Source organism: Cryptomeria japonica, chromosome 3 (genome assembly GCF_030272615.1).
Source record: "Cryptomeria japonica chromosome 3, Sugi_1.0, whole genome shotgun sequence".
Lineage (NCBI taxonomy): Eukaryota > Viridiplantae > Streptophyta > Pinopsida > Cupressales > Cupressaceae > Cryptomeria > Cryptomeria japonica.
Window position 1 is genome coordinate 83,909,331 of NC_081407.1, and position 72,089 is coordinate 83,981,419.

A 72,089-nucleotide genomic window follows, 5' to 3' on the forward strand; every position below is an offset into this window, starting at 1 on the left:
ATAATATGCTTAGTGTAAACTGATAGCATATCCGCATTTCCAAGCTCCTTGATGTTGCAGTGGATGTATGTCCTAATATCTTCGTTATGTAGCACACCATATGGGACAAAGGAAAAAGAACCTTCTGGATCATCTTCAATAGATTTGAATGGATTCCTCTTGAATACGAGCCTTGCTTTCTCAGTAATATCAAACACTAATGGAGTTATAATGGAAAATTCCTATGCCATTTCAAAATTAGGGTATGAAAATATAGCTCAGAGATAGATAAATACCTTTTAATCTCAACCAGATGCTAGGAATATTTGACTCATTCAAGCTCAGTTATCACTACTCAATCTTGTTCATCTTTCTCTTCTACTCGTACTCTTTGTTTGCAATGAGAAGAATGAATGATTAAATTGCCTTTTTTTCTTCCAAAAACCTAACTTTAAGTTATAACAAATGTGCAACCCTAAAATCTTTCGAATACCCTACATCTTCAAGAATTCATCATCGGATACTCAGATAGACATGAAATCTTCTAGATATCAACTGCAGAACTAATCTCCATCATCTGCAACCATCCTTAATTAGTTATAGATCTCCGAAAGGGGGTTTTAAATATGTATATGAAAAACTTCACCCTAAGGCCAAAGTACCTTAGTTACTAGATGAGGTTCCAACACTGGAATCAGGTGTGGAGCCATCCTACACATTTGAATCTTCCTTCTTAACCCACATCTTCTTATATTGATCTCTAATCTCTTCCACTTTACCTTTTCTCTTTTCATCTAAATTATTCTTGTCTACCAGAGAATTCTTTCTTCTGCAATTTCTTGCAATATGATTGGATTTTTTGCATGTATGGAAAACAACATTTCTCTGAATAGGCTTGAAGTTAATCTAATTTGGTCTCATCTTGTATTGCTTAGAAATGTTCACAAACATTCCACAAGCATAAAATCTCTTATTCTAAAAGTTATTTATCATTGATCTATACATGTTTAACTTATGACCAAAGTTGTTGGATATGAAATATTGACCGGTAAAGGTAGGACCATTATTCATCACATTATTCATCTTACTTCTCCATTGACTTGCCATATGACCAAATTTTCTATAAACAAAACATTTTCCATTGAATGTATAGGCATTTGGTTGTCTTACCAGAGGTTTCATGTTCTTTTGATGATTTCTTTTTCCAAAATCGGATGATTCTCCTTTCTCAAATCCAAGTCCTCGCATATCTTTTCCATGTCATTGAATTCCCAGCATCTCATCTAACTGAGTTGAGCTAGTTTTGAATTTATTTTTATACTCATTAGCAGTAGATAGCTCATATCTCAAAATTATGATCTGTCTTTCAAGTTCTTGTTCATCATTCTAGAATTGCACCAATTCAATTTTCAACTAATCATTCACATCTGTCAATCTGCAACATTCATCAAATCTATCCTTCAACAAAGGAGTTAGATTTTCTTCACTCTTCTTCCAGTCTTCAATCTCCTTTTTCAGCTTCATCATAATGGATTGCATCTCATTATTTAGGGATACATTATCTCTAACAAGCTTCTCACATTCATCTATCTTGTCTTGAAGGGCTTGATTGTCAATGCTTTGTTCTTCTTTCTCCTTGAGTTTATCCATCAGCTCCTTTGTCTTTTCTCTAGAATTACTTGCTTGATCTTTCAATGTCTCAATGAAGTCTTCAACTGCATTCATATTTTCTTTTTCACAAAACTTACTTTGCTTCTAGTTGCATCAAGATCTTCAAGTGCCACACTAAGTTGTATACACAAACCAGAGTCCATTGATTCAATATTCCTGATCTTCCTCAAGCTGTTAGGCTTCTTCTGAGGAAATAAGCTCCGATTCCAATTGTTAGAATCAATGAACATTGAGAGGGGGGTGAATCAGGATTTTAGAATTTGCAAAATTAATATTTCTTCAAGAATTAGATGCATAAAAATTAAAGTGTAATGCATAAACATGAAGAAATTAACCATGCAACCATAGCACTAAGATATTTACGTGGAAACTCGGAAAGGGAAAAACCATAGTCTGATTTGAACCCATGATATTACTATACTATGGCCAAAAGTATTATAATATTACATAAGGGGAATGCACTTGCATTCAGGCACACTACCCAAATACAAAAGGGCTACAAACCTGAGGAAGTCTCACTGCCTTACAGATTATTACAATTAATTAAAAAAATGAATGAAATGAAGTATAGCATCTACATATGCCAAAATTCAATTCCAGTTAGGCTCAGTTTGTCTCCTGCAACTGATCTATCATTCTGTTCTATTTTCTTGCTTTGTCACTCATCAAACTACCAAAACCTTCAATGACATTTACCAAACTTGCAAATTCACTCATAAAAATTTCTCTCACTCATAACATAGACCAAAATGATCAACCAAATTGATCTTATATATCCACAACAATAAAAACAATCATTAACCATGCTAGCTTCCAAAAAATGCATAACACACAACACGACACATGTATCACCATTTTGACTCAATTTTTCTATAGATCCAAATGAAGACTAAAAGAAGATGATAAAAAAATTCCCATAAGTCAGCCCAATCACCTTGAATATGAAACGAATCACCGAAATCAACCCTAAGATTCTGCAACACATGTTACACCAAAATAGTTGTGCTCAAACTGAATTACTGTATCACCGAGTATCAGGATCATGAGATAATCTACCTTGAACCTTGAATCAACTACCTCTATCACCATAACCAGAATTATCAAGTAAAAATCAAGATATGCACATCCACCGGTTACTGTATTCCACCTTCTAGACTTATGCCTTATGAATAAAATGACTTTCAGTACACCAATTCTATGTAGATCGGATGTGATTTCTGAACTAAGTTGCCATCAATGACAACCCCCAAGCATCTTCCATGCATCTGTCTTCACCACAACAATATCTTTTTCCAGCAACCCTATCGCTAGAAATAACTCATCTTCCAACAATTATTAGTTCTTTTTTTTACCACTGTATAAATTATGTCGGTTAACTATGTACTGCACTATAAATTTTAGCTAATAAATCACTACATAGGAAAAATTGTATCGTTGTAACTGCATACACATAGGATATAAATTTGTTGTGTACTCTATTATTGTGACAATAAAATATGCTTTAAACTACTTTTTATTGCTACAACCTTCTTTATATTTGTCCCTTTATTAAGTTTTAAAATATGCAATTCCTTAGGAAAATGTTCAATTCCTTAGGAAAATGATAGGAAGATCCTTGTTTGGATTTAGGAGGAAAGGGGTGAACAGTGAAGAAGAGCTGAACTTCTCATGTAAAAATTTTGAACTTCTCATGTAAAATTATATAAATTAAATGTAGGTAATAAGAGCTGAACTTGATGATATTTTTGTTCATGTTAAAAATATATGTTTTTAGATTTTGTAATTTATTATTGATCTATAATTTTATTGAGATAGTATTAGTGTAGAACATTGATAACCTATCTCGAAAAAGGGGTTATTAAATTCGTGTTATTGATTTTTCCGAAAATCAAAGTTGTTGCTTGTTTTGCTCATCATGTTCAACGATCTGTAATTTTTGAAAAAATCAATAACATGAATTTTATAACGCCTTTTTGGAGCCAGTTTAACTACACCCATTAATGTATAAGTGATCTTTGTGAATGCAAATTCAATTAAGTGCAATAAATTAGGCTTAAAAGTCACAAATCTAACTTGGAACAATTTTGTATACTAGAATTTATTTGTCTTATTTTATTCTTTAGATTTGTGTAAAGTATAGCAATGTTTATAAACACCTTTAAAGAATCAATCGAATCATGATGGTTAAGTTATTTTCACTCAAACTCCAATTGTTAGAGAAAATAAATTATATTTAAAATTTATATTGATCATTAAAATTATTGGAATTCATGTAAAGATATAAATTAAATGTCGGTATTAGAGCTCAACATATGATATTTGTGTTCAAGTTAATGTTTTTTTTTTTTTTGAAATTTGTAATTTATTATTGATCTATAATTTTATTAAGATTGTACTAACTAGTGTAGAAGCAGTCTTTTTGTATGTAGATCTAATTAATTGCATGAAATTAGACTTAAAATTCACAAATCTAAATTGCAACAATTTTGTATGTTAGAATTTGTTTGTGTTATTTTTAGTCTTTGGATTTCTGTAAAGTATAGAAATGTTTACAAACACCTTTAAGAAAACTATTGAATCATGATGGCTAAGTTCTGTTCACTCAAGTACCTTTAATGGAAACATTAGCTAGCTTATGTAGGAATGCTATCATAAATTCTCTATGATAATTCTTTTGATAGGCATAGGATGCTCTTTAATAGTGAATGAATGACTTTAAATATAACAACCAAACACACAAATGAATGTAATAAATAATAACATTGCTTACAATGATTTGAAATGTATTAATGACATTATTTTTTTAATTTTAAATGGTTAATGACTGTGGCAAGATTTTTATATGTTAAAGTATGCACTCATAAATCTTATCTAGCGTGATGAAAAGCTAATAAGAAGACCAAGAATAAATATTTAAGGATTTAAGGTAAATGGAATTGATTTATTCGACACCATGAGTTGAATTTATGTAAGAATATGCAACTTGTAAGCATGTTAGTACACTTAGGACACTATATATGAGAAAAAACCGTAATACTTTAAGGAAAGCATATGGATATGAAATTTTACCATTATAACTACCCCTCACTGTGATATGCATGTGATCTATTGAATGCATGTTATAATAAAATAAGTAGTCTACATGTAAATTAAAAAAAATTCAAGTATTGATGGCACATGAGGTTGTACTAAATATGGAGTTTTTAATATTCTAATTATGGCATTAGGGGTTATTTGTCTATCTACATAATGTAGGGTTGATTTTCCTTGTGGTTGGGGTGAACGCTTGTGGTGCAGTGAAGTGGTGTGGGGCTTTTGGAGGAGCCATTTTGTGGTATTGCAATAGCGCATTCAGGTTTTTTGGTTTTTTTTTTAATTTTGTTGTAGCTTCTATAAGTGGTGTAGGTAAAGCTTCATTCCCTGGAGTAATGGTTTTGTTGGAGGTCTTTCCAAGTGGGTTTGCATTCTCTTTGGTGTTTGTGCGGGGGATTTTGTGTGCTTTTTTTGCCTCTATGGAACTTTCATGTCTCTACTTGGTGATTTACCTTTGCAACAGAGTATTGTCTTCAAGCATACATTAATTGACTTCATTCATAAGAGAAAATTCTAGCAGAGTATTGATTAAAATAGATTTTGGGGTAAGTTCTTCTCAGCATTGTGGGTTTTTGATCCATGAGAGTGACTATGTGCCTTGCACAAAGTGAACATAGGCTTGTGCATGTGATTCAACTTGCTAATGTGGAGGATGTTAATTATCTAATAAATCATGCTCTAGTATGTAAATTTATGGGAATTCAGGTATCCTTACCATTTTTAGAATCTTGGGTTTGCCATACATGGAACTCAAAGGGTGTAATGGAGGTGATGTTAGCTACAAACAATTTTTTTGGGGTTATCTTCTTGATTATTGTAAATATAAGTAATTCATTTGAAGGAGGGCCTTAGTTTTACAATCTATTTAGGATTTTCATCAACCCATGTCATGTTTTGTTCAACCCTATAGAGTTTCCATGAAGGGTTCTAGAGTAGGTGTGACTTCCATGGTTCCTGCTAGACTTCTAGAGATGTGACATTTTTCATTCAATTGCATCAGTGCTTGGTATGCTCGTAGATCTATAAAAATAAAATATGAATAAAAAGGTAATTACTTATGTCCGTGTCAATATTGCAATTTATTTAAGCAAGCCATTGTTGGACTCAATGAAAATTTATTTGGGATACAGCTCTTGGATCTAGTAATTGGATTATAAAACTCTCACATTTATGTGGGTAGAAGAAATATCATAAAAGGTGAAGTTAATCAGTGGAACATTGGTTGAGTTTGGCTCTATGAAGACCATAGATTCTCATTTCTCTCAATCTTAGAAATGATTGTGATATCATGGAAAGTAAGGGGGGTGAATAGCTTTCCTAGACAAAAGGCTATTTGTGAGTTGATTGGATCTTGTTCTTGTGATGTGGTCTTTATTTAGGAAACCAAGTTATCAATCGATGGTATGGTAAATAGGACTTCTAAAATTTGGTCTCGGTTTCATTTTTACTGTATTGGGACTTAGTGTAGTTCTAGGGGTATGGTTTTCCTTTGGGACACACAAAAGCTTCTCCCTCTATTTTAGGTTTCTAGTAGATTTATTATCCCTATGATTATTGTAAGTTGTGAATCTACTAAGAATATCCTTTTCAATAGTGTTTATATGCTCAAACTAATCTAATAGAAAACTCCTTTCTTTTATCTCATATCATATATGGTTACTTTTTTCTCGTTATTCCCTTTGGTCATTGCAAAGGATTTTAATGTAGTTTCTAATTTGGATGAGAAAGGGGGAGGAAATATCAAGTTTAATCCTTCTATAGACCTTCTAATAGACAATATTTAACTATTAAGGTTATAAAATGGGGTTACCAATAATTAGTATTACTTGATTTAAAAAATTTCTTTTGCCTCTATTGCACTAGTAGAAGCACCATCCCTTCACTTCTTAGGGAAATCTAGTCCACAAAAGCTATATTCTTCTCTCGTCAACCTATCCATAGTCTCTTCATCTAAAGCTATGATTTCATCCTTGAGGTTATCTCCAAGAATCACAACACCCACCATCTTTCCACAACCACCACCAAATTGAACCAATATCTCCTCCTTGATATAGTTCTGTAGCCACCCTAGACCATCCGCCAGAACTGAATCCAATATTCTCTTCAGAAACAACAAAATTATACATGCGAAATTCCTATACATGGCTAAAAGTCCAAGAGATGAAGAGAAAATGAGGGGGAAGTTGTCAACCTCATGACGACTTACCTAGATAATATATAAATAAGTCTTTAATGGGATGCCTCCACCCACATCTATATCTTTTAGAATATCATCTAATTCTCTAAGGGGCCTACTCCACACAAGCCTTCTACATAGTTCTCCCATCATCTCCTTTGTTTCTCACATATCCAACACCAAATCCATAAACATAGATCATATCGTTGGCAACAACAATGAGGAGAAAATAAGAAGGGGGCGATTCAGTTTTAACCGGATCAGCAAACTTAATCACAAAATGAATCTGATAAACTGTAGGAATAACAAAGATAAGAAAGATGATAACACAACACACAACACCAAGATTTTGACATGAAAACCATGGTGGGAACTTACCCACAACAAGATGATACTCTATAGTAGTATGTCAAAATATTATACTGGGGAATGCACATACATTCAAGAACACTACCTAGAGCTCACTACTCAGAATATAATAACCCAGAAGGCTACAACCCTTAGGAAAGTCTCACTGATTTACAACAATATTTGGACTACAATCCGAAAAGAATGAACTACAATAATAGCATCTCCAATTGCCTAATGGCAATTTAGGTTATGAACAATGTCTTCTCTGCAACACCAAACTTTACTCAATCACAATGCCAAAGGATGAATCACTTGATTGCACATGCACCACTCTCTGATAATGCAAACACAAACTTGATATCTAAATTACATGACAATATCTATCTATACAATTCATCAACCTTGACAACAAGGTTGGCTAAACCCTCAACTCACAATTACAAAATTACATCACATGATATAAAGATCAACTGCCAAACCAATACAATTATTTACATGACATAAAATAGACATAAATCAAACATCCAAACATGCAACACCACCAAAAATTATGCCAAGTTCAACTGCAACAAGCTACACCTCCAAGAAAACTGCATAACATGAATAAAATCACCAATTCAGTAAAATCACCAACAACTTGTACAATGATCAATGCGGATCGTCAGGACAAATAGGACATTCTTAGTAAAAACCAACAAGCACATTAGAATCATCAACAACAACTACACCAACACCATTTATCAAATCTTCATCGATCAACATCTGAAACTCAAGAACACTCAAACAATAATAACTATCATGTAGAAAGATAGCTTGTGGAGCATGAAATAACAAACCATCTGAAATAAAGATACACAAGACCATTGCGAGCAATACCCCAAAGTATCAGCACAAAATCTAATCACAATGGAATATACCAGAGGAAATACTGAACTCTCAAAGCAATGATTAGATAAATAAACTTCAAAACTAGATCATCTGATATGATCAATTAAGCTTCCTAGATCACCAAAACCAATACAAAAGAATACAATGATATAAGAAATACTCCATACACCAAACCATAATCCCAAAGATCTAATCTACAATCACCAGAGTAGGAATATGTTGACATCATTGACCACGACATATCCTAACAACAACAATATCCAACAATATCTCACTTTGGCATTGATGACAACATATGAATGTGGAAAACAATCAGTGCGAAAAAATGAAAATCACTCCAACAAACTCCCCCTAAGATCAAGCAAATAAAACAGTTTTTTCCCATGCTTCTCTCCCGGATTGACAACAATGCCAAAGACAAAATATAGATTATGCTTCTCTCCCCAAAACTCATCCTCATGAATCTCTCCCCCTAAAACACATAATCAGAATACTCCATTATAGAAGCAACACTAACTCATCAATCCAGATAAAGAGATAATATTGTGAATTCCACCGGATTGATGCAACTCAATGCATCTAGTTCTTATCAAGAGGGGTGGATAAACCTAAGTTGTCTCTCAAATAGAAAAATATATCTGCAAGCAAAGACTTAGTGAAAATATCAACAATTTATTCCTTGGTAGATACATACTCCATCTTAACTTCCTCTTCACTGTTTTTTTCTCTTAAGTAATGATATTTGATTGACACATATTTAGTCTTTGAATATTTCACTAGATTCTTTGACATGTTAATAACATTGGAATTATCACAGTATATGACAGTAGGATCATCATAGATAACTCTGATATCCTTCAACATTTTCTTCATCCAAACCACCTGAGTGCAGCTACCAACATTAGCAATGTACTCAACTTCGGCAATAGATAAGGATACTAAATCTTGTTTCTTACTAGCCCATGAAACCAATTTCTTACCCAAAAAGAAAGAATCACCAGATGTGCTCTTCTAGTCATTAACATCACCAGCCCAATCAGCATTAGTTTAAGAATATAATATTAAATCATCATTCCTCGGATACCACCTACCATAATCCACAATCCCCTTCAAGTATCTTAATATTCTCTTAACAACAGTGACATGACTCTATTTCAGATCATGCAACCATGCACACAACATGCATAATGTCTGGGCTAGTCTGAGTAAGATATAGTAGTCCACCAACCATAGATCTATACAAACTCTGATTAACTTTCAGAGAATCATCACTCTTAGACAATTTGCAACCAGTCACCATAGGAGTTCCAACCGGTTTGGAGTCATCTAATGCAAACTTCGTCAGCAATTCCTTCACATATTTTGTTTGAGATATAAAAATACCTTTTCCAGTCTATGAAATCTGCAAACCTAGCAAACATTTCATTTCTCCTATCATAGACATCTTAAATTCTTTCTGTTTATCATCGAAAAACTTCATGCTCAAGTTATCATCACCTCCAAAGATAATATCATCAACAAAAACTTCAACAATCAAGATGTTATCACTTTCAATCGTAAAAAATAGATTACTATCAACAATCCCTTTGTTAAATCCCAATTTTAGCAAATAATTATCCAATCTATCATATCAAGCCCTAGCGGCTTGTTTCAATCTATAAAGAGCTTTCTTTAGTTTACATACCATGTCTCTTTTATTTGATAATGAAAATCTATCAAGTTTCCTAATGTAGACTTTTTCCTCAAAATCGCCATTCAAAAATGCACATTTTAGATCCATCTGATATACCTTGAAATCTTTATAAGAAGCATACGTAAGCAACAATATAATAGCTTCAACCTTGGCTACTAGAGCAATAGTCTCTTCATAATCAATTCCTTCTTTCTGTGAAAAACCTTTGCATACCAGTCTTTCTTTATTTTTGACAACTTCACTGGATTCATTTAATTTGTTCCTAAATACCCATTTAGTACCAATCACATTTTTATCTTTAGGTCTAGGCACAAGATCCCATGTGTTATTCTTTTCAATCTGATCTAATTATTCTTCCATACTTCTTATCAAATTTTCGTCTTTAGAAGACTCAACAACATTTTTAGGTACAACTTTAGAAATCAAACATACCTCTTCAACATCTAGCCTTCTTCTAGTCATCACACCTTGATTTTTATCACAAATAATCTGATTTTATTAATGATTCAATCTTACATACCTTAGAGTCTTTTGATTGTTTTGATTTCTGGTTCTGGTTCTGATTAACTGTCTATATCAGATCGTTCTGCTTCAATTATTCAGTCTGAATAAGTTTTATAATAACATGCTGATCATCATCATATCCACATGCTCTTATCTCTTTTCCAAGTTTCTCATCAACCTTCACATTTGCACTCTCTACTATCTTTCTCAGTTTCTTATTGTAGCATTGATAGGATTTTCTCTAGTAGAATAGCCCCAGAAAATTCCTTCATCACTTCTTGCATCAAAATTCCCTATGTCCACATCTCTCTTGATATAACACTTGCTACCAATTACTCTAAAATGTATTATAGTGGGAACATGACCAAACCATAACTTATAAGTAGTCTTACCAGTATCACCTTTAATATGAACGCGGTTGAATGTGTAAACAGTAGTGCTAATAGCTTCTCTCCAATATTTCTTCAGAACATTTCCTTCAATCAGCATAGTCCTTGCAACATCAAACACAATCATGTTCTTTCTTTCAACAGCTCCATTCTATTGAGGGGTTCTAGGAGCAGATAATTGTCTTATAATCTCATGCTTCTCACAGAATGAGTCAAATTCACTAGAGGAAAATTCTCCACCTTCAATCCTGACTCATTCTCAACCTTTTCTTTGAATATCTTGAACTTGTCTAATGTTTTAAATTTCTCCTTCAAAAAGATAACCTACATCATCCTTGACATATAATTAACTACCAACATAAAATATCTATCACCCTACACACTTCTAACATTTTTAGGTCCACACAGGTCAGTATGCATAAGGTCTACCAATCCATCAGATGTATACTGCTTTCTCTTGAAACAAATGCTTGTTTTCTTACCCAATTCACATTCCTTACATACTGGATTAGAAGGCTTAACAATCTTAGGAATAGCTCTAATAGCTTGAATAGAACTAACCTTAATCATAGAATCAAAATTAACATGACATATTCTTCTATGCCGCAACCAAATTTCATCAATCTGAGCAATCAAGTAACTTTTCTCACCAGCATTCAAATGAAAAATATTACCTTTAGTCTTAGTTCCAGATGCAATGTCTATACCAGAGGCTTTTAAGATCTTACAATTACCATTCTTGAATTTTAAATCATAACCTTTGTCAACCATCTGTCCAACACTCAAAAGACTATGCTTTAAACCTTCAACATACAAGAGATCATCAGTATTATGCTTACCATCAAAAGAAATATAACCTCTACCATGGGTCATATAGGCTTTATCATCTTCAAATCTCACTATTCAACCATCATACCTTTCCATACTCATAAATTTTCTTTTATCACCGGTCATATCATGTGAACAACCACTGTCTATTACCCATTCATCTCTTTCTTCAAATTTAGTAGCTAAATATTTTTTTTCAATAGTGTAGCTAATGAGATCAATAGGTACCGATCCATCTTCTTTAATGGCAAGAAAAACAACTTCATCTCCTTGTTATTTTTCATCTGTAACACCTTCATCAACAACATAATAGCATTTCTTATGATTCCTATACTTTTGGTTAGACTTGTAAGGCTAATCATACTTCTCATGCTTCTCATATCTATCATTTATGTCATGCTTATCAAATTTATTATGCCTATCATACTTAGCCATTCTCTTTAGGCACATAGAAGAAAAATGTCCTACCTTATTGCAAGAGAAACATTTCAAGGGAAATTTTCCATGATACTCACCTGCTCCTTTAGGCGATCTCCAAGAAATCAATGCTTCAAGCTCATCTAGTTCTCTTTCTTTCTCTTCCATCTCTCTCCTTTCTCTTTCATATCTCGATATTCTGCATTCTTCAGGTCCATACCTCTTAGAGCAAGATGTCACCACTTTTCTCTTATACAGTGGCATATTCTTGGAACCAGAGGGCAGCCTATTAGAGCGAGATGTCGTGACTTTTTTGACATTTTGTACTATACAATTTATACAGGTCGTAGCATACTCGGGCATAGACTCCTATGAGGTGCTTCAAACCTCACTTAAACACACATGCACAAGGTTGAGTGGAACTAACGGCGTTCTCAACCTCTTCCCTTACATGGATCACCTAGACAAAATCCGGGGGCTAGTTTTCCATGTACTTTTTTTCTCCATGGATCACTTAATTCTAGGGGCAAGATGTCCATGGTTCCTTTCATTTGCCTCTTTTCTCATGGATCGCCAATGTGTGTATTCATGTTCTCTCTCTCTTTCCTCTCATGAACTTATAGTTTTACTATTGGTAGTTTATGGATGATGTTAGATTTTCTCTTTTATGTGATTATTGGTGTTAATGTGATGGAATTTGTCTTTGTGTTTCAATTAGTTGTTTGAGATATTTGTATTGAGGTCTCTTCGGCTAGTTAATGTGTGGTCTTGTGTTTTTTTTTGTCATGTGTCTTTTGTGCTTTGTCTTGTTTTTTTTGTCTTGTTCTTTCTATTTTGTGTGCTCTTGCATATGTTTGAGTGAGTTAAGATCCTAAGATTGGGGGATTTGTTCCTCAAGACTAGTGATGTCTTATACTCCTCATGGTATTGCTCCACATCTCTCATCTTTGTCTCTCTCTTTCTTCTAATTTACTAGTAGTATTGGCATAAGCCATACTCCCACTAAAGTGGGGGCTAAATGTAGCGTCATAAAATTGTGACCCTTGCAATTTTCACCACATCTTAGGCCCTCACTGATGTGACTACATCTCTCTACTCGATTGAGACCACTCTCCACCCCTTCATTGTGAAGTTCTCCCATCTCAGCCCCGATGACACCTCAGGACCCTACCCAAGCCCCAAGATAGGGCAGGATAGGGGCATGGCACTCTTGTCCCCATTGGCCAGGGGCATGGCACCCCTGTCCTCCGTCTTAGGGTGACCCTAAGATGGATCTATCCAGCTCATGAACATAATTTATTCTTTGGGGACTTACAATATCCTTTGTTGGCCTTCACTAGGATGAAAATTAATCCTCTTAGGCATGTATAAAAGGACACATAGTTCCCTCATTTGAGATACAAGCATACAGAAGAATATAAAAAATTTCAAGAAGAAGGTCTTCATTATCCTCATCAAGTATTCAAGTCTTCAAGCATCCATCAAGTTATCTTCTTCATGTGTCTTCTTCATTCATCCATTTGAGCAACATTACAACACTCATTTGCAAGCATGTGTGTGTGTCAGGGTTTTATCAAGTTACATTCCATTTCATGCAAGATTTGTGATTACATTCAAGAAGCAAAGCAACCATCATCAACAAAGTGCATATCTACAAGGTATACATTTTCATCATTTACATTTAATCATTTGCAATTTCGTTCTTTAAAGGTTGATTCCACAGCCAGGGTTTGACTAAGGCAAAACCCTATCCAGAACCCTTTTCCCCTTCATTTATGTGTCTAGGTTGCAGGTGCTCGGCTGTAATTGCAGTTTTGGACTTCGTTTTCGGAGATGGAAAAACTCTTTTCGGCACGTAGATTTTTCGAAGGACCAAGTATACTTTCAACTTGGTCTTGGCAACTTTTCTCCAAATTTACAAGGCGGATCCGTATCAGTCTAAATATTTCAGATCCGAAGTTACAACGCGATCCCGAACCAGTAGTTCCTTATTTCATCCATTTTGTCTCCCTTTTCTACATAGTCAACAGGTCAACATATCTATTTACAAAGAGGGCAAATTAAATTCTAACCCTTGCAATTGACTTGGCATTCACATCCTTATTTCCCTTGTATTTGGATCTAGTGGATTCAACCCCTCTTTTGAATGTAAAGTATCTCCCAAGTGAAAATCATCATAGTGGTTTCCTTTCTCTTTCCTAGGTGGGGAACCACTAGGGTCCAATTTTCCACTTTACATCCCCATATGCACATGATGGACTTTAGGAATTCTTCATGCAATACTCCCTTTATTTCATGCATAATTAACAGGTTGCTCATCTTGTATATGCACTCTAGTCTCTTTTTAATGACCTCCCACAAAAAAGCCATCTATCTTCATCGGCATGTGAGTCTCAATGGTGTGTCCTTACTTAGTCAATGCTATTTTTAGAATGATCTTACACCCACTTTTCGGGCCTAGAAATAATCTCATTTTATCTAATGCTCATTTCTTCGCACACTTTCATCTCAATAAAAGTAATGTTTCTATCCTTTCGTCATAAAACATCAATCTTGCCTCTCTTCAAGGTTTATGTAATATAAAATGATGTCATTATTGTCCTACAAGCTATCAAATGGACATACCAATCACTAAATCATAGAAAAAATTTCTATCTTTTCCAATATTAATTGAAAGTTTTCAATTCTAAATGTAATATTTCTAGTTTTTATTTCGAATTCAGGAATTGAGAACAATTAAATATTATACGAAAATGCTAATACATCGATCCGTTCATCATGAAGAGAGTTTCGATGCCATCATATTCTTGAATTCCATGAAATCCAACACTCCGTTGCAATCTGAATCAAATCTGCAAATCATATTCTCGCAACGTTGGCCCTGTGCGATCAATCCCAGAGAGGACAGGACTTGTCGCAGCTCACTGGAAGAGATATATCCATCTTCATTCCGATCAAAAACTTTGAAAGCTTCCATCAAATCTTTTGACTCATCTTCTAATTCCGCGTCTTCGTTACTCAGAATTGACTGATATAAATGCACAAATTCTTCAAATCCTACACAGTTAAATTTGTCTTCATCATTGCTCAGAGAACTGAACATACATGTGATATCTTGTTCTGAAATTGGTATTCCAAGTCTGTTTACGAAACAACTGATTTCACCCACACTCACAACTCCATCCGCATTGCCATCTATAATTTCATAAATTCTTTTGATCGCATCAAGGTTCTCCATTGATTTATAAAGGGCAAAACACAAAAACCTAAGAAAGCAAAGAAATAATTGTGTTTGGAATAATGTCCCTTGCTATATGACTGTATTTATAGCATGATAGGAAGATCCTTGTTTGGATTTAGGAGGAAAGGGGTGAACAGTGAAGATGAAGTTGTCTGTCCGCTCATAAATTATAAAAAAATACGACCACCGACTGATTCCGTCAACCTTCGCAATTTTGGGCTCTATCCATCGCAAAAATCGGTTTGACCCGATATTTGTTGAAAGGCGGTGCCTGATTCCACTAACCAGCGAAGAATTGGCCGTGTGGCGGGCAAGTCATGAGAAAGTTCTTTTCATGGGTTTGGTCATCGTGGAGCAATCATTTAGATGAATCAAATGAGAATTATTAGAGCAAATAAACTAAATTTAAGAGTTATATTGATCATTAAAAATTTTGAACTTCTCATGTAAAATTATATAACTTAATTATAAATTAATTATATAATTAAGATGGATGGTGGAATTAGGGAATTTGATAATATATTTCCATTTTCTTAGACTTCTATACAAGCTTTAAGCTATAGAACCTAGTTCTCCCCTCCTTTTCTTCTCCTTTTCCTCCATCTGATGTTCCAGATCCTATTATAAAACTTGAATATTGAGGGTCTTGTTCTTTACCGATTATTTGTAGTAGTTGAATAATTATTTAATATTTCTCATAAGGACCTCTTAGTTTTGTATCAGTTTAGCCACTTCTACTTCCAACAAAGGGTTCTTGGCCGCTTGCTTGATATTTTTAATCTATTTTCCAGTAACCCTCAAGCTCTTAAATGTTTACGCTGTTTAATTATTTTGCTTCAATGCCTTATTATTACTTTCTTCATTTGGCCAATCCTAGGCATTCTTCAAGTCCAATTTCTCGAACATCTATATTTTTCCTTTAGCCTTGTGAGTTTGTGTCATTTTCTAGTTAGATAGCTCAATAAGGGTGTTGAATGCACAACAAACCTCTTCAATTTTTTTTGCAACTTAATACAAGGAGTACATTGGGTTTGGGTAGGTTTAAAAATTGGCATCTCCTCAAACTTAGTAAATTCCTCACATACGAGGGAAAAGGGATAGGGTTGTTGGGGGATATTTTGGTCTAGGGAATCAAAACGATTAGAATAACTAGAGTCATAACTAGAATACTCACAATACTCTATACTTGGCACATATGAACCATTGGGGAGCTCAATGAAACCTGTTGCAATTGTTATTATTCCCTCTAAGTTGTAATAACTATGTAGAAGGATCCATTCACAAAAAAATAAAATTATTTACATTTAAATCCTCTATCTGGATATGTTGTATTCCAAGAATAATTGTTCTATGGGTTTTCTCCTAAATGGCAAGGTTTAATTTACCTATGATAGTGACAATTTTATCCTCTAGCTCATTTGCATTTAACTCCTTTAAAATAATGTGGACCAAGATCTTATAGTATACACATTCATTGGTTAATAGAGAGCTAAAATTCATTATTGCATGTATATAAAATATGTCACGTATGAAGCCATATAAAAATCTCCTATAATTTGATGTTGTAAAAATCTACTAACTTAAAGCAGATGGAATTGGGTTTTTTATAATTTGCACAATTTTCAATTCTAAAATCATGTGTTATAAAGAAACCTAGGTAATGTGTAAAATCATTACGAATAAAAAACTAATAGGTAATAATCAAATCCTACTTTATATATCTTGCAGGAAACTAGATATTTTGAGCTCGTTGGAACTCTTTAATTTGGGTAAGATTGTGTTTGAACAATTCAATTATTCTAGAACCTGATAAAAAGTGGTTTTTTGTTCACCCACTCATTCATGAATATTCATCATATTTCAATATATATATATTTTCTAAGTTTAACCTTGCTGGAATCAATGAACACTAAGGGCATGGGGGGGGTGAATCACTGTTTTGTAATTTAATTTGCAAACTTATAACCTAATGCTTAAACCACTATATGCATAAAAAATGAAAACTAAATGTAGAAATATAAAGCAATAAACCATGCAACCATAACACCAAGATTTTTACGTGGAAACTCGGAAAGGGAAAAACCATGGTGGGATTTGAACTCACAATATTATTATACTATGGCTAGAAGTATGATAATATTATAGAAGGGGAATTCACTTGTATTCAAGCACACTTTCTAGAGCTCATTGCTCAAATACAAAAGGGCTACAACCCTGAGGAAGGCTCACTGCCTTATAGGCTATTACAATTGATTACAATAATAAATTAACTGAATTTATAGCATCTACATATGCCTAAATGCAATTTTGATAGGCTTAGATTATCTCCTGCACCTGATCTATCATTCTACTCTATTTTCCTGCTTTGTTACTCATCAGACCATCAAAACCTTCAATGACATTCACAAACTTTGAAAATTCTCTCATATAGACTTCTCTCACTCATAATACACACACAAATGATCAACAAAATTGATCTTATATATTCACACCAACAAAAAGAATCACTAACCATGTTGACTTCCAACAACTACACAATACACAACATGAAACGTGTATCACCAAGTCGGCTCAATTTGTCCACAAATCCAAATATAGACCAAAACAAGATGATAACAAGCTTCCCATAAGTCAGCCCAATCACCTCCAACATGAAACTAATCACCAAAATCAACCCTAAGATTTTGCAACACACGTTACACCAAAATAGCTCAGTTGATATTGAATTATGAGATATTGGTCTTTTAATCTTGCTCACGAATCAAAATTGGATATTAAGATCATGAGATAAGACACCTCAAACCTTGAATCAACTACCTCTATCACTGCAACCAAAATTATCCAGTTATAATCAAGATATGCACATCCTCCAGTTACTATGTTCCACCTTCTAGACTTATGCGTTATGAATAAAATGAGTCAAGCTAAACCAAGTATATGTACAACTGATGTGCTTTCTGAATTGAGTCGCCATCAATGAAAACCTTCAATCATCTTCCATGAATCAGTCTTTATCAGAATGATGTCTCTTGCCAACAATATCCCTCTTTTGCATTGATGGCAACATTGTGAAAAATGAACTGTACACTCAAAACTGCAAAACTTAAAAATTTTAAATTTCAGACTCACCAAGAATAGAAAAGCTCCCTTTGAGAATTAGCACCATTTTTCACTCCTCTCTATCTCCCTTTGATATTAAGGCCAAAGATAGGAATCTACCAAACCTTATATACAAGGGTATGTACAGTTTCTCACCAAAAACTTGAATATGTTTGCAAAAATTGTCCTAGGGTATAGCAAGAGTTTATCCCATGCTTTCTTCAGTGTCTCGAAAATCTTGATCATTCCATTGAAAGGATAAGAAAGAATCTCTACTCCTCTTCTATTTGTTGGAACATTTGAATCCAAAGCATCCTTAGTATCTTACATATTGCTCATCAAATAACCTATCAGGGGAGTGATAAGACTCCTCACTTAAGCTACTCTACCCAAAACTCTTTTCTTTTCTTCATTTAGACTCTTGATCTTATCTAATATGCTCAAAACTTAAGGTTCAAAACTCTTAGTTGGGAGTGATTAGGGTGAATATGACTATTATATGCTAGCTAGTTGGCCTTCATATTCTCTTATTTTCTTGTCAAGGTCTATAGTGAACTTTGGCAAAATTAGACGTGACTTGTATAACTGACCACCTTCATCTAGTGCATCTTGAATACTTTTCATAGTAGTAACTAAGGTTATCCTATCATCGTCAATCATCTTCAAAAATATTTTCAACCTCATAGCATTAAATTGATTCAGAACTTTAGCATATGTTGCTTTCTCCAAGGACTCAAAATGAGAACCTACAACATCCAACAAGCTCTTAAGCTTACCAGAGGGATCGGATGTGTCTGTTTTTGGGTTTTTTTTTATTTTATGAAAACCAACATTGTAATAAAACCCTAAAAAGGCCGACTTTGTTTTTGCCCTAAAAACGCATGTTATAAGTGGCTGGGATGCTTAAGGCATTGTAATGTTGATGTACTATTTTTGCTGGATAATAATAAAGATTGGACGATTGTGTATGGTGGACGTAACCCATTCTGGGTGAACCACGTTAAATCTCTATGTTATCTATGTCCTGTTTTATTTCTTTATCTTTTGTATTTAAATCTGCATATAATTGTTAGTTCATATTTGCTTCGAATCTACTTGAAACCCTAACAATTGGTATCAGAGCGAGGTTTTCTGTAAATTGGCAGGACTTTCAAATTTGAGTGCGAGCAATGGAGGATTCCAAATTCAAGGTCGAAAAGTTTAACGGCCAGAATTATCAGTTATGGAAAATGTAGATGGAGGATTACATATATCAAAAGGATTTGTGGTGGCCATTGGAAGGAATGGCAAAGAAACCGACCACAATGTCAGATGAAGAGTGGGACATTTTAGATAGGAAGGCACTGGGATCCATTTGATTGTGCCTTGCATTGTCTGTAGCATTCAATATAACAGAAGCAAAAATGACTGTAGATTTGATGGTGACATTGGCTAAGTTGTACGAGAAACCCTCGGCTTCGAATAAGGTATTTCTTATGAAGCATCTTTTTAATTCAAAAAAGAGTGAGGGAGGATCTATAGCGGAGCACTTAAATGAATTTAATACAATTACCAGTTAATTGTCTTCAATAAAAATTTCTTTTGCAGAAGAGGTTAGGGCTCTCTTGATTTTATGTTCTTTGCCAGAAAGTTGGAATAGCTTGGTTATGGCTGTAAGTAACTCTATCTCTGGTAAAAATACTTTGGTATTTGATGATATTGTTGGTGTTATCCTAAGCGAGGAAATGCGAAGGAAAAGCACAGGTGAGACTCCAACATCATCAAGTAGTGTTTTGAATGTGGAGAACAGATGAAGATCAAAGGAAAGAGGAAAAGGCCTTAGGAATGAGAAGTCACGAGGGAAGTCAAAGAAAGGACGTGCTCAATCTAGAGGAAAGAAAGATTGTTGGTACTGCAGAAAGCCTGGTCATCTAAAGAAAGACCGTTGGTCTCGAAAAAACAAAGAAGGAGACAAAAATGAAAATGACAGTAAGGAAGCTAATATTGCAAGTAATACTTTACAAGATGTTTTAATCTTATGTTTGGATAATGTTAATTATTCCTAGGTAATAGATTCTGGGGCTTCATTTCATGCTACACCCCATAGAAAATATTTTCTAGATTATGTTCAAGGTGATTTTGGATAGGTATATTTGGGTGATGATGGGCCTTGTCAAATTGTTGGAAAAGGAAAGATAAAGATCAAGTTGCAGAATGGAAATGACTAGTTTCTGCAGGAGGTAAGAAATGTTCTTAATTTAAGAAGAAATTTAATTTCTATAGGGCAACTAGGTAGTGAAGGTTGCATAGTTACCCTCTCAGACAGTATGTGGAAGGTTGCTAAAGGATCATTAGTAATAGCTAAAGGTGCGAAGGTAGGCACATTATATCTGTGTATAGGTAACACTTACTCTACCCTAGCTACTACAGATAAAGTTATTGCAGGGACAACAACAATAAATGTTGCAAGAACAGATTTGATAATGTGGCACCATAGGCTTGGGCACATGAGTGAGAAAGGGATGAAAACCCTTCACTCCAAAAATCTATTGCCAGGACTAAAGAAGATTGATTTAGAGTTCTTTGAAAACTGTGTTTATGGTAAACAAAAAAGAGTCAGATTTCTCAAGGTTGGGAAAGAGAAGAAGAGTGAGAAGTTAGAGCTTGTACATTTAGATGTATGGGGACCAGCTCAGGTATCATCTCTTGGTGGCTCTTGTTATTATGTTATTTTTATTGATGACTCAACCAAAAAAACATGGGTATATTTCCTAAAAAAAAAATCAGATGTTTTTGAAACTTCTAAGAAATAGAAAGCTTTGGTTGAGAATGAGACAGGAAAAAAGTTGAAGTGTCTCAGATTGGATAATGGAGGTGAGTATTGCAGCAAAGAATTTGAATATTATTTCTCCTTAAATGGGATTCAAAAGTAGAAGACAGTTCTAGGAACTCCACAAGAAAATGGTGTGTCAGATAGAATGAATAGGACTATCATGGAATGTGCGAGGAGCATGAGATTGCATGCTGGACTGCCCTTACATTTTTGGGTAGATGTTGTACATACTGCTGTCTATTTGACAAATAGAGGACCTTCAACCTGTTTGGATGGTGGTATTCTAGAGGAGGCATGGACTGGTAAAAAGGTAAATTATTAGTTTCTAAAAACTTTTGGTTGCAAAGCTTTTGTCCATGTTGATAAAGAAAATAGAACCAAGCTTGATGCTAAATCTTAGAAATGTACCTTCATTGGATATGGGATAGATGAATATGGCTATCAGTTATGGGATTTTGAAAATAAGAAAATAATTAGAAGTAGAGATGTTATATTCAATGAGAAGGTCATGTATAAAGAACAGATGCAGGAAAAGAAGCATGAACTGGACAAACAAGAATATGTGGTGTTGGATGAGATTCCTAAAAATGAAATGCCACAGGTACCTGATGCTCAGCAACAACAAATTGTCCCACAAACTCTTGCAAGTGTTAGACATTCTACGAGGACAAATAGACCCCCTGAAAGATTTTCTCCCTCTCTTGTATTCTATTTTATTAACAGATTTTGGTGAACCAGAAGAATATGAAGAAGCAATGCAGGTAGGTGCCAAACAACAGTGGGAGCTAGGCATGAAAGAGGAGATGGACTCCTTGATGAAAAATAAGACTTGGGACTTAGTCCCCTTACCTGTAGAAAAAAGAGCCTTGCCTAACAAATGGGTTTATCGGCTAAAGGAGGAGGAAGGAGGTCAGAAAAGATATAAGGCCAAACTTGTGGTAAAAGGTTTTGCATAGAAAAAGGGTATAGATTATGATGAAATATTTTCTCCAATTGGAAAAATGACTTCAATTAGAACTATACTTAGTCTTGTGGATGCAGATGATTTACATCTTGAACAATTAGATGTCAAAACAACTTTTCTCCATGGAGATTTGGAGGAGGAAATTTACATGTTGCAACCACAGGGATATGAGGCTAAAGGTAAGGAGAACTTGGTATGCAGGTTGAAGAAAAGTCTGTATGGCCTAAAGCAAGCACCCCAACAATGGTATTTAAAATTTGATAGTTTCATGGCTAAACACGGTTATCATAGATGTCATTCTGATCATTGTGTATATTTTCAGAGATTTGATAATGGCAGTTATATTATCCTATTGCTTTATGTTGATGAGATGCTTGTTGCTGGGTCTAACATGCAACATATAAATGATCTTAAACAAAAATTAGCCAGGTCATTTGCTGTGAAGGATTTGGATGTAGCTAAGCAAATTGTCGGTATGAGGATTACATGGGACAGGAAAAATAGAACCTTGAATTTGTCCCAAAGTGATTATATAAAGAAGGTGTTGAAAAGATTTAACATGCAGGATGCAAAAGCAGTTAGCACACCTTTGGCTAGTCATTTCAAATTGACTAAGGAGATGTGCCCAAAGGCACAGGAAGAGGTTAATAAAATGTCTAACATCACGTATTCATCAACTGTTGGCAGTCTGATGTATGCAATGGTATGCACAAGACCAGATATTGCACATGTAGTGGGAGTTGTGAGCAGGTTTATGAGTAATCCGGGTATTGAACATTGGAATGCTGTGAAATGGATTCTTCGGTATTTGAAAGGAACTACTACGAAGGCATTATGTTTCAAAGGATCTAATGCTGCTCTGAGTAGATTTGTTGACTTTGATCTAGCGGGTGATATTGATTCATGGAGTACTACAGGGTATGTTTTTACTATAGGGGGAACTGCAGTCAGTTGGATTTCTAGGATGCAAAAGGTTGTTGCACTTTCAACCACAGAAGTTGAGTATGTTGCTACTACAGAAGCTAGCAAGGAGATGATTTGGTTGCAATGTTTTCTGGAGGAATTGGGTCAGACACAAGAGGATAGTCCATTGTATACTGATAGCCAGAGTGCCATTCATCTTGCAAAGAACTCTGCTTTTCATTCAAGGACAAAGCACATTCAGCTCAGGTACCACTTCATTTGGAATGTTTTAGAGGAGGGTCAGTTACGGCTTGAGAAGATTCACACAAGTGAGATTCCTGCCGATATGCTCATGAAGGCAGTTCCACAGGAGAAGTTGATTTCTTCATCAGTTTCTATTGGTCTTCTTGATTGATAATTGTGGAATTTATACCAGTCGAGTCCTAGTGTTTTATCTAGCAGATGTTGCATGTACAGTGGTGTCATGAGCCTGATCAGTCTCCAAGTGGGAGATTGTTTGGTGTGGAGCCTGATCAGTCTCCAAGTGGGAGATTGTTGAAATGTGGCAACTGATTAGCAAAGTATTGTACACTCATCACGTATCCTCGCCGGGGTATTTTTTTGGGTATTTTTTTTGGATGAAAACTGACATTGTAATAAAACCCTAAAAAGGCTGACTTTGTTTTTGCCCTAAAAATGCATGTTATAAGCGGCTGGATTGCTTAAGGAATTGTAATGTTGATGTACTATTTTTGCTGGATAATAAGAAAGATTGGACGACTGTGTATGGTGGATGTAACCCATTCTGGGTGAACCACGTTAAATCTTTGTGTTATCTATGTCCTATTTTATTTCTTTATCTTTTGTATTTAAATCTGCATATAATTGTTAATTCATATTTGCTTCAGATCTGCTTGAAACCCTAACAATTATATGCTAGCTGGTTGGCCTTCATATTCTCTTATTTTCTTGTCAAGGTCTATAGTGAACTTTGGCAAAATTAGACATGACTTGTATAACTGACCACCTTCATCTAGTGCATCTTGAATACTTTTCATAGTAGTAACTAAGGTTATCCTATCACTGTCAATCATCTTCAAAAATATTTTCAACCTCACAGCATTAAATTGATTAAGAACTCTAGCATATGTTGCTTTCTCCAAGGACTCAAAATGAGAACCTACAACATCCAACAAGCTCTTAAGCCTACCAGATTTAGGTTGGGTGAGAGTTGCTTACTTTAGTGCTTGAATCATAGATAAAGATCTTAGATCAATAGGTCCTTGACCAAAGTTATCTGAATCAGTAGTAATTTATTTCCCTTTATCAGCAACAGTGTCTCTTACCACTGTTACCAGAGCTTGATCCGCCTTCTCCTCTCCTTTATCCTTTCCAGCTTCCTCTACACTCTCATATTTTTTATCATCTTTACCCTTCTCTTCATCATCTGTCTGTACAGACAAATTCTATTACCGAAGGATCATGTTCAGCTTCACTGGAGATATCATTAGCTACTTCAACACCATCAATTATGGTATTTTCATTTGATTGCCCTACTAGAGTGGCCTTCACTAATGCTTGATCTTTTGGTTTGTCAGGAATGCCTACATGCACTTCTGAAATAGATGTATCTTGAGGTTTCTCTATCGGATGAGTGTCATTGTGTGCCTTATTCACATCATACCTCTAGTCTATCAAAAATTCTCTCAAAATTGTTTCAATTTCTTTGGTCACCTCATCTATCTTTTTAAGCATAAATTGTTTAACTCTCTTCTTGCTTTGGAATTTATCCTTGGCAAGATTTAAAAATATAATAATGTCATCTTTAGAACTAATAGAGGATAGATTCACTAACACATACTTCTTTATTCTTCCATCCTATAGACTTGATGTATGTCTCATTGCATCCAAAATATCATACAAGCTTTTAGGAATCATGGATGACAATTCCATTAATATCTTACTATAAATATCCATGAACTAAACCACTGCTTCCTCAATTTCTCTCTGATCTTTATCATCAAAATTTTTATAATACACAGGCACATTCTCCAAATTATTGTCCTAAATAATTTCATCAATTACTTCTTGCAAAGTCATTGGGGGCACAACATCATAAGTACCTTCAATTTTATAGAATTTCAGAGCTTCATCTATCTCAAACTTTTTCTTCTTGTTCACTCTTGTTCTACTAGATGGCTCATCTTTAGCTCTTGGCTTCTTGATCGACTGGGCTCCATCGGATTGAGTCTTCTTCACCATTCAGGCATAAGTGGTTGTCTTATTTACTTCTTTGACCTCTTCAACTGATTTAGTTTCTTCCTCAATAGCTACATATTTTCTTGTTGGCTTCTCTTTCTTTATCTTCTTTTCTCCATCGATTTATGTTGATTATGACTTAGGTGGAAGAATAGGCTTCTACATACCAAAACTAGGTGCAAAATTACTCTGTCTTGGCTTGGCTTGCTTGTGAGGAGTGGAGACCGGTTTAGTTTTGGACTTCACTATGTCTTCCTCCTTTAGAAATTTTTTCTCTCTTGCCCTTTGCACAACATCCTTTTATAAACCCATTTGGTCTGCCAACTCCTCAACTTCCTTTCTTACTTTTCTCTTATTTGTCAGTTTAGTAAACTTCTTGTGCAAATAAAGATCCTTCTCTTTGTATGTTTCAAACCTTTCTTCTTTCTCATCTACTAGCTGACTAAACTGACGTTGAGCATATGCATCAATTTTATTTTCATCCACCTCATACCCCATGGGCATGATCCAAATAGTTCTCATCTCAACTACCTCCATATGACATTGGTCCTTGTCCACCATAAACGAGATTGTTTTCTCATATTTTTCTACTATATCTTTTAAGATCCTCTCTTCTTTGCATCATGGCTTGAAGTGATTTGAAATATTCCCACAAAGTAGATTTCTACACTACAATATCACCTAAACCCTACAATCCTTCCTTTATTTGGACTGCCTCTAGTTTATCATCAACCCATTGAATCTTTCCAATTCAAGGAATCTCTTTCAAGAAATAGAGTGCCAAACAAACATTCAAGGAACCAAATTTGAATATGTGTTTCTTATATTATTTTATCTTCTTCAGATTGCTTAATAGCTTATTGAGAAGCACTCCATAAAGATCATACCTTTTGTACTCCTTGAGTAGTTGATAGGTGGAAAATATGGTAGTACCAGATACTAAATTTTTCTTGTTTGATTCGTATACCTTATATCGAGTTACCATTGAAGAAAATTTGACATCATACTCAATGATTTTACTAATTGTCATCGAGTGGTTGTCATATTGGGATCCGCTAATAGCTGTCACTATTATGTTCTGTACATTTCTTAGACAAAGGATCTTACCAGTTGCATTCAAGTAGGTAATTGTCTAAATGGCTTTCTTTGTGATCTTATGAGGTCGATCTAGCCATATGAACTCATTGTGGATTCAGCTCAAGATGTATCAGACCCATTCGGGTTCATCGAACACCAAAAACTGAATAAACTGGAAGAAACCCTTATCCTGCAATGACTTAAATTTTGGATTTAGATTTCCCATACCATCCATAATATGCTTAGTGTAAACAGATAGCATATCCTCATTTCCAAGCTCCTTGATGTTGCAATGGATGTATTCCCTAATATCTTTGTTATGTAGCACACCATACTGAACAAATGAAAAATCACCTTCTGGATTATCTTCAACAGATTTGAATAGATGCCTCTTGAATATGGGCCTTGCTCTCTCAGTAATATCAACCACTAATGAAGTCATAACAGCAGATGCATATGCTATTTCAAAATTAGGGTATGAAAATATATCTTGGAGATAGATAAATACCTTTTCAATCTCAACCAGATGCTAGGAATCTTTGACTGATTTAAGCTCAATTATCACTACTCAATCTTATTCATATTTCTCTTCTACTCTTTCTCTTCATTCGCAATTTGAAGAATGAATGATTAAATTGCCTTTTTATCTTCCAGAAACCTAACTTTAAGTTGTAATAAATGTGCAACCCTAAAATATTTCGGATACCCTACATGTTCAAGAATTCATCATTGGATACTTAAATAGACATGAAATCTTCTAGATATCAACTGCACAACTAATCTCTATCATCTGCAACCATCCTTGACTAGTTATAGATTTCTGAAAGGGGGTTTTAAAGATTTATATGAAAAACTTCCCCCTAAGGCCAAAGTACCTTAGTTACTGGATGAGGTTCCAATAACGGAATCAAGTGTGGAGCCATTCTATAGATTTGAATCTTCCTTCTTAACCCACATCTTCTTATATTGATCTCTGATCTCTTCCACTTTAGCTTTCCCTTTTCATCTAAATTATTCTTGTCTACCAAAGCATTCTTGCTTTTGCAATTTCTTGCAATATGATTAGATTTGTTGCATGTATGACAAATAACATTTCTCTGAACACGTTTGAAGATCATCTAATTTGGTCTCATCTTGCATTGGTTAGAAATGTGCCCAAACATTCCACAAGCATAAAATCTCTTATTCTGATATTTATTTATCACTGGCCTATACATGTTTAACTTATGACAAAAGTTGTTGCATATGAAATATTGATCGATAAAGGTAGGACCATTATTCATCACATTATTCATCTTACTTCGCCATTGACTTGCCATATGACTGAATTTTCCCTAAACAAAATATTTTCTATTGAATTTATAGGCATTTGGTTGTCTTACTGGAGGTTTCTTGTTCTTTTGATGATTACTTTGTCCAAAATCAGACAATTCTCCTTTCTCAAATCCAAGTCCTCACATATCATTTTCCTGTCTTTGAATTTCCAGAATCTCATGTAACTGGGTTGAGCTAGCTTTGAATTTTTTTTAATACTCATTAGCAGTAGATAGCTCATCTCTCAAAATTATGATTTGTCGTTCAAGTTCTTGTTTATCATTCTAGCATTGCATCAATTCAAGTTTCAACTAATCATTCTCATATGTCAATATGCAACATTCATCAAATCTATCCTTCAACAAAGGAGTCAGATTTTCTTTACTCTTCTTTTAGTCTTCAATCTCCTTTTTCAGCTTCATCATTATGGATTGTCAGCTTCATCTCTAACAAGCTTCTCAAATTCATCTCTCTTGTCTTGAAGGGCTTGATTGTCAACGCTTTGTTTCTCTTTCTCCTTGAGTTTATCCATCAGTTCCTTTCTCTTTTCTCTAGAAGTACTCACTTGATCTTTCCATGTCTCAATGAAGTCTTCAACTGCATTCTGATTCCTTTTCAGAGAACTTACTTTGCTTCTGGCTGCATCAAGATCATCAAGTGCCAGACTAAGCTATCTCTGCAAACTAGAGTCCATCGATTCAATCTTCCTAATCTTCCTCAAGTTATTAGGCTTTTTCTGAGGAACTAATCTGTGATACTAATTATTGGAATCAATGAACATTCAGAGGGGGGTGAGTTAGTATTTTAGAATTTGCAAAATTAATATTTCTTCAACCATTAGATGCATAAAAATGAAAGTGAAATGCAGAAACATGAAGCAATTAACCATGCAACCATAACACTAAGATTTTTACATGGAAACTCCAAAAGGGAAAAACCATGGTCCGATTTGAACCCACAATATTATACAATGGCCAAAAGTATTATAATATTACATAAGGGGAATGCACTTGCATTCAGGCGCACTACTCAAATACAAAAGGGCTACAAACCTGAGGAAGGCTCACTACCTTATAGGTTATTACAATTGATTAAAATAATGAACTAAATGAAGTATAGCATCTACATATGCCAAAATTTAGTTCCGGTTAGGCTCAGTTTGTCTCCTGCAATTGATCTGTCATTCTGCTCTATTTTCTTGCTTTGTCACTCATCAGACTACCAAAACCTTCAATGACATTCACCAAACTTACAGATTCAATCATATACACTTCTCTCACTCATAACACACACCAAAATAATCAACCAAAATGATCTTATATATCCGTGCCAACAAAAAGAATCATTAACCATGTTAGATTCCAAAAACTGCGTAACACACAACACGAAACATGTATCACCAAGATGGCTCAATTTGTCTACAAATACAAATGAAGACCAAAAGAAGATGATAGAAAACTTCCCATAAGTCGACCCAATCACCTTGAACATGAAATCAATCACCGAAATAAACCCTAATATTTTGCAACACATGTTACACCAAAATAGTTGTGCTCAAACTAAATTACCAGATACCAAACCTTTAATATTGCTCATAAATCAACACCAGATATCAGGATCACGAGATAATATACCTTGAACCTTGAATCAATTGCCTCTATAACCACAACCAAAATTATCCAGTCAAAATCAAGATATGCACATCCACCGGTTACTGTATTCCATCTTCTAGACTTATGCCTTATGAATAAAATGACTTTCAGTAAACCAATTTTATGTACATCGAATGTGATTTCTAAACTGAGTTGCCATCAATGACAACCCATAAGCATCTTCCATGCATCAGTCTTCACCAGAACAAAATCTCTTGCCAACAACCCTATCGCTAGAAATAACTCATCTTCCAACAATTATTAGTTCTTGTTTTAACATTGTATAAATTTTGTCGGTTAACTATGTACTGCACTATAAATTTTAGCTAATAAATCACTACATGGAAAGAAATTGTATCTTTGTAACTGCATACACATAGGATATAAAGTTCCTTTGTACTCTATTATTGTGAGAATAATATATGCTTTAAACTACTTTTTATTGCTACAACCTTCTTTATATTTGTCTCTTTATTAAGTTTTAAAATATCCAATTCTTTAGGAAAATGTTCAATTAATACTTTAAACATGAATATTATTGAATTTTTTTACCTAATTGGCAGTAGTTTAATTCAAAAAGTCTAAATATACTCATTAAGTCATATAAACAAAAAGACATTTGGAGTTTTATTAACCTTCATTTTATTAAATCTTTCAAGTTTTTTTTTTTTGAGAAAACTTAAATAGTGTATTTATATTATATATAGAAAATATTTGAATACAATAGAGAGAATATCAAAATATAAGAGTGAGGGTGATCACTCATCTGAATGAAAAAAAACCCCTGAAGCTAAGGAGATTTATAGTATAGTTGTTTAATAATATAACTAAGACTATACAAATCCAACCCATAATTAAAAAAATTTAGGATATGACTATGAAGATAATCAAGCCATAAGCTGGAGTAATCCAAAAAAGTTACTTCTTATTTCCCAATATTATTCTTTTAGATGCCACATCATTTTCTCTTTCTACATCATGAACTTGAGTGTAATTCTCATGCAGAGCTTGCACATTCAATTGGCAATGACAACAATGAATTCTTGGATGAAAGTAATGAATTATTTGATGGGCTATCGATGTGAAGGGTCACTTCTTGTTTGGTCTTGGTGAAGAAACAAAATCCTCATAGTTAATGAGGATAAAAGGAGCCCTAAATCTATTCTAAATTACTTTTTAATGTGCTATTAGAATATTATCTACATATGCTAATAAATCTCTACCCAAAGTTTCCTCATTATTATCCTTTATTACTATTTTAAAAGTATCATACAATGAAGCACTTTTAGATTTTATTTAAGGGTAATCCCTAAGAAATAAACCTCCAATGTCTTCCTAATCCTCATGAAAATCATATCCCTTTACCATCGTCTCAAAACAATGATTAACAGTATAATCTTAATTCACAAATTCATGTACTATGTGTGATAGGGTTCCATAATCTTGGCACAAATAAAATAAATTTGAAACAAGAAAAAAATTTAACTAAGAGGGAAATAGAAAACAAGGAGACTATGGAGAGAGGATGTGGTGAGTTGGACTTTCCAAGAATTAGAGTTTGAAATTGAAGATATTTGAAAGTTGAACTAATGAGAAAGCTCTTCAAACTAGAATTTCCCAACACCAAATGAGAAAATTAACCCTACAGTTATAAGATACATACATTTTACTCACTCTATTATCTAGAGTTACCATGATCTTTCAAGTACTTTCTATCTCTACAACCTTTTTTATATTTGTCTCTTGATTGAGTTTGAAAATTATGCAATTCTCTAAAAAAATATATGTAAGTTCTTGTACGACTATTTTAAACATGAATATCATTGAATATGTTAATATAGTTCAGGTCAGTTTAATTTGAAATCTCCAAATATACTATCATTTCAACTAATTTTCAATTTTACAATATTTTTAATAGTTATATATATACTAAATTTTAAAATTATGTAATTCCCTATAAAAATGTGTTTAAGTTCTTTTACAAATATTCTAAATATTAATATGGTTGAATTTCTTAGTCTAATTGATATTAGTTTAATTCCTAAACTCCAAAGATGCTATAGCTAATTGAATTCATGAAGTCTAATAACCAAAAGACATTTTGAATTTTATTAACTTTAATTTTATTAAAAAAAATAAAATCATTACTAAATACTTTATTATGAATTTACATTTTATTTTTCAATTAAATTGTAAGTCATCATATCAAACTCAACATATTAAATAAAACTGTTATAATACTTTTTTAATATTTTTGAATTTGATGATTGTGTATGATTCAAATTTTAAAATTCCCTTCTAAATGGTAGAAATAATTTTTATTAGCTTTTCATAACAAACTATTTAGGGTACAGAAAATTCTAAGGAAATCTTAAACTTCAAAATATGCATCTACATGATTCTATTGATAACAGATATATGCTAGCTATTAAATACTCTATCAACACCACATGCGTGGTAAATTCTCATTCTCATCATGAATAATAGATTCAAATTTAAATGAGAATTCTCCTCTGAACTAAATATTATAATATTTATGGATTCGAGGTAGACTTTGAGGCCCCATTTTTATGTCTCATTTATTTTTTTAATGTTTGGGCTCTAGTAAATCAAGCATTAGTAAAACCCTTGGGTTAGGCAAATGTTATGAGAATTAAAATTTTTTTAATTATTTAAAAATCTTACAAAATATTTAATTAAAAATCTTACAAATATTTAATTAAAAATCTTACCAAATATTTAATTAAAAGTATTAAAAAATATTTTAAGTTAATGTTATCAAAAAAATCTTTAGACAAATAGGCATAAGAAAACATATATTTTAATAAGAAAACATTTTAGATTCATTGTATAATGAAAATTATGGAAGCATTTCAAAATTTGAATTATATTTGGATGCATTGTTAGGTGATAATATATATTTCTATCTTTATTATTGTTTTAAATGAAAGATGGATTATTATTTTTATTTTACATGTTTCTTTCTTTTAATGATAGTTAGTATTTTACATCTTCTGACACTCTCACACATTTTGATTATGAATCATGGAGTGTGATCTAAAATGTTGATCCTCAAAATAAACACACAATCAAATCCAGAAACTCGTAAGGTTGAGGTCCCATGAGGAGACCTTTAGAATCTATTTTTAAGGAGTAAAAGCTCACATGAAATCAAAAAAATTGCTATAGGATTAATTGAAATCTTTTCTTTAATTACCCCACCACCTTATGTGTTTTTATTGCCCCTTGTCAATCATTTGATGCTTTTCAATTTTCATCAGTTATTATATGTTTTCTCTATTTATTTACTAACATGACTTCGAATATGTTAAATAATAAAATCATGAGACCACCCGCTTCCATAAATTTTGGAGCTTAAGCTCTTAAGCCTGAACTACACTACAAATTTTATGGGACCACCCACTATAAAATAATCCTAAAAAATATTAATAGCACCCATTAATTTTTTTTAAGGAAGTCCCTCTCTATGGGACCCTGACCTAAGTGAGTGTTTTATTTGTTATGTTACACATGGGGTGCTCTATTTTGTGGCCTACTAGTCAGGTCTTATTAATAATCAAAGTTTTGAATAAAAGAATATGTTTCCCTATTTTGTTTTAGAAGTACCTTATTGCAAGTTAACATTAGTTGTCATTTCTATCTAACATGTACGACAAAATTAAGGAGAATTCAACACACAAGTCGGACATTCTAAGAGAATATCCTTGTATCTTAATTATTATTATTTTTTGAATAAGCACAAAAAGATATTAATTTTTAATATATATTTTTTATAAAATAAACACATTAAAAATTCTAACAATACATAATTTATTTCTCTTAGAAATATGTAATTGTACATAAGAAAGACTTATCATTTTTATGTAACATATACATTGAAGTCGATAAGTTTCCAAACATCATGATTACAATAGTCTAAACAATTATGCTTGTATGCTAATTTTTACCATTCTTTTCTCATAACAATAAAGTGTCATTGAATTTGGATATCTTCAAGCTATTTTATATATAAATAGATAAACTTGCACTTTCAAACAAAAATTTAAAAAATATATTTGTGAATCATATATACTAATTATTATAATTGAATTTATTATTATAGAAGGAACCTGTTTGTAATTAAAATAAGAAGAGGAAGGGGCCTCAACCCATTATAGATCTAAATGAAAGACCATCCAAAAAGTTTTTCCCAAAGATAGAATAATAATGTTACCCAAGAGGCACAAAAATTAGGACTATACAAATGAAACAACCAAATGAACCTTTACAATATGCATCTAATTGAACCAACATAGAAAATCAAAAACAACAAATCATGGCAACCATGTAGAGAAACAAGAAGGATAGAATAAATTAGGAAACATCCAAGTTTGACAAAAAAAAGTATGGTACAGATTTTTAGACTTTAAAATTTGAGAAGAAGGAGCTTCTTAACAAGACTTTTACTTCTACGAATCAATGGTAAAATTTGATTCCTTTTGACAAGCAAAGGAGGAGGAACTATCTAAACAATGCTGAAAATATGAAGTCAAATGGTTGAGGGTAGGATTCCTTTATCTAGCTATTCAAAACATCTAGTGAATGAGTAACTAGAACAACCATACAATCCTATGGAAGAGTTACAAGATTAGAAGAGACAACAACTAGCCACTTGGGATCAACAAAGGAACCAGAACAAAAGGAGGAGTAAAAGCATCTAAGTAAAATCATTATAAGAAATATCTAGGAATAATGTGAGATGATTATGATGAGAATTCATTCACAAAGTTGGGAAAGATGGAAGACAATAGCCATAAGGACAAGATGAGACCAATGGTATAGTAGAAAAATAATTCCTACATTGAAAAGAGATGCCTTCATAATTCATTTGATGTGACCAAGGAGCAACATTTACTTTTAGCATAATCTTCCTAGGCAAACCTTTGGGGAGGTCGACATCTACTCGAAAACAAGTATAAGAAATATTAGAGATGTTACTAGTTGTAGAGTCAAATTTTAAAAAAGGACCAATAACATTGCCTATCGTCACATAGATTCACACCAAAAATGTAAGGATGGTAAGATAGTCTCACCCAAATAAAAGAAACATTAATTGAAAAGAGTCCCTAAGATGGAAGAGCATGCAAATCCCTTTCCCAATCCCTAGCAGCTAAAATAGCCTCACAATAATCAGAATAATCACAAAAGCTTAAAAAAAACCTTTAGCACAAAGGTGAATAACTAAATTACCCTCTAGCAAAGGTTTCCAATTATCTAAAATAAAAAAATTGATGCGAGTCAGAAACCGAAAGCCATAGGTGACTAATTCCGCTGATCAACCCCTTAGTAGTAAGGAGGGACACATTGCCAATCACATCTTGTTCCAAATCCATCTCAAGGGCATAGACACATGGGAGACAATTCTTATCCGGATCCCCAATAGGAGGTTCAGCAAAGGCTACCTTAGGAGGCGAATTTCTCCCAGCTCCACAAGAGAGAGTTGGAATTTGGGAGTGGGAGAGGATGGGCAGGAGAATCTATTCTAGGAATGGTATTCTTTGTTTTTGTTGGGGAAACTGTTATATTAAATCATTTGAAAGCAAATTATATAAGCATTTGCATTTATATATATAAGCAATCAAGAGTCATTTACATTTATATGTAAAATTGATAAAATAATTCTAGTAGAAAACAAAGAAGTCACAAGGTCAAAATCTATTGCTCCTTTTTATGCACACATAATAATTAAGTATTATACCAGACATTTTGATACATATATTAATCAAGTCGGTGATAAGTCAATTTAGCTTTAGAAACTCTTGTTTCTAGAATTTAGAAGCCATCATATTCTTGAATTCCGTGAAATCTAGCAGTCCGTTGCAATCTGAGTCAAATTTGCAAATCATACCCTCGCAGTGTTGGCCCTGCGCGATCAATCCCATCGAGGAGAGGACTTGTTGCAGCTCAGTGGAAGAGATGTATCCATCTTCATTCCGATCAAAAACTCTGAAAGCTTCCATCAGGTCCTTTGATTCGGTGTCTTCATTAGTGAAGACGGATTGATGTAGATGCGCAAATTCTTCAAATCGAACCGAGCTACAATTCTCTTCAGCTATGCAGATAGAACTGAATAAACATGTGAGATCTTTTTCCGAAATTGTTATTCCAATTCCGTTGACGAAGCCGCTGATTTCAACCACACTCACGACTCCATCCATATTTTCATCTATAATTTCAAACACTCTTTTAATCTCATCGAGATTGGCCATTCCTTTCTCAAGGGCAGACGAAGGTCGGTTAAACTCTAAAATTGCGCCACAGAAAAACCCAATAGAGCTAAAACCTAATTGTGCCTGAAGTAATGTTCCTTGCAATATGACTGTATTTATAGCATCATTGAACGATCCTTGTTTTGGATGTGGAAGGATTAATGTGAATATGGAAAAAGATGTCGTCCATTCGCACACCGTATAAAAAATTATGACCGTTGACAGATTCCCTCCATGTAAGTTACATGTCCATTCATCACAAGAGTCGTTTCTTTAATAAAGTTTTGTGTTATCAATAGCTATGTGGCAGCTAAGTTATGAGAAAAGGTCTTCTATGAAGAAATGGTCATGTGGCAAGCAAGTCATGGGAAAGTTCTTTTCGTCCAGTAAAAAAATACCAAGTAATAAGCAAGTCATGGAAAAACTGCTGTGGCAAGAAAGTAATGGGAAAATTATTGGCTCAGCAATGAAATGGTCATGTGGCAAGCAAGTGAAGTCATGGGAAAGGTCTTGTCAGCTAGCAAAGAAACGGCCATGTGTCAGGCAAGTCATAGGAAAGGCTTTTGTTTCCATAGAAAGCATGGTTGTGTGGCATGTGAGCCATGGGAAAGGTCCTTTTATCTAATTGATTTTTTAGATTCAACATTTATGAAATTATTGGGAGAGCCAAATGTATTTGACAGTTATGTGATAGAATCAAAATAATGATGTTTTCCAATCACTAGGATTTGATATATCTATTCATAAATTTTTTTTTTTATTAAAAATCAATATTTTAAATGTAAGAATTATAAGAATAATTAAGTTAGAATTAGTAGTTGCATTATAAAATAGTATCCACATCTTACATATAATTATTTACAAAACTCAAAGAATATAGTTTTAAATTAAAGAATGAAATGCTATGGGATAAGGTAGAAGATGTCATGATGTTATCATATATAGAAATTCCAAAACACGTTTCACATATTTAAAGAAAAAATATTTTTATACAATTAAACTTTTAAAAAGTAAAATATAAATATATAGTTACTAGATTTTTCAACGTAATAAACTAGCTTACATATATTTGATTTTAATCAAATATATATAATATGCCGAGAGATATCCTTATCGAGGCGCCTATTAGAGTTCAGGTACATGATAAAAATAGGCAGCGCGATAAGGATATCTCTCGGCGTATTATATGTATATTTGATTAAAATCAAATATGTGTAAGCTAGTAGCCGTCACAGTGCAACATGGGAAACAATAAAAAAATTCAAAATAGAACTATATAATATTATATTATTAATGTTTGTTGCAATAATATGTAATATTATTATTGCAATTATTATTATTATTATTTTCTATTTGTTTGTTCTAAAATAAATTATACTACAATATTATTATATTATTACATAGAGATATATGAAATTTTAAATATCTATTTAGACCATTTTACATAATATATATGTGTTGCAAGATCAAAGCAAATACTAAAACCTAAGATATATTAAACTTTATTTAATGATAATATAAAACTTTATTTAATTGCAAGTATTATGGTTATGGTTAGCATTAGGGTTAAGGATTACATCATGGTTTGGGTTAGATTTATGATTAGGGTTAGGGTTATGATAATGTTTAATGTTTATATCATGGTTAGGGCTAGCATCAACGTTAGAGTTTGGTTTTGGTTTAGGATTATGGTTAGCATTAAGGTTTAGGATTACAGTTAGGATTATGGCTACGGTTTAATATTAGGGTTAAATGTATGGTTAAGGTTAGGGTTTAGTGTCAGGGTTACAATTATAACTGAGGGTATGGTTACGACTAGGATTTAGTTTATGGTTATGTTTTCGATTAGGGTTAAGGTTAGTATTATGGTCAGGGTTAAGGTTTATATCATGGTTAGGGTTGGGAATATGATAACGGTTAGGTTGTATATCATGGTTAGAGTTAGCATCAAGTTTTGGTTTTCGTATAGGATCATGGTTAGAATTAGGGTTAGTATTGGGGTTAGTCTTAGTGATTATAATTAGGGTAAAGTATAAATATTATATTTAAAATTAGGATTAGGGTTAGGGTTATAATTAGGATAAGGGTTAGGGTTAGGTCTAGAATTATAATTAGGATTGGGGTTAGGGTTAAGATTGCATTGAAAGATAGTCTATGATGATAGCTATGAGAGTTAGGGTTTGGGTCAAGATTAGGGTTGTTAGGGTTAGGGTCTAGATTAGAGGGAGTTATAGTATTATAGATAAAATAATAGTTATAATTAGTTTTAGCTAACGATTATAGTTATTATTGTAGGATAATGCTTGGGGTTAGGGTTCAGGTTTAGGTTCAATTAGAATCAGTATTAGGGTTAGGGATAGGGTTTAATTAGGATTAGGGTTAGCATTACAACTAAATTAAGGTTAGAGTTAGTGTTATGACTCAGGAAGGGTTATGATTAGGATAAGGTTTTAGGGTTAAGACTAAGTATTATTGTTAGAGTTAGGGTTTAGGATTGCAGTTAGGTTAGGGTTAGGGTTTAGTGTTATGGTTAGGGTTAGTGTTAGATTTAGGGTTAGGGTTAGGGTTATAATTATAAATAGTGTAAGGGTTATAAATAGGGTTAGGTTTAGGGTTAGTCTAAGTGATTATAATTAGGGTAAGGTTTAAACATTATAAATAACGATTATAATTTTAATTAGGGTTAGGGTTAGGGTTAGGGTTAGGGTTAGAATTAAAATTAGGATTAGGGTTAGGGTTAGGCTTAAGATTGCAATAAAAGATAGTATGTGATCATAGCTATAAGAGTTAGGGTTTGGATTAGGATTAGGGTTGTTAGGGTTAGGGTTAGATATAAAGTTAGGTTTAGGGTCATTATCAAGTTAGGGTTAGGGTTAGGGTCTAGATTAGAGGGTGTAATAGTATTATAGATAAAATAATAATTGTAATTTCTTTTAGTAATGATTAGTGTTATCATTGTAGGATAATGCTTGGGGTAAAGGTTTAGGTTCAATTAGAATCAATATTAGGGTTAAGGATAGGGCTTAATTAGGATTAAGGTTAGCATTACAACTAAATTAATAGAGCTTTGTTTGAAGGTTAACATTAGAATTCAATTAGGGTTGTGGGTTATGTTAGCATAAAGATTGGGGATAACATGAAGCATAGTTTGGATTTACAATTGAGGTTACTTCAGGGTTATGGTTGACATTCAAAATAGGGTTTAAATAGTAATTACGGTTAAGGTTAATTTTAGGGTTAGGATTATGGTTAGGGTTAAGGTTTACTGTTAAGGAACTTAAGTTTATGGCTAGGGTTTAATGTCAGGGTTACAATTATGTTTAAGGTTTACATTAAAGTTAGGGTTAGAATTAGGGTTATGGTTCAATTACATTAAGATTAGGGTTAAATTAGTATTAATGTTTTATTAGGATTAGTGTTTGGGCTACGTCAAGGTTAGGAATAGATTATGATAAAATCTCAATTTGAATTAGGGTTACATTTAGGGAAGGATTGTTATCAGGGTTAGGGTTTAGGATTATGGTTAGGTTAGAGTTAGGATTAGGGTTGGGGTTAGGATTATGATTAGGGTTATGGTTAAGTTTATTGTTTACATCATGTTTGGCATTAAGGTTATGTTTAGGATGATGGTTAGGCTTAGGATTAGGGTCATAGTTAGGGTTATGGTTAGGTTTAGGGTTTACATCAAGCTAGGGTCAAGGTTAAGATTAGGGTTTGGTCAAGGTTAGGATTGGGATTTGGGCTAGGGTCATTATTAATATCATGGTTTGAGTTAGGTTTAGCCTTAGGGTTAGGGTGAGGATTATAGTTAATGTCAGGGTTTGAGCTTAAGGATAGGGTTAGGGTAATGGTTTGAGTTAGGGTTTAGGGTTAAGATTAGGATTATGGATAGGATTTATTCTTAGGATTAAGGATAGTTTTATGGTTTTTGTCAGAGTTAGGGTTTGGGTTAGGGTTAGGGTTATGGTTAGGATTAGGTTTTAGGGTTAAGACTAAGTATTATTGTTAGGGTTATGGTTAAGATTGTAGTTAGTTTTAGGGTGTAAATATATATCAAGTTATAGCTTCACTAGAATTATGATTCAAGCATATTTAGGGTTATGGTTAGGATAGAATTAGGGTTACTATTGTGCTATAATGCTTGGATTAATTTATATTTAGATTAGGAGAATAATAATTATGGTTAAGGTTATGGTTAGGGTTTGAGAAGGGTTAGGGTTAAAATTATGATTAGGGTTAGGGTTTGGATCATCATTAGGATTAGAATTAGATTCAAGGTTTGGGATAGGGATAGAACCTTGGTATTAAAGATAGAACCCCAAGTTTAGTGAGTCACATATTTATAAATTTACAATGTGTTTTAATTAATTTGAAATGGATATAATAATTTAAGAAAATACAAAACAAAAAATAAATTTAAAATTATAATAAATCTATTAAAACAGATTTTCATTTTTAAACCCAAAAGCATGAAATTTTACAAAATATTATATCTTATAATTTATATAAATTTTATGAAATATTCCAAATAAGTTACATGTGCATATCCATGACTAATATGGTGGTAATTGCATAGATTAAGCTCAAACCTTCTAAGCAATTGGTAAGTTCTTATCAATCAAACTTTTGACAAAAATGAACTTAAAGTCCTAAAATCATGAAAGAATCTTAATCAACCTTTCTATCTATCCTTGGTACTAAACAAGTGGTAAAATTTATAAGAATTGTATAATTCATTTGGATCTATTATGAGAGAAAATTTTGAATGCATTGTAAAAATATTAATTGACATTGATTTTCTATTGTTAATCTATATGAGAGACATATTTATCAACAAGAATATTGACCACCAAGAAAATGTCCAACTTTACAATATTCAAATTAGAAAATTATATTCAACCATCATTGATTTGATTTCTACGCTTATAAAAAGAATAATATTATTCTAGTACCATTTATTTTGTGCATTATTGATATCTATTCAATCCTTCCTTGTCTATAACTCCATATTTGATGGTCTTTTATTTGAATTCATATAATATACTTAAAACACATCTATAAAAGTGAGATGAATATAAATTTAAAAAACATTTCACGCACTTAAATCTTAATTTTTTATATGCAAGCTATAATAGTATTCGAATAGGGTTAGGATTTAAGGATAAAGCATGGTGTGAAGGTTAGGATTATATAATAAATCTTGATTTTAAGGTCAAAGTTAAGGTTTAATTAGGTTAATCTATATAAGGATTATCGTTAGGGTTATGGTTCAATTAATGTTAGGATTAGGGTTAGGATTATGGTTAGGATTACGACTATGGTTATGGATAGGGTTAGGGTTTAGGGTTAGAATTTAAAGTTAGGGTTAGGATTATGTTTAGGGATAGGGTATAAATCATTGTTAGGGATAGAGTTAGGGTTAGCAATATGTTTCACATTATATTTAGGGTTATAGTTAGGTTTTATTGTCAAGGATAATGAATATTCAGAGTTATGGTTATGTTACAATTGCTATTATAGGATAATGCATTCATAAAACTTATTATCATTTTATTATAAAATATTAAAAAAATCCTTCATTATTATGTATTTTTCTTATGAATTTTTTTTCATTATTTAAATATTTTTATGATATTAATACCTTTAATTTTTTTTGTAGTACAATAAATGAATTTTAAAATAGATTAAACTTAGGTTTAATTAAAATAATCTTATTAATAAAAATATAAAAATAGTTTAAGCTCTCTTTTGATTAAGATTACTTGTTTTATTCTAACTCTACTCTTATAAAAGTTAAGTTCTAACCCAATACAACCTTCAATGCTATCCCTAATACAACCCTAACTCTAATCATAATTAAACCACAATCTTATTTAAGGGTTTAACATTTGAGAAATAGTTATAAACATTTAATAAATAAAAAAAATTATTTGAATAATAATTTAAATTTTTTATTAAGTGTGTATTATACATTATAATTATTTTAGACTTTTATATTTTAAAAACTATTTTAATGGATCTAATTTTATGATTAAAATTTATAAACATTTTTTTTAATCTTTAAAACACAATAAAGAGATAAATAGAAAAATCACATGTATGTATAAATTTGATTTTTTCAATATAGAAACATTATATTTTGATGACAACAAGCACATTAGAATCATTAGAATCATCAACAACAACTACACCAACATGACTTATCAAATCTTCATCGATCAACATCTGAAACTCAAGAACACTCAAACAACAATAACTATCATGCAGAAAGATAACTTGTGGAGCATCAAATCACAAACCATCAGAAATGAAGATATTCAACACCATTGCGAGCAATACCCCAAAATATCAGCACAAAATCTAATCATAATGGAATATACCAGAGGAAATACTAAACTCTCAAAGCACCGATCAGATAAACAAACTGCAAAACTAGATCATCTGATATGATCAATTAAGCTTCCTAGATCTCCAAAATCAATATAGAAGAATATAGTGATACAAGAAATACTCCATATACCAAACCATAATCCCAAAGATCCAATCTGCAATCACCAGAGTAGGATTATGTTGACATCAATGAACACGACATATCCTAACAACAACAATGTCCAACAATATCTCATTTTGGCATTGATGACAACATATGAATGTGAAAAATAATCAACTTAAAAAAAGAAAATCACTCCAACAAACTCCCCCTAAGATCAAGCAGATAAAACAGTTTTTCACATGCTTCTCTCCCCATTTGACAACAATTCCAATGAAAAAATATAGATTATGCTTCTCTCCCCAAAACTCATCCTCATGGATATCTCCCCCTAAAACACATAATCAAAATACTCCACCAGAGGAGAAACACTAACTCATCAATCCAGATAAAGAGATAATATTGTGAAGTCCATCGGATTGATGCAACTCAATGCATCTACTTCTTATTAGGAGAGGTAGATAACCCTAACTAGTCTCTAAAATAGAAAAATGTATCTGTAGGAAAAGACTTAGTGAGAATATCAACAATTTGTTCCTTTGTAGATACATATTTCAACTTAACTTCCTCTTCACTGATTTTTTCTCTCAAGTCATTAATGATATTTGATTGATAGATATTTAGTCTTTGAATGTTTCACTAGATTCTTTGACATGTTAATAACACTGGAATTATCACAGTATATGGCAGTAGGATCATCATAGATAACTCTAATATCCTTCAACATTTTCTTCATCCAAACCACCTGAGTGTAGCTACCAGCAATAGCAATGTACTCAACTTCAACAGTAGATAAGGATACCAGATCTTGTTTCTTACTAGCTCATCAAATCAATTTCTTACCCAACAAGAAAACACCATCAAATGTACTCTTCTAGTCATCAACGATTCAACTTCACTAGCCCAATCAATATCAATTTAAGCACATAACATTAAATAATCATTCCTCAGATACCACATACCATAATCCACAATCCCCTTCAAGTATCTGAATATTCTCTTAACAATAGTGACATGACTCTCTTTCAAATCATGCAACCATGTACACAAGAAGCATAATGTTTATCCTAGTCTGAGTAAGATATAGTAGTCCACCAACCATATATCTATCCAAACTCTGATTAACTTTTGGAGAATCATCACTCTTAGACAATTTGCAACTAGTCACCATAGGAGTTCAAACCTGTTTTGAGTCATCTAATGAAAACTTCTTCAGCAATTCCTTCACATATTTTGTTTGAGATATAAAAATACCTATTCCAGTATCTAAAATCTGCAAACCTAGGAAAAATTTCATTTCTCCTATCATAGACATCTCAAATTCTTTGTTCATATCATCGACAAACTTCATGCTCAAGTTATCCTCACCTCCAAAATATAATATCATCAAAAAACACTTCAACAATCAAGATGTTATCACTTCCAATCTTAAAATACATATTACTATCAACAATCCCTTTGTTAAATCCCAATTTCAGCAAATAATTATCCAATCTGGCATATTGAGCCCTAGAGGCTTGCTTCAATCTTTAAAGAGATTTCTTCAGTTTACATACCATGTCTCCTTCATTTGATAATGAAAATCTATCAAGTTTCTCAAGGTAAACTTTTTCCTCAAAATCGCCATTCAAAAATGTACATTTGACATCCATCTGAAATACCTTGAAATCTTTATAAAAAGCATACGTAAGCAACAATATAATAGCTTCAAGTCCGGCTACTGGAGAAAATTTTTCCTTGTAATCAATTCCTTCTTTCTGTGAATATCCTTTACATACTTTATTTTTGACAACTTCACCAACGTCATTTAATTTGTTCCTGAATACCCATTTAGTACCAATCACATTCTTATCTTTAGGTCTAGGCACAAGCTCCCATGTGTTATTATTTTCAATCTGTTCTAAATTTTTCTTTCAGACTTCTAATAAAATTTTCATCTTTACAAGACTCAACAACATCTTTAGGTACAATTTTAGAGATCAAACATACCTCTTGAATAGATAGCCTTCTTCTAGTCATCACACCTTTATTTTTCTCACAAATAATATGATTTTATGAATGATTCAATCTTACATACCTCAGAGTCTTTTGATTGTTCTGATTTCAGGTTATTGCATCTCTCCACCGGTAGCAGCAACATCCAAATTAACTGTCTCTACCAGATCATTCTGCTTCAATTCTTCAATCTGAATAGGTGTTATAACAACAAAATGACCATCATCATATCCACATGCTCTTATCTCTTTTACAAGGTTCTCATCAACCTTCACATTTTCACTCTCTACTATCTTTCTTAGTTTCTTATTGTAGCACCGGTAGGATTTTCTCTTAGTAGGAACATAACCAAACCATAACTTATAAGGAATCTTACCAATATCACCTTTAATATGAACTTGGTTGAATTTGTAAACAGTAGTGATAATAGCTTCTCTCCAATAGATCTTCAGAACATTTCCTTCAATCATCATAGTCCTTGCAACATCTGAGATAGTCATGTTATTTCTTTCAACAACTCCATTCTACTGAGGGGTTCTAGGAGCAAATAATTATCTTATAATCCCAAGCTTCTTAGAGAATGAGTGAAATTCACTAGAGCAAAATTCTCCAACTTTGTCAGATCTCAAACATTTCACCTTGAATCCTTACTCAATCTCAACCTTTTCTTTGAATATCTTGAACTTTTCTAATGTTTCAGATATCTCCTTCAAAAAGATAACCTACATTATCCTCGAATAATCATTAACTAGCAACATAAAATATCTATCACCCTGCACACTTCTAACATTTTTAGGTCCACATAGGTCAATATGCATGAGGTCTACCAATCCATTAGATGTATACTACTTTCTCTCGAAATAAATTCTTGTTTTCTTACCCAATTCACATTCCTTACATACCAGATTAGCAAGCTTAACAATCTTGAGAAGATCTCTAATAGCTTGAAGAGAATTCATCTTAATCATAGAATCAAAATTAACATGACACATTCTTCTATGCCACGACCAAATTTCATCAATCTAAGCAATCAAGTAACTTTTCTCACTAGCATTCAAATGAAAAATATTACCTTCAGTCTTAGTTCCAGATACATTCTCTATATCAGCGGCTTTTAGGATCTTACAATTACTATTCTTGAATTTTAAATCACAAGCTTTGTTCTGCATCTTTCCAACACTCAAAAGATTATGCTTTAAACCTTCAACATACAAGAGACCATCAGTATTATGCTTAGCATCAAAATAAATACAACCTCTACCATGGATCACATCGGCTTTGTCATCTCCAAATCTCACTATTCCACCATCATACCTTTCCATACTCACAAATTTATTTTTATCACCAGTCATATGATGCAAACAACCACTGTCTATTACCCATTCATCTCTTTCTTCAACTTTAGCAGCTAATTTTTTTTTCTCAATAATGTAGCTAATGAGATGAACAGGTACCGATACATCTTATTTAATGGCAAGAAATGCAACTTCATCTCCTTCTAATTTTGTATCTGTAACACCTTCATCAACAACATAATAGAAATTCTTCTGATTCCTATACTTTTGGTTAGACTTGTAAGGCTAATCATACTTCTCATGCTTCTCATATCTATCATTTATGTCATGCTTATAAAATTTATCATGCCTATCATACTTAGTCATTCTCTCGATGCACCTAGAAGCAAAATGTCCTACCTTATTGCAAGAGAACCATATTGTGAGATTTTGCCAAGATCAAGAGATCAATGAAATGTACAAAATAGAGAGACAAATATAGGATAAGAATAAATTGTGTTCTTGTCAATAGATAAATGATCAATACATCAATAGTTATTTATACAATGTATATGAGCCTGCATATATAGGCAAGGCTATATGGATATGTGAGCACATAAACATGAAATGTGGCTCAATAAGAAATAAGGGTAGGTAGGAAATATGTGTGGTAGGTAGGAAAAATAATAAAATATTCCACATGAGATGGATCACCCACCGAAGGTGGAATTATCACTCCATAATAAGTGGATATGATATAGTAACAAGATCACACCATAAAAGGTGGAAAATCTCCTACACACACTATCCCAATGTAGCACAAACACCCAAGTGTTTCTTACCCAAACTCCTATGAAATGTATTTACTATGTAAACTTAAGTAAGATGTAATAATATCCAACATGAGTAATTAATTATACCAACACCCCCCCTTAAGTGCAACTGAGGGAATGCACTTAAGCATACAATGCAACTAAGAAATGCAAAATGGGTCCCAACTATGAGGCCATGTTAGGTACACATGTACAAATGCAAATGCATGCAAACCAATGCAATGAAATCTCTCACAAAGTGGGGAAAGAGAGAAAAACCCAATGGGAAAAAACCCTCCCCCAAAAGAGAGATGAAAGCTATACAAGAGAACTCTCATAGAAGTATGTGAAGGACCAAACCCCATGTGAGGAAAATGTCCCCCCCATATGAGAGAAGAAGAGAAGCTAGGTAGCCTCCACTAAATGGAGAATCTGCACCAATAATAGAAGCTCAATGATGTATGAGTAAACTGCTCCATGAACGTCAAACAACATTCATCACCTTAGGAAGAAAAAAAACCAAAGGTGTATCCATGAAGTCTCCCCAATCATGAAGGGAAGATGTATGAAAAAAACTCATGATGAATGGAATCTCTTAAAATTGCTCAAGTGTCCACATGTCGATGTTGAAAGATACCCCATCCAAAGATGGTAAACTGCTCCACACTGCTGAAAAAGGAACTCCAAGATCTAGTGGAGATGAATGTAGAACATGATCCAAAGACTCACATGTCTCCTCAATGCATAAAGAGACCTCCTCCAACTGTTGTAGATAAGAATCCACAATCATGTCAACCTCAAAAGAATGATCATGTAGAGAATGAACAAGAGGGTCAGCGTGTTCCCTCGCAACAATTGAAGAAGGATCATCTTCATCAAAGAGAAGATGAATATCATCAATGATATCTCCCAAATCTGTAACGTAGGATTCCACAAACAAACCTGCAATGTTTGTCAAGTACTCATCCCATGAAACTGAAGCTGGAAGACAAGATATATCCTCCTACATTGATTCACAAGAAGGCAAAATTGTCACACTATCTGCATCATCAAGTGCAATAGGTGATGTGAAATCAATGAGAGGAGATGAAGCACAAGGCTCAAGAAAGGGGTGACATGTAATAATTCCCATGTTCAAGTATCCAAAGTTCTCCTCAAAATATGAACCATCACAAGTGTGATCATCATGTGTAGAATCATCATATGTGAAATCATCATCATCAATACAATATGTAAAGGAGTATAACTGAGATGCATGATCAACCAGCCAAGTCATAATGATAGCTTTAGTCTCCAAGTCTCTAATGAAAAACACCTCAGGTGTGAACTCCACAATTCTCTTAGTTGCCCCATCTATGATTTGATAGATGTAAAGGAGATTGTTTGTCAAGTCGGGTACATACAACACATCATTGAAGGATTTATCTCCAGTGGCAATAGATCCTTTCCCAATCACATCCATGTATGTATGATTTCCCATCAAAATATGTGGCATGGTACAAGGCTCAAATGAAGAGAACATAGACTACAATGATGCCATATGATGACAAGCCCCTGAATCTAGAAGTCATCTCCCTGAATCATGACTTGTAGTAGTGTTGGAAATGTGCCTTAAATTAACTTGACTTGTGTTTAGACTAATCAAAGTAACTTATCCTGATGGAACACTCTTCTTGTGACCAGCTATTGGGTGAGCAAGTCCGAGATGATCCAATGGTTGTCGCTATACCGCGATGCGAAGATGATCAAAAGTTATTCCCCATGGCTTGGCACAAAGCACGTGGAAAAAGAAGTGAGTTAAGGACCGAGAAGATTAAGGTTGATCCAACAGTGGTCACTAGGTTGCAATGGGAAACTACTCGTTAGAATATCCATCGTGACCCAGCAACAAAGAAGAGCTTCATTCTAGGTGGTTAGTGAGGTCATGCAAATTGAGAAGATCCAACGGCAGATCCGAGGAAGATCAACAGTGGAGTAAAGTTATGGGACTATCAGCGACTGTCATTGTACCGAGATTGTGAGGTGCCTGAAATGTTATCCCTCGTGACATGGGGACCAAGTGGTGGGCCTTGACAGGAGAGCATCTAAGGTGATTTAAAGGTTGAGCAGATCACAAATGAACAGATGACGATCGCAGAAGATCTGACGGTGCTCGCTAGGTCGCGATGGGAAATTTCTCGTTAGAATATCCATTGCAACCCAGCGACAAAGAAGTGTTTCATTCTGGGCAGTTAGTGAGGCCATGCTAAGGTGGTAGGGCAAGAACCCCAGAGCTAATCAGGTGGTGCCATGTGGCAGAGCTGCATTAGTGGAGTCTCTGGTTCATCAAGAGATTAGAGCAATTCTTTTGTGGTCTTTCCAATGGCCGATGGAGTAGAGACTTACTATGGGTGTGCACTCGAACCAGAGTCCAAAAGGTAAACACTTGGGCATAAAAGATGGTCTTGTTGGTGTATATTAATATGAACTGACCCGACTTCCTAGTGCATGTGGGATATTATGTTTCTCTTGAATGCAGACTAATGCAAATGGTTAGACATCAATCCACTGGTACAATTGTTGAGATGAACTATCGACAATCTGATATATGAAGCCATTTGATAACTATGGTCTATGTAACTAATATTCAAGATCTGATTGTAGTGTTCAATTCATGATTATCTAAGAATGAATACCTGTAGTTGCAGACTGAAACTTTATTGTAAATTCATTTATTGGAAATAAAGTGTTTCAACTTTTGGTGGCAGGTTTTTTCCCGAAAGGGTTTTTCCCACATAATTCTTGTTGTTCTATCTCTGTGTTGATTCTATGTGTTTTGTCTATGCTATTCTTAACATTCTAGAAAAGTTTTAAGCTACATTCTTGCATGATCTTTCTTGTTAATTTACATTAGGTAGGCATTTCCACACTATGCTTTCCTTACAAGTGGTATCAGAGCTTGGCCCATTTTGTTATCCTTGTCTAGTAGGGTTAGTTTTTTGTGTCAGTTCTATTTTCAGTGGGAGTCTTGCAAAATGTCTACTTGCTTGTTTTACAAGTTAAGATGGTGAGCACCTAAGGCGCATAGACATGGAGAAGTTTAATGGTTCCAGTTTCAAACTATGGAAACTCAAGATGGAAGACTTGTTGGTCGACTGAGACCTTTGGATTTCTATATCTAGGCAGAAACCTTCAGGCATGAACCAAGAGGATTGGGAATTAGCCAACCGCAAGGCACCGGTCTAATCAAGCTATGTCTTGCTGATTGTGTTCTGTTAAACGTCCATGAGGAGAAGACTGCACATCTTCCTTGGAATAAGTTGGGAGATATTTATCAAGGCAAGTCCTTGGTGAATAAAATTTTCTTGAGGATGAAGTTGTACTCTATGAGGATAGATGCGGGAAAACAATTGGAAAACCACTTGAATGCATTCAACATGGTTCTTGCACAGTTAACTTCTCTTGGTGTGACCATTCAGGAAGAAGAACATTGCATGCTGGTGTTGTGTTCATTGCCTGACTCTTGGGATCACATAGTGATGGCTATTAGTACTAGTACGACCCAGTTCAAGATGGATACTGTGGTTAATACTCCTTTTTCAGAAGAAATGAGAAAGAAGTCTTCTGAGATGAGAAAAGATACACTCTCTGTTCGAGGCAGACCGAAGGACAAAGACAAGAAGAAAGGAAACAAGTCCAAGTCCAAGTCTCAAGAGAGATGAAAATTTCTAGGAAATAAGTCAAAGGTGAAGTGCTGGAACTGTGGGCAAAAAGGGAATATCCAAAAGGATTGTAAGGAGGAGAAGAAGAAGAAGAAGAAGTATTCTGACACTGAATCTTCTCAGAGTGATGCAGATGCATTTGTAGCAGCCCTGGTAGTGCCTACCTCAGATGACACCTGGTTAGTAGATTCTAGCGTAGCTTTTCACATGACCTCCCATAAGGAGTGGTTCTCGTAGTATGAACTGTATGCTGGTGGAAAGGTATACTTGACTAGTGATTCTACATTGGAGATTGTAGGGAGAGGCAGAATTAAAATCCAATTCCTAGATGGTAGAGTGAAGGGGATCAATGGAGTTCTTCATATACCAGGTCTGGCAAGAAACCTTCTCTCTGTAAGTAAACTTAATGATGCTAGAGTACAAGTTACATTTGTATCTGGTGGTTGCAAGATGACTAGGGGTTCCATTGTATTGGAAAAGGGTGATCGCATTGGTAGACTGTATAAGTTAAATGTTGAACCTATATGTTGTAATGTAACCTCTGAAAGGTTTGTTAAGACAACTGTAATGATGCATAATGCTATTTCATTGGAAGCTAAACTTCTTGCTGAGAAAAAAATGCTCTAGCATAATAGATTAGGTCACATAAGTGAAAAAGGTTTAAAAGATTTGAAGAATAAGAATCTAGTTGAAGTTCTTGATGATTGTAGTTTTGAGTTCGATTTCTGTGAACACTGCATATATGGAAAACATAACCATGTTCAGTTTTATTCCAGTTCTCATAAGTCTTCTGACATTCAGGACTTTGTTCACTCTGATGTGTTTGGTTCAGTGGATGTTCCTTCTCTGTCTAAGTCTAAGTACTATGTATCTTTTGTAGATGATTATTCAAGAAGGGAATTTGTGTACTTTCTTAAAAGTAAATCAGAAGTGTTCAGTCGATTTAAGGAGTTTAAAAACCTTGTTGAAAATCAGACTGGGAGAAGGATTAAATGTTTAAGAACAGACAATGGTGGTGAATACTGTAGTGCATATTTCGACAAATATTGTGTTGATCATGGAATTAAGAGACATAAGACTATACCTTACACTCCACAACAAAATAAAGTTGCTGAAAGGTTGAATTGGTCTCTAATGGAGAAAGCAGGGAGCATGTTGAGCGGAACTAGGCTGGAACAAAAATTTTGGGATGAAGTAGTTGCTACGACATGTTCTCTGCTAAATTGTTCTCCTACTTCAGCATTGGTTGACAAAACACCTATGGAAGCTTGGTCTGGTAAGAAACCTTCTTTAAGGCACCTTTGTGTTTTTCATCCAGAGGCATATGCTCATGTGCTTGATGTTAATAGATCTAAGTTGGATAACAAAGCTATGAAATGTATCTTCATTGGCTATGGAGTTGGTGTGAAAGGATACAAACTTTGGAATCCAGTGACTGGTAAGGTTATGTACAACAGAAGTGTGATTTTTCATGAGTTAAAACCTATGTCACTAGATCACAACATAGGAAAACAAGGAGAATCTGAGGGTGAAATTCCTCCAGCTAAGAAAAAATTTCCATAGATACCAAAAGATGAGGAGAGTTCAAATAGTTCAAGTAGTTTTGAAGAACATGATGATGAGCCTCCTGTTGAACCTCAAGAAGCCTCAACACTAGAGTTGAGAAGATCTACTCGAGAGAGGCGACAACTTAATAGGTATACACCTAATAAGTACAGTCACTCTATGTTGAATGTTAATTGTGCTTATGCTTTACTTGCAGATACTGATGAGCCTAGGACTGTCAGAGAAGCTATGAAGATGCCTGATTCATATTCCTAGTTGGAAGCCATGAATGATGAAATGTCATCATTGGATAAAAATGGAACTTGGGATTTGGTGCCATTGCCTAAAGGTAGAAATCTTGTAGGCTGCAAGTGGGTATTCAAAAAGAAGTATGGTCCAGATGGTAGCATTGACAAGTACAAATCAAGATTGGTTGCAAAGGGGTATTCTCAAAAGGAAGGTATTGACTATGGAGAGATCTTTTCTCTTGTGGCTAAGCTGACATCTATCAGATTTCTCTTGTCACTTGCAGCAACATATGATTGGGAGATTGAGAAGATGGATGTGAAGACAACATTTCTTCATGGTGATCTTGAAGAAGAGATTTATATGTCTTAGCTTGAGCACTTTGTGGAAAAAGGTAAAGAACATTTGGTATGCAGACTCAAGAAGACTCTGTATGGTTTGAAACAGTCTCCTAGAATGTGGTATCAAAAGTATGATACATTTGTTTTGTCCTTGGGATTTGTGAGATAAAAAACTGATCATTGTGTTTATTACAAAACTGAAGGTGATAGGATTCTTATAATAGCTTTGTATGTAGATGACATGTTGTTCATAGGAAATATAAAAGGTATGATCGCCGATTTAAAATCTCAATTATCTATGAAATTTGAAATGAAGGACTTAGGAGAAACAAATTACATTCTGGGAATGGAGATCAAAAGGAATAGATCTAAGAGGAAACTTTGGCCCAGCCAGAGAAAGTATATAACCAATTTTCTTGACAGGTTTCATATATCTGAGTGTAAATCATAGGTTGTTCCAATCTTGCAGGGAACTAAGTTGTTTGTGCTTGATAGTTCAAAATCTCCAAAAGAGATAGAAGACATGAAAAGTGTACCTTATGCAAGTGCTATTGGCAGTTTGATGTATGCTATGGTCTATACAAGACCACACATTTCCCAGCCAGTGGGAGTACTTAGCAGGTTTATGTCGAATCTAGGAAGGCCGCATTGGGATGTTGTAAAGAGGGTGTTTAGATATCTGAAGGGAACTTCAGATTTTTCTTTGTGCTATCATGGTTATTCTAATGATTCAAAGAAAACTCTTAGTGTATGTGGTTTTGTGGATTATGATTGGGTAGGAGACATAGACAGCAGAAGATCCACAACTGGATATGTATTTGTCATGAATGGTGGAGCAATTAGCTAGATGAGCAAGCGACAATATGTAGTCGCTTTGTCTACTACAGAGGTAGAATACATGGTGGCCACACATTCTTGTAAAGAAGTTGTCTAGCTTAGGCGTTTGAGTTCAGATATTGGTTTTGATGTAGGGAAGGTTGAAATTTGGAGTGACAGTTAGAGTGCCATATGTTTCGCGAAGAATCCTACTTTCCATGCCAAATCAAAGCATATTGATGTTTAGTATCACTTTGTTTGTGACATGGTGGAAGATGGAAAAGTTTATCTTAACAAGGTAGACACTCTAGAAAATGTTGCAGATGCCTTGATGAAACTTGTGAGCACTCACAAGTTGAGGTGGTGTTCTAATTCTATGGGTCTTGATACCCATGTTTCTTGATAACATCTGGAATGGTAATCGGTCTAGTGAATTCCTCGTCAAGTAAGAGTTTGTTGAAAATGTGCCGTGAATTAAATTTACTTGTGTTCAGATTGATTAGAGTAACCTATCCCGATGGAACCCTCTTCTTATGATCAGCTATCAGGTGAGCAAGTTCGAGATGATCCAATGGCTGTTGCTATACTGCGATGGGAAGATGATCAAAATTTATTCCCCGTGGTTTGGCGACAAAGCACATGCAAAAAAGAAGCGAGTTAAAGACCAAGAAGATCAAGGTTGATCCAATAGTGGTTGCTAGGTCATGATGGGAAATTGCTCGTTAGAATATCCATCGCGACCCTGCGACAAAGAAGAGCTTCATTCTGGGCGTTTAGTGAGGCCATGTTAAGGTGGCAAGGCAGGGACTCTCGAGCCAATCAGGGAGTGACACGTGGCATAAGTGAGTGGCCCAGGTGAGATAAGGGTCATGCAAATCGAGAAGATCTAATGGCATATCTGAGGAAGATCAATGGTGGAGTAAAATTTTAGAACTATCAATGAATGTCGATGTACCGAGGTTGTGACATGCCCAAAATGTTATCCCTCGCGACATGGCGACCAAGTGGTGGGACCCGGCAAGAGAGCGACTAAGGTAAGTTAAAGGTCAAGCAGATCGCAGATGATTGGTTGATGATCACAGAAGATCCGATGGTGGTTGCTAGGTCATGATGGGAAATTGCTCATTAGAATATCCATCACGACCCAATGACAAAGAAGAGTTTCATTCTCGACAGTTAGTGAGGCTGTGCTAAGGTGGCAGGGTAGCGACTTCGGAGCCAATTAGGTGGTGCAACATGGCAGAGCTGCATTAGTGGAGTCACTGGTTCATCAAGAGATCAAAGCAATGCTTTTGTGGTCTTTCCGATGGCCAATGGAGTAGAGACTGACTACGGGTGTGCACTCGAACCTGAGTCCAAAATAGTTGGACACTAATGATGGTCTTGTCGGTGTATATGAATAAGAACTAGCCTAACTTCCTGGTGCATGTGGGATACTGTGTTTCTCATGAATGCAGACTGACGCAGATGGTTAGACTTCAAACTGTTAGTGCAGTTGCTCAGATGAATTGTTGATAATCTAATATATGAAGCTATTGGATAACTATGGTGTATGTAACTGATATCCAGGATCCGATTGTAGTGTCTAGTTCGTGAGAATCTAAGAACGAATACCTATAGTTGCAGACTGAAACTTTATTGTAAATTCATTTACTGGAAATAAAGTGTTTCAACTATTGGTGGTGGGTTTTTTCCCGAAAGGGTTTTTCCCACGTCATTCTTGGTGTTCTGTCTCTATGTTGATTCTATGTGTTTTGTCTATGTTATTCTTAATGTTCTGTAAAAGTTTTAAACTGCATTCTTGCATGCTCTTCCCTATTAATTGACATTAGGAAGGCATTTCCATACCATGCTTTCCTTACAAGTAGCACAAAGAGCTTTTCCTTTTCTTGTCCCAAAAGAGTGAGTCTTCCCACTTGTAGAAGACATGAATGCTTGCCCTTTCCCTTTTGAAGGTGTGGAAGTGGAAGTTTGTGAATCCTCCTTCTTGTAGACATTAGGGAAATCAATGTTATTTGTTTTGAGGTTGTGAGTGAGCTTATCAATCTTCTTAGAATGACAATGACGCTCCTCATGACCAAAATTTTTACAATAGGCACAAGTAGGTCTCTCCCTCTTTGGTGAATTATCCCTTTTGAAAGAGGATGAATCTCCTTGTTCTAGAGAAGGTGATGCTTTGTCCTTAGGATTTTATTGCCATTTCTTCTTGTTGGAGTTATCCTTCCCTATATTTCCTTTGTTCCCTTGGTTTGCCACTAATTCTTGAGACTTAGAAGTCGTAAGAATTCCCATGCTTATCAACTTAGTTTGTTCCATCATCAACATTTCGGTGAAAGCATCAAATGTAGGCATTGTGTAGCTTGAACCCATTGCCATCCTATGGGTTTGGAAACTAGAAACAAATGCTGCATATTCTTGTGGAAGCTTGCCCATCAAATTGAAGATCAATTGCATATCCTTCTTACCAATGACACAATCCTTGAGTTGTGCCCTCAAGTCTTTTGCCTTAGCGACATAATCTAGTATAGTATTAAAGATCTTGGGATATAATATGGTAAGATCACTATCAATCTGATATTCCCTAATCTCATCAATTGGACCATACAAGTCTTGAAAATTTTTCCAAGCATCCTTGATTAGAGTAAATTTCTCAATATGAAATATGAGATCCTTTCATACATACTTTCTTAAGGTACCAATTTCCATGATATTTTTAGTAAGCCAATCCAAGTGACCAACAAGATCAACCTTAAGATCAATGGGAGCAACAATAGTTCCATCAATATAATGAGATAGTCATTTTTCCATAAGTTTACTCCATGCATCAATTTTCCAAGCAACATAATTATGAGGAGTTAAGAGATGAAACTTAGGAGAACCCATAGCAGAAAAAAGGAAGGAACACAAGAGCACAATATCACAAGAGACACCCCAACAAATTCAATCAATCAAAGTACCCCCCCCAAAATGATGATTTTGGCACTTTATATGTAGTGCATGTACAATAGGCCACTTGCAAACAATGGCAAGGTGAACTTCTGATTATTTTTTTACAACTGCCCTAATAGGCTAAGAAATACAATGTAAAAGAGCAACAAGATAGATCTATGTAATACAAGTGCAAAATTGGCCAAAAAGGACCATATGATGAAAGTACAATTTCTACCCAAAATTGCTACAAACTGATAGAATATTATGGTTCTAGACGAAACATTATCCACTTCAAAAAAAATGACACCTAAAATGGAGTTCGTATGAGCCTAAATGGAGTACCGAAAGTTTCAGAAACAAGGATTGGACACTTACAGTCACCAAAAACTATGATTTATGAAACATATGTCCATAAAAATTAGAAAATAATGCCACTAGGAGAAAATACGCAAAATTCTATCCAATTTTTTAAAAATTGCACCAAAAAAGGATCAAAAATGAGAAAGATATGCCCATTTGAAGTTGAACTGCAAAATCAAAAAGCTAAATGGAGGGGGCCTGCAAAATTTCAAAAAAAATGATGATGTCACCATAACACTAAGTTAAATTTGATGACCATATGAATGTTGCGAAAACTTCACCTCCCTATTGACTAGGCTTTTGTACAGTAAGAACGTGGCGCAATCAGAAGGTGACACGTGGCATACGACAGATGACGTGTCTGTATGGTTGTGCTGGCGTGTGCTGATGAGTGGGTAGGATGAGGTGGCACAGGTTGCTAATGTGTCACTAAATGGGTGCCAACTCGACACTGATGTGGCAGACTGCCCATGTGGCGTGCTAACTGGAATGGACTTGCAAAGGTGGACGTGTGGCGTTGATGTGGTATTGAGGCCAGTCACCGAAGCAAGTCAGTTGCCGAGAGGCTGGTGGTCAGTGGTTCAGTGGAGGGTCTGGTGTCACGGTGGAGGTATAGGGTGTCGACAGCTGGAAGACTATCGGCGGTGGCATAGAACATTGGGCGAAGGGGCCGACCACACTAATACATTTGGACTAGATTTCTGATTGAGGTTTCTGATGGATAAGGTATATTGTGGCCAAATTTTTTTTTTTTTTGAAAAAATGCCCGTATTTGTCATAATTCCGATGAAAATTTCCCATTTGGTTTCGATGAAGAAGGCATTAGCAATGAGAATTTTCTTTTTTCCAAAAAAGTGCTTGAGTTCATCGTAATTCCGACGACAACGACCATTATAAGTTAAAAGAAAGAAGATGGGAATTCCTTTGTATTGCAAATTTCCCGTCTAGGCGTCCGTGGTGACTTCAACCCCCAAGAACATCAAACCCGCATTGAAGGCATTTGTGGCATTGCTTGCAATCCCACGTAGGAGGTAGATTCAAATTGCCCAATTTTTTAATTTCATGTTGCAAAAAATATACATGTGGTGGTTAATTGTCCTAGTTTAATCTTGTAAAACCATAGAACTGTGATTGAGGAGTGAGCATTCAATTTTGTAGTAGCAATCCCTTCCTCCCGTATACACGCGTGTTGATTGTTCACATGAGATAACATCTCTTTGCAGCATCATATCAAACAATTCATGAGCCTTGTCCATGTTTCCACATTTTCCATTCATGTCAAGCAGGGCATTTGCAAGTACAACACCTAACAAAATTCCTCTATCCATTATGCTTTGATGGATGTCCATACCCTGTTCCAAAGCTCCCATTTTTGCACACGTAGGGAGGATGCTGGCAAAGGTTGTGGAATTTGGCTTTATGCCTTCCAATTTCATTTGCTTGAAAGTGTCTAAAGCCTTTTCGACAAAACCATTTTGTGCATATCCAGCAATCGTTGCAATCCACGAGACAATATTTCTTTCAGGCATTCTATCAAACAGTTCATGTGCCTTGTCTATTCTTCCACATTTTGCATACATGTCTACCAGGGCAGTTGCAACTACAAAATCTGACAAAATTCATCTATCCTTTATGCTTCGATGAATGTCCATACCCTGTTTCAAATCTTCCATTTTGGCACAGGCAGGGAGGATAGTAGCAAAGGTCATGGAATTTGTCTTTACACCTGCCGATTGCATTTGCTTGAAAGTTTCTAAAGCCTTCTCAACAAATCCATTTTGTGCATATCTGGCAATCATTGTAGTCCAGGAAACCACATTTCTTTGAGGCATACAAATAAGTGAATTTGATATTCAAAACTATCTACAATGAATTCAATTCTTGTCCATTAGTCATTTATGTTTGCAATACGCATCTTTCTTTGTTTTTCTTAATCGTTATTCATAGTTATGTGCATATTTCACATTCTATAATTAGGATCTCAATTGCTATGGCTGAACACTAGCATGATGTTTGTGTTGTAGTATAGATGCATGGAAACATAATTATGGGATTGTTATATTATAGAGATCATAAATCTAGATATCGCATATTAGTTCTAGCTCTTCTTGGATTGAGTCTAAAGTTGACAATGGACATACAGTCATAAAGCCATTATTAGCCGATCTATCCATTTCTAATAAAGACAAATAAGAAAGTCATTTTGATATTGAGAGTTTCTTATCTATTTACCTATTGATCATTATTAAGCCATAATATTTAGGTCTATTTATCTCTCTTGCAAAACCTCTGTAAGTGTCCTAGATTGTCCCTACTACTCACTCTTCAATGAAATAGTCGAGTTCTAAAGATTTGTTGTACAAGATGGTGTTGAACATATCAACAAGGCTAGCATGGAAGGCATGTTCAAGCTTCCACTTGTACAACTTACAACAAATGATTTGTTGATAGAAGAAATTCTTGAAATAGGGATACAATCGAAAGACAAGTAAGTACATACAAACCTCCTCAGTTGAAAGTAAAATCTATGTATAAAAAGAGTACATTGAATCCCAATCCATAAACACAATAGAAATACCGATGGAGACTTAATTGGATGTAGCATGTCACACCAAAGTTGTTAGAGTATGCTAAGCTAGTACATAATGTTTCCTAAAGCCACATTAGTATTTTACCCAGATCATTATCTACCAAAACTAACTATAGTAATCCTTTTGAGGATTAATTTCATGGTTCTAGATATTCATTTAGTTCCACTTATTGTTGGAGAAAAGAACAGTTATTTCTTGAGGTAGATGAATATCCCATCAACAAAGGACAAGACCCTTTCTAGAATATAACAAATCCTACTCCAACAAAAGATCATGGGGGTTTCACTAGAGATATTGAATAAGAGATAGACTTCTACTGTTGCATTAAAAGCATTGGCATGTTCTTCATTTATTGATGTAAACTCTCTATGACGCCACCACAACCAACAAAGGTGTAAAAAGTTGTTTGCAATGCATGGATTTTTAGAATTGTCCTTTGAGAAAATAGAATTAAAGTATGGAAGCAGGATCTACCAGCTCCTGAGGGAATCTTGATGAAAAATAACTGTAAAATATTTGGGTGAGCTTATATGCAAAAACTCATGCTTCTTGATGGGTTTATGTATAGAAATAAGAATGAATTAAGTGGTAAAGGGGCTTCTGGAAACAAGAGGGACAGAGAGGCAGTGGAAGTGAAAAATTTTGGTGTTGTGTCTGCTCCATCTCAGAATGGGAATGGTGAAGGTGTTGTAAGAGTAGCTAAGAAGGGTGTTGGAAGAAGTGGGTGTGTTTACATTCCCCCATTTAAGCTGGCTCAAATGATGAAAGATGTGGAAGACAAGAGTAGTGTGGAATACCAGTGCATGACATGGGATGCCCTTCGGAAGAGTATCAATGGGTTAGTAAACAAGGTAAATGCATCTAACATCAAGAACATCATTCCAGAGTTGTTTGCAGAGAATCTCATCCATGGGAGGGGTCTATTTTGTAGGTCTTGTATGAAATCCCAAATGGCATCCCCTGGATTTATAGATGTTTTTGTTGCGTTGGTTGTTGTGGTAAATACAAAATTTCTTGAAGTTGGTAATCTACTTTTGCGAAGAATTATTTTGCTGCTTAAAGGGCATACAAATATAATGACAAGCACATGTTGATAGCAGTAGCCAAATTCATAGCTCATTTAGTGAATCGACAAGTTGCACATGAGATCATTGCTTTGGAACTTCTCACCCTTTTACTAGAGAACCCCACAGATGATAGTGTAGAGGTTGCTATTGGGTTCATGAAAGAATGTGGTTCTTTGTAGCAAGACCTTTCACCCAAAGGTCTTTTATGGGATTTTTGAAAGATTTAGAGGTATTCTCCATGAGGGGGAAATTGACAAATGAGTACAATTTTTAATCGAAGGCCTTTTTGCATTTCGCAAAGCTAAGTTTGAGGGTCATCCAGCTGTGCGTCCAAATCAGTTAACACATGAAGTTTTCCTAGAAGATGAACTTGATCAAGAGGTTGGTTTGGATGTTTTCAAGCTAGGTCCTGATTTCTTAGAGCATGAGGCAACCTATGAAAAACTGAAGAAAGATATCCTTGGAGATGCTTCTTCAGATGAAGCAGAAGGAGAGAATGATTCAGGTGATGATTCAGATGATGATGATGATGATGATGATGAAGAGGAAGGTGAGGAAGAACTAAGAATATAGGATGAGATAGAGACAAACTTGGTCAATTTAAGACATACAATTTATTTGACAATCATGTCAAGTGTTGATTTTGAGGAAGCTAGTCATAATGGTATTCTTGGGCAAAGATTCTGTATGATCAATAAAATATATGAGGAATTTTTTGATAAGTGTTTTGTACAACAGTATTCTATGATACACAAATTGGAAACAAATAAACTGTGTAATGTTGCAAAGTTTTTTGCCCACTAACTTGGCACAGATGCTCTTCCATGGCATTGTCTTGCTTATATACATGAGACAGAGGAAGATACTACTTCCTCTTCTGGTATTTTTATAAAAATTCTCTTGTAGGAGCTAGTAGAGAAGCTTGGTATATTGTTGCTTAATGAAAGTTTGAATGATCCAACAATGCAGGAGCCTTTTGATTCAATTTCTCCAAAGGACAATCCCAAAAATTCACGGTTTGTTATCAATTTCTTTACTTCTATTGGTCTTGGTAGTATCACTGAGAGTTTACGTGAGTATTTGAAGAATATGCCAAGGCTTGTAATGTAGCAGCAAAAGTCTATTCCTGAGTCAGATGAATCTACCTCTAATGACGATTCGTCTAGTTCATTAGGTTCGTCAGATTCTGATACATCAGACTCATATTCTGAGAGTGAAACTGACAGTGAGAGCAGTAAGGAGTCACCAAGTATGAAAAAACAAGAAGAAAAGGGCATGTTGTCTTATGTATTTTAATAATTTCTATTTTCTTGCCTGTGAAGAAAGACCATGTTAGACAATATCAATGAACAACAAAATAAGGAGACAATTGCTAGATTGTGGTCTAACTTGAAAAGAAAAGGTGATGGAAAATGTTATTGTTCGTGCAAAATTTGTAAGGGGTTAAAGACTATGTTATTGTCTATACACAAACAATATGAGTTGCTTCTAGTGTTGATATCCAAGGTGGGACTGCAAAAGTTATGAATATGCCTCATCCTTGTAAGTTTTTTTATTACAACTCCTAATTCTTGACACTAAACTTTTTGTTCTTGATGTTTTTCACTAGTTGTCATAACCTCTGACTTTGATGCTTGTGCCTTAATAGAACTAGATGTTTCTTGTATGCATACTTTGTCAAGGACTACATTATGATGCTATAGGGCTACAAACTAAGATTATTTATTGTATTGAGTTGCACATTTGACATGAGTTTCCCTATGACCGCTATGCACATTTATGTATATACACTATTTCTAGTCTGTATATTGATATTATTTTTGAGAAAATATTACAAAACTCAGAGTATTCTCCATAAGATTAGGAAAAAGCTCAGATAAATTTCTGCAGCATTTTCTTACAACTACTTGCGATCATTTTTTTAGGAGTCCTGGTATCCATTTATAATAGTATGGATGCATAAAAGCTTTGGACCCTTCAAAAGAAAGTTTGTTACAAACAACCAGTCATTTTCAAGAAGCGGTTATAAGTCCTTTTCAGCATCTGCGGCTTCTTATGCTTGTTGTTCTATTGCAACCTCCTGTAACTGCTCCCGAGCATCTTCTTTCTGTCCCATATACTTATCTGTCCACTCTTGATACACATCATCACTAGGCCAAGTAAAACTAGCAATCTTTTGTTTCATAACTTCTAGCCACTTCCAAGTGACTCGTACATGCCCAATCTCTATTTTTATGAAACCATAATGAGATTTCACTTTTTCAATTTCCTCAATTGTTTGGACAAATAAGGATGTGTCAACAGTACTAATAATCTGATTGATCCTTAGGGACAAATTGTGGTCCACCTCTTTTAACCAAGTCTTCTCTTCCTTTAGCTGGACAGGACCAATGAAACCTCCTGGAAACATTTCAAATTTATGATTTGAATATTCTTTCCTATAAAGTTGGGCTTTTCTTTTTATACCCGCTCCTTCCACTGAAAGAATATTCATCTCTTTTATAAACTCACATGTGGACCTTAGATTGTCATTCTCTTCTGCATCTGCATGGGAAGAACACATGATCTCTAACTCTTTACCTCTAGGCACCCACTTATTCAGGATTGGTTCCAAAGTGGCTTCTTCTTCTCTCAATTTGATCAAAATCTCAAGAATCCTCTTCATATTTATGTATACTTGGAGGTTTTGACTGAGTGATCAAACTTCAAGATGGTGGCTTTCACCTTCTCCTCATATTTGTTTGCATACAATGTCTGAGCTTGTTTCAATTTTTCCAACTCATGTTGGACATTTTCAGGTAATTGGGAACTAGAAGGCATAGGAGAAGGGGGAGATTCAATGATGGGACTAGTAGGAGAGGGTCTTGCTAGAGAGGAGGCTATCATGAGTTTAGAAGATTAATCAGGATGATATTGACTTGCCAGTTGACTCCGGAGTCTAGCAATTATGCTGTCTCTATTGGCTATTCCTTCTTTAGCATCATTGTAGGCTTTTAAAATAGTCTCCAACTTCAATTGGAGATTAGCCTTTTCTTGTGCCTCTTTCTCTACCACTGCAACACTGAATTTTGTAGTCTCTAGGACTGTGCTTGCAACTTCCACTACCCTTGTGTCTTGGACTCTTTTAACTATCATGCCTCCTAAGAGGCGAGAATCTGATGCATCCTTCCTTCTTTTGTTTTCATCCTTCTTTAAAGACCACATGACAAGAGTAGCATTATCTTTGTTGAATGTCACTCCCTCCATAGGCTTTGTTTCTTTCCTCACTACATCAAGCACTAAGGCATCAACTCCATTTAGGGAGAATCAATAGACCAACCTTTGCTACCATTTCTCTTCCTTTCTTAGGGGTGATTGTTTTGAACTCCTCCATCATTTCTTGCTTAACCTCTTCATCTACCTAAGTTGTATTTTTAAGAGGCTATTCACTTTTCCTCTGTTCACATCTAGTCTTGAATTGATCAATATTTTGCTTCCATAGAAACTATATAAAAGCTCCTAATGTGACAAAATTACTGTCAACTAGGAATACTTCACTAGCTTGCTTAATAGTAAGGTCTATTTCTTGGCCCTTTAACTCACCATCAGTCAAATCCATTTCAGCATTAGGTTGCTCTTTGGGCATCCCCTCTTGGCTCTCCTCATAGGTATAGGCAATCTCACCGAGACTCCCTAACTACAATAATTGTTCAGCCATAGCTTGTTCATCTCCAATGTGGATAGGAGACTGAGATGGAAAATATTGAGGCTCATTAGTTTCAATTTCCTTTCCCACTCTCTGCTTCTTAGGGGAATCCTGGATGTCAATGACATCTTCAATTTTCCTCTTCCCTTTTGAAGTGGAAGGCTCACCTATCACTGGCATTATCATAGTCTACTTTGACCTTTTGTGCATTACATAGTCACCATGTGGGATATCTCTAGCAAAGGAAGGCTTAGCCAATACCATCTTAGCCTTATCAGGATCATTTTGCATTATGGCCTCCCTCTTTTCTTTTAAGGTCTGCATGAGATCTTCAAAATAAAGAATCGGGAATTTTATTTTCTCCTCAAATGGATTGAAGCTAGAAAGGGGGTCATAGCCAATGTCAAATTGATGGATAAAATCAAGGGCTTTCTTATATGCCACCCACTTCTCCTTCCTCAGTTCTTGCTCATCTAAGCTGAATTCATTTCTAATCAGATCTTCTGGGAACTAAAATTGATGTGGCCTACCTCTACACACTACTCTTTTTCTGAACATGCCATTGAAAAAATCCTTGGGGTCTGCACATCTTGACACTACAGTAGACAACCTATATGGCTTAAAGAATTCTTCAAAAAATCTCCATTTACCCTTAGTGATCACAAAATGGTGAGCCATGGTAATAGTTGGGAAAATAGTCCCTTTACCTCTATTGGTTAGCTCTGCTTCTTGTACTCCCCCAATTTGTCTCAAGACTTCTACAATCCCTATCTTCAATGGGATCTGATAGGGTAGTAAAAGGGGGGTGCCTCTAAATCCAAACACTCTAAAAATAGTAGACACAAGGTACAAATATATGTCTCCCCAACTGTGAACAATCTCGATATCCTCTACAAACTCCTTTGGTCTAAGAAACTCCAAAAGAGCCTTAGGAATTCTAGGATTTTCTCTGCATAGAAGAATTCTAATTTTAGATGCAAAGCATCTATCAAACTTTAAATAACTTGCATCTTCTCTATCCCAAGATAGAAAAGTACTCCACAATTGCACTAGCATCTCCTCTTTATCCTTGACCTTAATCAAGTCTATCTCCTTTCCAAAATAATCAGCCACTTTGAACAAAAACATATGCATTAACATGGAGTACCATCCAAATGACCTATCCACCTTACCATTTTTTAATCCTACTAGCCCTTTATGAATTGCATCAGCAAGGTATGAGGTATAATCAAATGTTATTGCTAGGGAGGGATTTAGAATTTGTGCAATCATTAACATATAATGGGTTGGCATATTCTTTTCAACATCCTCTCCAAAAATCTGGCATAATGCCCAATACAGACCCTTAGCTCTCAGAGTGAATAGGTTGAGAGAGAATGGTTCCATTGTGCTGGGGCCTACAACTGTTAAGCCCCCTATATTTACAAATAATTATTTCAATGGGCCACTTGTAAGATGATCCCTTTGTGTGTTGTAAACCTGGAGGACTCAATGAGTTTAAACACTTTCCTAAATTCATCTTCATTTATCTCAATCAAGATTGATCCCTTTATGTTCTTGATGCATCTTGCCACAGAGTCATAATTATGTGCAATCAGGGCTAATAGATCTACATCCATATTAACACCTGGGACCACAAGCTTTCCTACATCCTACTCCCATATGCCATTCAAAGGAGCTGGGGAATTCCTCTACCCAAAACTAAATTTGAAGAGTCTTAAGCCTGACAATCCTATTTCAAGGTTCCTCAACCAATTACCCTTATCATAAAGGACATCTCCAATTTTTAGACGAGGGTTCTTAGGTACTAGCTCTTTGGCCTTAGCCCCAACATTGGTGGACATGGTTAATTTCTCTAAAAAATCATCACAGATATTTTGGTCCTGGTAATTCACTTTCCCTATTAATTCTCTTCTGCGTGCCTTTCTGGTCGAACAATTATACCAGTAGAAGCTAGCACAAACCTCTAATGAAGTAATTCACACAGCAGTATTTGAGAACAAACCAAGAGTTATCAAGAAAAGCACAAGAAACCTAATTATTCGCTTGAAGAAAATTGCTCTGCAACAATTCGCTCTGCAACAAACTTCGATGACACAATACTTAGCAATCAAGTTGATGCGGACTCAAAAGGGCAAGTTGGCATTTAAGTTTTTAGAAATTAACTCCACATGATCCGGCTTTCTTTTCAGAATTGAATTCACCAAATTGAATTCAAAACTGGCTCCAATGGGTCATAATTTCTCTAAGTCTTTCCTTTGTTTCGCTCTTTCGCTACTTCGCAGAACATAAAACCCCTGCTCTTTTCTTTCACGAAACAATGCTGGTCATTGGATCTTGAGAACTTACATCACCTTTATCTCTGTTTAATCTCTTTTCTTTAGTGTCGGGCCCTACCTCCTTTTCACCACTTTGCAGAGTTTAACAGTCATGCACTTTTCCTTCGCGAGGCCACACCAAGCATTAGATCAAACTCAAATCACCTGGCCTTTAACTCCAACCAGGACCGTCAATCCTTTTAAGTAAGCACGCCTCATTTTGAAGGCTAACGGTTTTCACCATTTCACTGAGGTTAAGTTGTGGGCATCTTTGGGTCACAAAACAATGAGAAGCATTGGATCAATCTTGAGATGAACGCCTTTTAAGTGGGCCCTTTATCTAGGAATTACTTACCCCACTTGTTCTCCAGTTAATAAATGCCACATGGTAGTCGGCCATTAGCCTTGAAAACTCCATTTGGTTCAACCCTTAATCCGCCATGTGTTCCCTTTTACTATTCCCACATAACTACCAGTTACACCTAGGCAGGCCCTCAACCACTTTTTTAAACCACGTGTCACTCGACACATTACTATCAAGCTCTACAAAAAGTGGCAGCTGTTATGCCATGTCACTCCTCCATGTGATTTCCACCTGTCTTTCGTGACTTCGTGAACATTATTCTTCGTTTGGCTTGCAACCACGAAACCACGAGAATGGTTAGATCAAAATAGACCTTATCTACTTTTAACTTCATGCCATGCCTGTCCCTTGGGCCCATCGGCCTTTTTGCTACTTTGAAATGACTAACTTGCTAGCATCTTATCTTCGCGAATTCACATGAGCCATTAGATCTCAAGAACTTGCTCATTGTTTACTCTTTTTATGACAACCTTGCCCAGACCCACTGCATACCACCAACTAAGTGCCTTGTCACTGCCATATCATCGCCAACTAGGGTTACCACATTTACTACCACTCTTAGCGAGACCCTCAACCTTTTCGCTATTTCGCTGAAGGTATAGCTCGTGCATCTCCTGGCCATGAAACAACGAGAAGCCATTGATCTTTTTCCAACCCCATCATTCTTTAACCAAAGAAGACCACTTATCTCTTAGACCTGCCAAACCCTTTCGCCACTTCACAAAGGTTAAAACACGATCAGCTTGATCTCACAAAACCATGCTGTCCGTCCGATCAGATGAAACTTGATCGGTGTTTAGCTTTGCTCCAAACCTATATGCCAGGTCCACCTTTTCCTTTTGCTAATTCACGGAAACTAAGTTTCGAGCACTTTTTGGTCACGAATCAACGCGGACCATCAAATCAACAAAAAATTGCATGATACTTATAAGGCCTGACAGACATTAGAAAAGGCAGATTAAAAGCGAACAAGAATAAAATATTTAAAGGGACCACCTAGGTAAATGACAAGGGGAGAACACTTTTATGATAAATGGACCCATTGCTTAATTGAATAAAGTAATGCCAAATTAGAAACCAAAAGGGCTTTTCTATGGTATTGAAGCGACTTAAAACCTAAACCCTGAACCCCTTAGGATTTAAAAGAAATTGAAAGAACTTCCTTCCTTCGATGGCTCTTTTATATTTACTTTTTTTATAAAAATGATCATCGTCGGAATTACAATGAATACCAAGCTTTCGACCGATGACTTCTTTGACCATCAACAAAGTCCATTAGATTGTCAAATTTCTGTCGGGCATGGCATCGTCGACCAATCCGACATCGAGTTTTTGACGGTGGATTTTGTTGACACTCCAACGAAAATTCTTCGAAAATCTGACAAACGGCCATTGGAAATCAGCTCTTAATGTACTAGTGCCAGAGCAGCGATAGGGGCTACTAGCGGGAGGGGGATGCCAGAGGGAGATTGGTCCTCAGCTGGAAGATCGGTCGGTGTAAAGGAGGCCAACAGTGGGGTCATCGACGCTACAGTGTGGCAGGGGCTGCTGGTTGCAGGTACACGGGCGGGCATACAGGGCAACGGGGCACGACAACCTATAGAGTACTTGCAAAATAGTATGACAGTCGAGGGGAGGGGCCAACTCCCCCGAAACAATAATGATTTTTTTTTCATTTTTTTTTGTTAAATTTTTTTTTTTTGAAATCCATATCATAGCTTCAAAATTAGGCAAAAATTTTCCTCCAAGCCCAAAATTTGACTTTCACCAAAATATGTCAAATTTATACTCAAAATTCTTGAAAACGGACACTTGGATGCAATGGCTATGTCAGATTTTGTCTAGGACACCTCCAAAAGATGTTACTCCTCAGATCTACCTCTTAACGTCATAATAATGTCTCTCAAAGACAAATCAATGACGCTCTAATGGCTCTAATACCATGTGATATTTTGCCAAGATCAAGAGCTCAATGAAATGTACAAAATAGAGAGACAAAATATAGGACAAGAATAAACTGTATTCTCATCAAGAGATAAATGATCAATAGGTCAATAGTTGTTTATACAATTTAGATGAGCCTGCATATATAGGCAATGCTATATGGATATGTGAGCACACACACATGACATTTGGCTCAATAAGAAACAAGGGTAGGTAGGAAATAGGTGTGATAGGTAGGAGAAACAATAAAATATTCCACATGAGGTGGACCACACATCGAAGATGCAATTATCACTCCACAATAAGTGGTTATGATAGAGTAGTAACAAGATCACACCGTAAAAGGTGGAAATTCTCCTACACACAATAACCCAATGTGGCACAAACACCCAAGTGTCTCATACCCAAACTACTATGAAATGCATTTCCAAAGTAAACTTAAGTAAGGTGTAATAATATCCAACATGAATAATTAATTACACCAACACATTTCAAGGGAAATTTTCCATCATACTCACCTACTCCTTTAGGCAATCTACAAGAAATCAATGCTTCAAGCTCCTCTAGTTCTCTTTCTTTCTATTCTATCTCTCCCATTTCTCTTTCATATCTAGATATTCTACATTCTTCAGGTCCATACTTCTAATTTTTTGATATAGATACTCGAAATGTTGTCTTAGAATTTTCATGTGATTCAACAAATTCACTTAGCTCAAAAGCAACAATCTTTCCAACCAGCATATCTCTTGTCACAGTAATCACACTCTAGATCTCATCAATAGCATCTACCTTATGTTTATAATCAGGAGGAAAATATCTCAACACCTTAGCAATAGTTTCATCTTCTTCTAGGGTTCCACAAACACATCTGATACCTAAGACAAGGTCATTCACCTTATCCATAAAAGTATTTATATTCTCATCTTCAACATCTCATATTTTCCTTTTAAACTCTACAACTTAGCAACTTTCACTTGTTTATCTCTTTCATACAGTGTCTCAAGCTTCTCCCAGATCTCATGTGTTGTCTGAAGTCCCATCACATTTGTCATTTTTGAATCAGTCAGGGAACTCAGTAATGCTTCCTTCGCTCTAATGGTATGTCTAGTTTCCTTGATCTCATCACCAGTGACTGGTCCATTCGGAGGAGCAGAAAAGGCATTAATTGTAATCTTCCAGTAATATTGTCCAAGACATCTCAAGTACACTTCAATATAGTTCTTCCATATAGAATAGTTATTACAATCAAATCTTGAACTCTATTTTTTAAAGATAGCACTTCAACTTCCAGTTTCTATCACGGATCTCCTCAAGAGGTTAAGCTTCTTCCTGAGGATCTAGCTCTAATAAAAGTTATTGGCAACAACAATAAGGGAAAACTAAGAGGAGGGGATAAATCATTTTTCATTGGATCAAGAAACTTAATCACAAAATAGATCTTATAAACTACAGTAATAATAAAGATAATCAATATGATAGCACAACACACAACACCAAGATTTGATGTGGAAAACCCGGTTAAGGGAAAAACCATGGTGGAAACCTACCCATAATTAGATGATACTCTGTAGTAGTATGTGAAAATATTACAATGGGGAAAGCAAATGCATTCAAGAACACTCCCTAGAGCTCACTGCTCAAAAGATAATGACCCAGAAGGCTACAACCCCTATGGAAGTCTCACTGACTTACAACAAGATTCAGACTACAATCCGGAAGGAGTGAACTGCAATAATAACATCTCCAAATGTTTTCTCTGCATCACCAAACTCTTCTCAATCACAATGTCAAAGGATGAATCACCTGATCGCACATACACCACGCTCTAATAATGTAGACACAACCTTGATACCTAAATTACATGACAATATTACCTATTTATACAATTTATCAACCTTGACAACAAGATCGACAAAACCCTTAATTTACAATTACAAAATTACATCACTTAATGCAAATTGACCATCGGACCAATACAATGATTTACAATACATAACATGGACCTAGACCAAATATCCAAACATGTAAAACCACTAGAAATCATGTCAAGATCAACTGCAACACGCTACACCTCCAAGAAAACCACATAACATGAAGAACATCACTGGTTTATAAAAATCACCAACAACTCACACATCGATCAATATGGATCATCAAGACAAATAAGACATTCTTAAGAAGCAACAACAAGCACATTAGAATCATTAGCAATAGTTGCACCAACACCACTTATCAAATCTTCATCGATCAACATTTGAAACTCAAGAACACTCAAACAGTAGCAATTGTCATGAAGATAGATAACTTGCGGAGCACCAAATCATAAACCATCTAAAATGAAGATACAAGACATTAAAAGTGTACCTTATGCAAGTGCTATTGGAAGTTTGATGTATACTATGGTCTGTACAAGACTTGACATTGCCCAACCAGTGGGAGTACTTAGCAGGTTTATGTCGAATCTAGGAAGGCCGCATTGGGATGTTGTAAAGAGGGTGTTTAGATATTTGAAGGGAACTTCAAATTTTGCTTTGTGCTATCATGGTCATTCTAATGATTCAAAGAAAACTCTCAGTGTATGTGGTTTTGTGGATTCTGATTGGGTAGGAGACATAGACAATAGAAGATCCACAAGTGGATATGTTTTTGTCATGAATGGTGGAGCAATTAGTTGGATGAGAAAGTGGTAATCTGTAGTCGCTTTGTCCACTACAGAGGAAGAATACATGGTGGCCACACATGCTTGTAAAGAAGTTTTCTGGCTTAGGCGTTTGAGTTTAGATATTGGTTTTGATGTAGGGAAGGTTGAAATTTGGAGTGACAGTCAGAGTGCCATATGTTTGGCGAAGAATCCTAATTTCCATGCCAGATCAAAGCATATTGATGTTCAGTATCACTTTGTTTGTGACATGATGGAAGATGGAAAAGTTTATCTTAACAAGGTAGACACTCTGGAAAATGTTGCAGACGCCTTCATGAAACCTGTGAGCACTCACAAGTTCAGGTGGTGTTCTAATTCTATGGGTGTTGATACCCATGTTTCTCAGCAACATCTGGAATGGTAATCAGTTTAGTGAATTCCTCGTCAAGTAGGAGTTTGTTGAAAATGTGCCTCAAAATAACTTTACTTGTGTTCAGACTGATCAGAGTAACCTATCCCGATGGAACCCTAATCTTGTGATCAACTATCAGGTGAGCAAGTCTGAGATGATCCAATGGCGGTCACTATACTGCGATGAGAAGATGATTGAAAGTTATTCCTCATAGTTTGGTGACAAAGAACATTCAAAAATAAGTGAGTTAAAGACCGAGTAGATCAAGGTTGATCCAATGGTGCTTGCTAGGTCGCGATGGGAAACTGGTCGTTAGAATATCCATCACGAACCTGCAACAAAGAAGAGCTTCATTCTGGGCGCTTAGTGAGGCCGTGCTAAGGTGGCAAGGTAGGGACTCTGGAGCCAATCAGGGAGTGACACATGGCCTTAGTGAGTGGCCCAAGTGAGATAAGGGTCATGCATTTCGAGAAGATATAATGGCAGATCCGAGGAAGATCAACGGTGGAGTAAAATTTTGGGACTATCATCGGCTGTTGCTGTATCGAGGTTGTGAGGTGCCCAAAATGTTATCCCTCGCGAAATGGCGACCAAGTGGTGGGACCTAGTAGGACAGTGACTAAGGCGAGTTAAAGGTCGAGCAGATCGTAGATGATCAGATGATGACTGCAGAAGGTCCGACGGTGGATCCTAGGTCGCGATGGGAAATTTCTCATTAGAATATCCATCGCGACCTAGCGACAAAGAAGATTTTCATTCTGGGCGGTTAGTGAGGTCATGCTAAGGTGGCAGGGAAGCGACCCCGAAGCCAATCAGGTGGTGCCACATGGCTGAGCTGCATTAGTGGAGTCGTTGGTTCGTCAGGAGATCAAAGAAATTATTTTGTGGTCTTTCCAACGGCCATTGGAGTAGAGATTGACTACAGGTGTGCGCTCTAACTGGAGTCCAAAAGGTAAACACTTGGACACTGAAGATGG

At 35.0% G+C, this 72,089-nt stretch overlaps 2 protein-coding genes across 2 annotated transcripts; both read right to left on the bottom strand.

Annotated features, from left to right (window-relative positions):
* Positions 1-14,765: 14,765 nt before the first annotated feature.
* Positions 14,766-15,227, bottom strand: LOC131027936 (calmodulin-like protein 7). The gene has a single exon (XM_057958032.1). The coding sequence runs from the start codon at positions 15,225-15,227 to the stop codon at positions 14,766-14,768; it is 462 nt and encodes a 153-aa protein (XP_057814015.1).
* A 19,908-nt stretch (positions 15,228-35,135) lies between these two features.
* LOC131027937 (calmodulin-like protein 7) lies at positions 35,136-35,579 on the bottom strand. The gene has a single exon (XM_057958033.1). It carries the CDS (start codon positions 35,577-35,579, stop codon positions 35,136-35,138), a length of 444 nt encoding a protein of 147 aa, XP_057814016.1.
* Between the last annotated feature and the right edge of the window lie 36,510 nt (positions 35,580-72,089).

Coding starts and splice junctions, on each gene's coding strand:
- LOC131027936 (XM_057958032.1), bottom strand. CDS start 15,227: ATGGAGAACCTTGATGCGATCAAAAGAATTTATGAAATTATAGATGGC.
- LOC131027937 (XM_057958033.1), bottom strand. CDS start 35,579: ATGGCCAATCTCGATGAGATTAAAAGAGTGTTTGAAATTATAGATGAA.